General features: G+C 34.4%; 3 protein-coding genes and 1 pseudogene across 6 annotated transcripts; 1 reads left to right on the top strand and 3 right to left on the bottom strand.

Annotated features, from left to right (window-relative positions):
• Positions 1-1,426: 1,426 nt before the first annotated feature.
• On the bottom strand, positions 1,427-15,745 carry LOC132064596 (phosphatidylinositol 4-phosphate 5-kinase 7-like). Of its 2 annotated transcripts, XM_059457630.1 has the most exons (11): positions 11,202-11,449; positions 11,027-11,070; positions 10,242-10,331; positions 9,054-10,121; positions 8,788-8,955; positions 7,596-7,761; positions 6,511-6,621; positions 6,232-6,419; positions 5,318-5,475; positions 3,125-3,293; positions 1,427-2,052 (listed from the first exon to the last, which is right to left on the bottom strand). In XM_059457630.1, the coding sequence occupies exons 3-11, from the start codon at positions 10,256-10,258 to the stop codon at positions 1,773-1,775; spliced, it is 2,325 nt and encodes a 774-aa protein (XP_059313613.1). In that variant the 5' UTR covers positions 10,259-10,331; positions 11,027-11,070; positions 11,202-11,449; the 3' UTR covers positions 1,427-1,772. The 2 variants fall into 2 exon arrangements, with proteins under 2 accessions (XP_059313613.1, XP_059313614.1); XM_059457631.1 differs by lacking the exons at positions 11,027-11,070; positions 11,202-11,449 and adding an exon at positions 15,347-15,745.
• Positions 15,746-24,544: 8,799 nt separating this feature from the next.
• LOC132064593 (RNA demethylase ALKBH9B-like) lies at positions 24,545-30,313 on the bottom strand. Of its 3 annotated transcripts, none has more exons than XM_059457627.1 (6): positions 29,915-30,313; positions 27,776-28,267; positions 26,169-26,254; positions 25,736-26,046; positions 25,411-25,482; positions 24,545-24,978 (listed from the first exon to the last, which is right to left on the bottom strand). In XM_059457627.1, the coding sequence occupies exons 1-6, from the start codon at positions 30,060-30,062 to the stop codon at positions 24,717-24,719; spliced, it is 1,371 nt and encodes a 456-aa protein (XP_059313610.1). In that variant the 5' UTR covers positions 30,063-30,313; the 3' UTR covers positions 24,545-24,716. The 3 variants fall into 3 exon arrangements, with proteins under 3 accessions (XP_059313610.1, XP_059313611.1, XP_059313612.1); XM_059457628.1 differs by having other exon boundaries at positions 27,776-28,225; XM_059457629.1 differs by having other exon boundaries at positions 27,776-28,213; positions 29,915-30,312.
• Positions 30,314-35,018: 4,705 nt separating this feature from the next.
• LOC132064594 (RNA demethylase ALKBH9B-like) lies at positions 35,019-37,572 on the bottom strand (annotated as a pseudogene).
• A 2,473-nt stretch (positions 37,573-40,045) lies between these two features.
• On the top strand, positions 40,046-40,375 carry LOC132062156 (uncharacterized). The gene has a single exon (XM_059454785.1). The coding sequence runs from the start codon at positions 40,046-40,048 to the stop codon at positions 40,373-40,375; it is 330 nt and encodes a 109-aa protein (XP_059310768.1).
• Positions 40,376-60,948: the final 20,573 nt, after the last annotated feature.

The following is a 60,948-nucleotide window of genomic DNA, read 5'->3' as shown; positions in this document are numbered from 1 at the left end:
GAGTAAATTCAGCTGGATTTTCCTATTGTTTATTTGAATACTAGGGCCCTTATTAGTATCATAGTATGTACTATCCTTGAGCAAAAATATGAGGACTCGGCAAAGAAAGATATAAGCATGCAATATGGGCACGCAGAGGCGGAGGAAGGAGGGGTCAAGGGGGTTCATCTGAATTTTCTTCGATGGAAAATTACACTGTTTATACATGGTTAAAATTATTTTTTATGTATATATAGTAGACGTTGAACCCCTTTTGGCTTCTTCGTGCGTTTACTCTTTCATATTTTGAACCCCTTAGTGAAAACTCTGGCTCCGCCACTGCATGCACGTTATCAGAAGGTCCTATGTTATGATGTTAATATATGTTGGTACATTTTCCAGACCACCTTGACACTCCCTCCGGTTCAAAATGAGTGTCCACTTAGTCACTTGCACACCCCTTAAGAAAATATTACTTTCTAGGCAAAAATAAGTAATTTGACTAAACTACCCCTAATTAAATAGGTATTGGAATTTGATCACTTAACAGTTAATAAGGGGAAATCTGAAAAAATAAGGTTAATTCTTTCTTGATTTGGTATTTGAACACTCTTTTTGAACCAAAAAATAAAAGACTAAATGAATACTCTTTTTTGAACCAGAGGGAGTATTAAAATATGTTTGTTTTACACACACATATATATATATATACACCTTTTAACTTCACTGTGATCCATACATAGAATTCGACCACTTCGTTTATTGAACTTCCAATTTTCTAACCTTTTTTTTTTTTTCTTCTGAGTGCAACTTCATCACTCCTTAGTCCTCCCGTCTCATTTTATATAATGGTATCTGACTCAATACGAAGTTTAAGAAAAAATAAAAATTCCGGACATATATATAGCATAGTGAAAGTACTCATGGATTTCTAATCTTCAATATAATATGTCATTTTTATGAAAGCATGTCACTAAACATTAGTACATAAAAAAGTTAACATTAAGATTTTCCAAATGTAGAAGAGTATCAATTTTCTAGTGGACGAGAAAAGGAAATATTGATATATAAACTGGAACGAAGTGAATACTTGTTTTTTCTTATATGTTATGGAGAATCATGAGGTACATTGGTGATGGCTAATTAGCCAACTGGCATATGATGCATGAAGCTTTTGGTCATTGATTGACCGTACTGACCGACGTCTTTTAACATCTTCCAGTAACAAAAAACAGATAAAAGAATGAAGATCATTTGAAAAAAATTAGGTATAAGAGGGAAGAGGAATGCAAACTATTTGTGTTTCTGAACTGATGGAGAAAACAAAAGAAGGATGGCATACCCTATTACAACAGTTATTTTTAACGGGGGCAACGTTAAATGTTTTAAAAAAAAATTATGGATACGTTGTCCATTCACAATTCTTGGAGTCCCAATCATCTTTCAATTTGGTAAGATCAGAGAAACATTTCTATTGAAATCGAGTAAATTAGAATCCATCCACCATATGATGAAACAGGAAGAATTGAAACAAGAAGCTTAGCTTAAAGCAAAAATCTTCAAGATAAATCAACACCGAAGACCCTTTCAGCTACAAAACCGTTGGCTTAAGTCAACTGTACAAAAGAACCACGTACATTTTGGTACATTAAGAATGGAATAGTCGGGTGGTGATAAATTTGCTCTTCAATAGATCATGAGAAGGCTTTTCTCCATCCAGCTCTAATCAAGAAAACTGAAGAGCGTCTCAGCTGGACAGCAAAAAACTATTTGCAAGATAATTATTAGACTTTTCATGGTTCAACGGGGAACACTTTCTCCAAGAAATTGAGGAAACGTTTCGAATAAATCTTGGGTTCAGTTGCGGAGATCGACATGGGATCAAACTGAAACGATTTGTAGGTGTGCTCCAGTTTCTTTTTCATGTTGTAGTCTTGCAGTATATCAATTATTCCGAGATATAGAACAACATCATATACCTCAAAGAGTTCAACTTGGACTGAAGCTGACTCGTCCTGCATGACTCTTTGGTTTGCTTGGGCGGGCATGTTTACACCTAATTGTACCCTTAACCTGAAAAAACAGAAAACTGTTAGACCTTAGGTGGATTCTGCTGGACAGCAAATAACAGGACAATGGCTCTTCTAATTTTCCTGAATGATACTGACCAAGATATATGAGAAAACATTGCATACTTGGTAAATTTTTTCCCACTGATTCACACTAAAATGTAAAGGAATTTAATAGGACATTTGGCATTCAAATATCATTGAGTGAAACATTTGACAGGTGCATGCAGAGAAAAAGCCTGACTCTCTTTCGTCTCTTTCTGCACTTAATCTGGAGTGTTTTGCCACATTTCTTTAAGCACACAATAATCCCTTTTATCAATCATATCAATAGGATAAATTGTAGATGCAGCATGGTGTGATACCAACATTTCTAGCAGTTTCCTTGAAATCGGAATTCCGCTATGCAGTAAAAGCCGGTTACAAGCTGCCAAACTGACTGACAGTCACATAGCCATCTTGTGCTCTTCTTTCTGTACTCCACGGGTCTTACTGCTTCCTCTGTAATTCTTATTGCATGGTTGTTTCATTTCATTAACTCTCCCGGAGATCTTAATATGGCCTTCTCTCTTCTTTCACCATTTTGCCATCTTCCCTCTTGCTTGTTGTATTTTTTACTTTAACCTATTCTATGTTCCTGCTATTGTCCTGGATTTTTTTCAATCATCTAGCCACCTTTCACTCTGAACATTTCCTTGTCTTCTTGTTTCTACCATTCACCTGCAGCTTAAAACTTTCATGATAGTTTTTCTTCCTTCCGGGTATTTCTGACTTTTTCCATTTCTTGACAAGTAACATATATAGATTCTCAAGAATCTCTGCTTATCTCTATCTTCTCTCAGAAGGAATCTGTTTGGGTTTCCTCCTCATTCTTTTATCTATTCCAGCGTCTCTCAGAAAATCCTATCGCTTATATATCGTGTTTTAGTTAGATGTGCTGTGACAGTCCACTAATTTTGAGAAGGCTAGAGAATAATGCATGCTTATATAGAAATAAATGTTTGTCAGTATACTTCTGATGTTGGAAAAGCATCCCTGTCAGTCCTAAGCAAAGGATAAGAAGCAGATGAGGTTACCTTCCAGTACCAGGCAAAAGAAGATCAACCTCCTGGTCACCAACGGACATGGCTCTCAGTGTACTTCCTCTTGCATGAGGACCTGGTGTAGCGCTGACAGAACTGGGTTCATGAGTTACTAAAATCAAACCCCTTGGTGGAATTGAGAGCTCCCCCTGAGATATCCCACCTTAATGCATTGAAATTAGAAGTCAATAAGCATCGGTGTAACGAGAAAAGAAGATGTCATTGAGCATAAAGGACAAAGATTTCAGAAGAAAAGTTGATCACCAATTTCACTATCCCCCGCCTTCTCAAGATAAATGAATAAAGAGGAAATGAGAAACGACATGCACAAAAAGAGGATAAATGGAAATTGACCAAGAAAATAGCTAGTAAGAATTCATAGTCTTATACCTCTCATTGGGAAGTCCCAAAGAACAATAGGACTGGAAAGTAAGAGGAATAGCCACAAGCAAGGTGCTGCATAACATGGACTTAGTGGGAGGCCAAGAAGAAACATTACAAAAGAGGGATGGAGTTTCAAAGACGACTATTTCAATTCGAAAATAATATAGGACAAGAACTCTGCTACTACCCTGTGCAAGAGTGTGATAATTCCAGCTGAATTAGCAGTTGGATGGCCTTAACAGAATAACTGAATCGTGCCAAGAAATTTCAAGTCAAGACATCTACTTGTTTGAAACATGTTATAAGCACCTTAAACCGCACCTCGGATATGTCATGGCATCAGACCAGACCACACACTTCTTTTTCATCATTGAAATTGAAGAAAGTTGCATGGTAATGGACTAATGGAGGCAATATTTGGTTGTATAGGTGAGGGAGAGTAAAGACGAATAAACAATCGTGATGTTGGACTGCTTATTCATTTTTGGTTTCAGAATTCAATTTCAATGAAATTTATAAGAGATATATGGGTTGGATGGTGACACATAACGGCTGAGGGGAGTGCTGGAAGAATTAATGAGGTCTTAGAGTACGATGTCAGAGAAATTTTCCCTTCCCCTGATTTCTAATTTCATATTCTTATATTTTTAAATAATAGGAAAACAATTAAGCACACAAAATAAAATTCGAAAGAGTATTATTTATAAAAAATAATTAAGTTAAAAGTCTAGTTTTAACTATCCATTTGACCAAAGAATAAAAACGCAAAACTTCAAGGTTTTTTTCTGAAAGGCGAATAATAGAAGGCCCAACACAGAGATAGTATATAACCGAGGGACCAAACATGCATTGACACTATCTTTTTGGTACAAAAACGGGCAGAGAGTGCCTCATTCTCTAATATGGTTTACTCATGACGCGGTAGTAATGTTTGTCCACAATTAGTAAGTCACCAATACTGTCACCTGGACACTTGAAAGTTACTACAACAAATGAAAACCAACTGACTCTGTTTATTTCACACAACTAGTTGTTCTTGTATCCCCTGGACTCTGGTTTCCTCAAATGGTACAAGTAGACTCACTTTTGTATGAGAATTAACAACTAGCTATAAAGCAATAAGAGGAGGTTTTAATTATTCAAATGCCACATCTATCCATATATAAAATCACTAACTAGAAAAAAAATGCTAGCTTTCTATCAAAAGCACATTCTTCTTTGACCACCATCTCTCACAGTGCTTGGTAGTGTTTATCTAAATATTTGTCTTATATATAGGAAAGTAAGAATTAATGTTTGATGCTAGACAGAAAATTAATGAAGTCAATCCTCAAAAAGATCAAAAATAGGAAGCACGTCCATTTATGATAAGGACCTCAAGATGTTTAAGTAGCATGACAGATGGTACTTTACTAATTTACTGTTACATAACTTTTAGAATGCAAGAAGTGAAGCTTCCTAAATAAGGCCTGAAGTACAACTATTTTAAGTGAGAGGGCCAATTACAAAATAACAAAAGTCTATTTGCAGAAGCCTGGGGCATGCTCGTTGAGTTGGCATAAGAAATGGATATGGGTGAAAGGAAAAATAGAGAGACAACCAGATTTGACGATTACAAAATAACAGTGTCGTGATAATCTTAAAATGTATTAACCTTATTCCCTTATTATAGAAATTAACCATCAAGAAAGAGAAAAAGCAAATACACTGGAAAATCAGACATACTATTCAGCTGAGAAAACAGAAAACACCTTAAAGAAGATCAGATCAAGCAATAAACTTTGTGGAGGCCAAGATTTTTACCTTCCAAATGATCAGGATTAGTTTCAACTTTGTGCACAGAATCAGGTGGCTCTAAAAGAGATATTAGATTCTCAGGAGCTCTAAAATGTAACCCCAATAGAAGGCTATAGTCTATAATGTTCTGAGATTCCAAAAATCCGCAGTCCAAAGATAATTGTCTGCAAAAAGAAAAAAAAAGAGAGCTTTACTTGATCAAAAAAGAAAGAGAGAGAGGGAACAATAAATATATTTAAACCAAGGACAACTTGAAAGCGCTGAACTTTCTGTAACCAACAAAACAGGAATTAATAAGGAAAAGAAATGCATAGTCCGACATAAACTTATCCATGGAATTCATGATAACCATAAAAGCAGAGAAAAGAAAAAGAGATAAGAGAAGATAAATGACATCTGTAGAAAACACTTGCTGGGAGCCACAGGAAAAAATATTTTTCTTTTACAATACTAATAATACAACTGGTCTTTTGAAAACAACACATACTCTTGGCTACCTATAGATAGTCAATCAATCAACTACTGCCTCAATCCAAATAATGCTAGAGTTAGCTATAAGAATCCTATGTCATCATTCATCTCTATTCGGGTCTAAATTGTTATTAATAAGACTAAGAGGATTCATGATAACTTTGACCTACTTTTACGCTGACTCTGAACCTAATACAATCCTCCTCCTTAACCTGGATAGGGACAGGCTGTGATTTGAGAACTAACTGGAATTTAGCTACAGTGTCCAATTTGCGAATAATAATCTAAATCCACCATCCTCGACATATTAGTATTGGTTTACAGTAGTAGTTTTAAATTATTTGCTCCATCTTCAAAAACTTAAGTATAGTCACCATTACATAGAAGAGACGACAATGAAAAAGAATTTTTAATTCAAAATTGAGGGGGAAAACCAAACAAAGACTTACTTGAAAAGTGCCTCACGTAATAACTTGTCCATATGAAACTCATATGTTAAATCGAGGTCTTTTAATGTAGTCGTCTCGTCAATCCGATCTTTCTTCGTAAATCTCCCATGAGAAGAACCTTTCAGATCATAGCGGCGATGTATTCTCAATTCAGTCAGAAACATATTCCCCATGACTACAAAGCGTACCTGAGAATGAAATAAGTAAATACTCGACCTGAACGATGTGAGGAAAATGCATAGCAGCAAAGTACAGTACCACTTACGCCTGATCACTAACCTTTTTTCCACGTCTCAATGATATCCTGTGCACCCCAAAAACTTTTGTTATGAGGGTGTTGTCATGTTCCTTTACATGGTTATAGTAATAAGGAAGCATCTTCAGTAGAACCTACAAGATATTAAGAGATCCATTTTAACAACCTTTCCGTTCACTCTCAGTTTGTAATTGTTTCCGAACAAGACAAATGGCACAGATTCATGATTAGTTACCTCATTTTATCACATTAATTATTAGTACATCTTCTGCGCGGTGGTGACAATAAAGAACATAACATTAACCAGAACCAGCAGTCGTCTTGGTGGGAAAAGAACACTGTTCAGAATGTTTTTGTTTCACCACCCATATGACCTATCACACCATAGAATGTGAAATTTGCAAGGAGAACATCAATAATTCTATTATTTGTTGTTTATTTCATTTTTTTTCTCATAATGGTTCTAAATGAAAACCATGTATGAGATTAAAAAAACTTTTACTTATTCCAGTAACCCATATTTTCCTTGATAAGGTTACGTATCCCAGTAACTAAGTCAAACTCACTTACAGAAACTGAGTTTAGGGTCAAAGCATCCACATTTTTTATCCACTTAAGCTATGTTTGATAGATGTGGTAAAATAGAAGTAGGTGGTAAAATAGAAGTGGAAGGTTTGGGTTGTGCCTTCTGGAAGAGCTATTTAAATTTGTCGAAAACTGGACAGAATGGAGGAATCACCTTTTTCCTCTCATGAGTTACTGCACAACCAGTAGATGATCTTAATACCTAGGAGAAGAATAAGATACTTTCTCCCTCATTTTTCTTCCCCCACCCCAACCTTTCTTCCAAGTCTATTTTTCAGGAATTAGGATGGAGGAGGACTATGGATAGGGAAAGAATACATTCTCAAAAATGGAGACACATGTAATTTTAAAACGGGAATCAGGATCTTGGCTTGACATAAAGTTGAATCTAATTTCAAAATGTAAGGGCAACATCTTGCTGAATTTTGAGTTAGTAAGAAGATCAACAAATATGTAACTGTTGGAACAGCAAGCGAAGAAGAAAAGCTAAAACAGTTTAGTATGTATGTTTTCTTGTGCAAACCTTGAGCTCAGACTTCTTTAAAGTCTTGATCACAAATCTATCATCACGAGAAAGATAGAAAAGGCTGCCACTTTTTCCAGGAGATGAAAGCTCTCTCAGACCATCATCACCACAGATGGACATCATATAGTCTGCAGCATCCAGCTTGAACAACTCTCTTAAATATCTGAACATGACATTTTAGGGTCATAGACGTCAATCAAAATCTACAGTAACTCATGTAAAGCAATAAGAACAAAGAAGCCCTCTAGAAGTTGGTTATATGGTGAAAGTAAAATATGAAATTTCAAGGGTGGCAAATCCGTATACTTCTACACTTCTTAGGAGATGGATCTGGAGACAGGAAATAAAGACCCATGGCACAAATACACTATGCTAAATCGTAAAATGAAGAATCCAGGAAGCAACTTTTTTTTTTTTTTTTTTTTTTTTGAGATGGGAAAAACCCATAGACGCCGGCGTCGCATGATCCTGGAAGCAACTTTCAGGATGAAACGATCCAGAAAGAGTGAATAGCTATGTTGCTCGGACTCTTCAAAAATGTCGCCGGGTAGGTGTCGGATCCTTCAAAAATCGTGCATTTTTGAGGAACCTACATGGATGCGGCAGCATTTTTGGAGAGTCCGAGCAAATAGGTGAATAGACAGCAGCAGAGTCCAATCTTTTTTTCTGTTTTTCATTTATTTATTTTTATTTTTTTTGGGGGCGGGGAGCAATTGGATAGGGAAAGAATTGGGAAGGATATGCAGCAAACCATATGCAAAGATTCGTAGTGATTTAAAGCAGCTTGCTAAGAAGATAGAGAGCCCTCAGGTTCCGCAAAATCTGTAGATTAGACTTTTTACCAATCATCAAAACACAGGTTACAAGCAAATGATGATGACAAAAAACCATTGAAGGACACTTACATACTAATGAAAATTTTAATGGAACCTTCTTTACATGATTCTATCAAACCAAGTAGAACAAATCCCTAAACCCTCCTAGCAGTTAAGCAACTAATCACCTTCATGCCACAGCCTAGTTCGCCAAGTTATTGAGCAACTTACTGCAGTAGTCAGTTCCCTATCACAGAGCTATTACAGGTCTGCTCCAAAACAATATTTTGCTCCCACTCAAAAAGTCTTCATAGATGGAGAGTGTATTAAAAGGAAATTACCAAGTAGCAGATATAAAATAAATTTGCAAGTACCTGAAAACCATAGGGCAATAATCCTTCCAATAAAAATCAACGGAATGATGTGAAGGTGTAAATTGCGAGCCCTTCCTGGGAAAGTACATTTTGATTCTTGCCTGATCTCCAAAGTCTGATTGTCTCACTTCACGGATAGGCACAGGAGTGATCTTGCCAACAGAATACCTGTGATTTCAAATGCCATATTAACAAATAGTTCTATGGTACCAAATGGATTTTACCTCTCAAATTATCAATAAGAAAGGGCCATGGCGTATGCTTACCTGATACCAAGTTGCAAATTAAGCATCAGATAGTAGCTCTTACGGCCTTCCAGAAAGGCCACACAGGACCTCCTTTTTACTTCTTTTGCCTGAAATTTAAGCCGTTGTTTACTTTTGCGAGACAGCCTACTAATATTTATAATCCTTTCTTTCATTAGGACTCCTTGTGTGTATTCCCTTTCATAAGCTACAGACCCTGTTTCCAGAAGATCAGTTTTGTCATCACGAGAGCTTTGAGATAATGCACTTGATGAATCACAGGCCAAAATGTCTCTGCTGGAATCATCAAGAGCTATGTCTTCTCCCTGTGATATAGTCTTCACTGATAAGCTCCCTGAACCTTTAAGCAAACCAGAGGAGATTTTATCCGACAGACTACGCTTCACTTTAGGTTTCACAGACTCGGAATTAGCTGATGAAATATTTGAGAGCTGCTTTTTCCGCTTCTCATTTTTCCAATCACTGCACCTCGTCAGTGAGTGATGCTTACTTCCAGCAGGATAGAACATTCCATGTCCATCTTTTAGCCCTTTAGTCCATCCCCCAAAGTAGTAACTTCCATCAGCAAATCGGTAACAGCCTGACCCATGTCTAAAACCATTCAACCAAAATCCATCAAAAAGATCACCATCGAACCATTTCATAACACCTCTACCACTCATTTTTCCATCTTTCCAGTTCCCGATATACATGTTGCCATTACTCCATGCATATCTACCACTGCCTTCACGTACTCCCTCTTTCCAACAACCATCATAAACATCAGAATTCTGATACTGCTTTCTTCCTATCCCATGCTGGGTATTCATCCTCCAAACACCTCTGTAAATTGAGCCATCGGACCCATTAAACACTCCAAAACCATGGAGGTAACCTCCAGAGAAGTCACCCTCATATGAAGCTCCGGAAGGCCAAATAAGCCGTCCTTCACCAGTCATTTTTCCTTCTTCCCAACAACCATCATAAACGGATCCATCTGACCAGGTGTATTTACCTTTTCCATGAGGAAGCATCGCCTTGAAACTACCCACATAAGCATCTCCATTGGAGAAGACCTTTTCGGTGATGCTGCATATAGAATTAAGTAATTAATTACTCAATAAATATCTATGTGGGAGGCACGCATAAAAGTTCAGGCTAAAAGAACCAGCATTAGCTTATACATGGACGGATCCAATGTGTAAGTACCTTCCACAATCCTCCATGGCCTGCAGTAATCACCCGTGACTTGTTCAAAGTTACGTGGTGATAGTCAATGAACCCATCTAAGGTGCCTCTCTGTAAGTGAAATAATCTGGTGAGCACCTCATTTAAGCACATTCTCATGCAATAACAAGAAAAATAGCATAACAAGCATCCATTTCAAGTAGCATAAGGTGCACCTGTAGCCCTAACCACTTTACGGATCTAGTTGACAACACTTGTTATTCAGCAGATTTTCTTTTCATTAGTTACTTCTCCTTTCTCTTTTTTTTTTTTTTTTTTTTTTTTTTGAAGAGCCCAAAGAGTAAAAGTTTTATGATGAGTATAAGTACGACAGAATATACGCACTGCAACACCAACAATACTTCAGTAAAACTTAAAAACAGTCTATACTACTGAATCAATTTGTACACAGCTCATTCTATAGAAATTGGAACCAAACAGTAGAATGTTGACAGCATTACAACCATATTTTTGCTCCTCATCTTCTTTCTATATGAATTTAATCAGTCTAAATTTCCCAGCAAACTTACTATTATCTTAACAGTTGAAACTAAATTGACATCAAATTAAATCCTCAACAATAATATCTTATTCAATTAGTGCCTCAGATACACCACAAGCATTCAACTAATACAACGAATATATAATTTACTCAATATCAATTTCACATCATTCGAGATCGCAAAATAACTCATTATTCAAATCAAACACTGTTGATGATAGTAGAAATGCACCAAACCGAGCATCAAAAATATCGATGAACTCACCTCCAAACTGCACCGTATAATCTCTTATGCCTAGAAATCCTCAGCTACCAAAATTTCAACCAAAAAAAAAAAAAAAAAAAATTCAAATCGATGCTATTTCGAGTTGACACTTGAGCTTCTTCCTTGAAAATCAACCGCCAAAAAAAATAACAACTTTCTCTCACTATGAAGTTACCTAAAAGACTACAAAAGCTCTTTCTATCAAGCTTTAAGCGTTTTCTGCGAATAACTTGAAGAAATTCCTGTTTCTACTTTTTGGGAATTTCAGTTGACGGTACACCAGCCTGGAAAAGAGATAACCTGAAAGATTTTTATACTGAGGTGTCAAATTGGTTACGCGCGTCGTCCTTGCAAGTGATGGCTCCACGTATTTCAATCGTAGTGGTCGGATATGACAAGTAGCATGGGCTGAGTTGCAGCTGATTTTTCAACATTAAACTGCTCATCACGTAAAGTATACTTTTCTTTCTTGTTTGTCCAAAAAAAAAAAAAATTATATTTTTACAATTTGAAATAGCTTATTTTTAAAATTTCTCATTTATGTTTAGTGATATGATTTATAATCACATAAACTTTTAAGGTTTATTTTAGATCATAAATTTTAAAATTTTCTTTTCTTTGTTAAGCTTAATAAACGATGCCAAGTAAATTGAGACAGGTATAAAACTGTGAGAATATAAAAATTTAAGATATTGAAAATTTGAATATAGAAGATATTTTAGTTTAATTAGTATTATTTAAAAAGGATTTGATTCCCCCATCTGAACGAACAACTCAAATGACTTGGAATTCACATAAACTTTTAAGGTTCATTTTAGATCACAAATTTTAAAATCTTCTTTTCTTTGTTAAGCTTAATAAACGGTGCCATATAAATTGAGACAGGTATAAAACTATGAGAATATAAGAATTTAAGATATTAAAAATTTGAACATAGAAGAGATTTTAGTTTAATTAGTATTATTTAAAAAAGGATTTGATTACCCCTCCCCCCCGCCCCCGCCCCCGCGCCGCCCACCCCCCGATCTGAACGGACATCTCCGATGACTTGGAATTATAGAATCTTTGTTTGCTTTACGCTGAGGTTCACACGAATTCACGTGGTAGTATATTAATTACATGATTTTGTCGATTACTTTTTTTATTACCTAGCATCAAAGCAAAATATTATACTGGTATTATTAAAAGTGTTCAATGAATTTTTGATGTAATTTTAGTGTTAAGTATTTTTTAACTCTAAATTACTGTAATTTATAGCTTTTATGCATTAAATTGTACTATCTTAATATATAAGAAATTGAGGTTTAAAATTACATCAAAATTTAGATATATGATCCTTGAACTCCCAATCTGCTCCTCTTTTTTTGGTTTGGGGGGTTGGGGGGGAGGGGGCGCGTGAGGGAGAGGAAAATGGATTAATTTATTCATGCGCAAACTATGATAACATACTAATTAATAATCCATTTTAACGAATATCATCTTTCTTGTATTAAATATAATTAAAAGATATGGTCTTCTTTTGGAATATTGACTCTTTGAAATTCGTACTATGGTGCTTCTTCTTTTATTTTTATTTTTATTTTTTTGGGTCAGATTTGTTGGATTGGATTAATAAAGCTTTAATCTTTTTTTTTCTTTGTTGCTTAATTTTATGACTCTGTCAAGTAAAAACATTACGAATGGCTTTAGAGGTTCTTATTCTTTTGGCTTTGGGCGAGAGCACCGATATGACGTTTCAAATATTGTCCAAGCAAATAAAAACAACTTGAAATTTAATATCATGAGGTGCTCTTTTATTCATTTATTCGACTTTTTTTCTCTTTTTGGTTATTGGAAGTGTGTCAATATCAACCGAGATACAGTGACAGTTCTTTACACGCTAAATGGTAGTTTATTTAGCAACATGACTAGCCATTAGGTAACACTTCTTTATTTATTAATTTCATTTTTCTTTCTCTTGTGTGGTTGGGAAGAATATAAGTTTGTTAGGTACCTCTCTTTCAACAAATATTTTTGGTAGTGTTTCTTGCAATCGTGAATATAAGATAGATCAATACGATTTCTTTAGGTGGATGTTATGGATATGACAAAACTCTATTGGTTAGCACATCTTCAATCAAAACTTAAGGGGCACAGATACAGCTAGCTGAATTTGAATCTTTTTGTTTTCTTTTTTCAAATTAATCCTGTATCAACTGACATTTCAATGTGCTGCAGAAGATATTTTTTTTTGTGAAATGGTACCCTTATTACTTCAAGACAAAATATATTGACATAAAATTTCCGGCTCCTTCCAGGACAAATGCATGTGAATCTACAATCTCCCATGTTTCGACTCGATATATAAATGATTAATCCAAGTACTCTTCAAATATGAAATGAAGACAAAAAAAACAATGCTTTATTTTTCCTTTTCAGTAGAAGTTGGAGGCGGGCAGGAGCTAGTCTGTTTGATAACAAAGCTTTAGATATTTTTGGGGATTTTTTTTTTCACTCTAACTGTTCTGATCTAGCTGACCGACTAATATGAGTTTGCATTATGTTTATAAAGTATAAAAATATGTTATATATATATATCATGGTGTTTGGGTCAACTTGCGCAATTTCGATTAATTTTACAGGCTACCCGCTACCTCCTTCCAACAATACAAGCACCGATAGCCCTGTCCACCAAGACTTACAAAGATGAAAAGAAATCATCTAGTATTTCTAGCCGACCATCAATTGCACAAAAGGAAAAAAGATATGATTCTTTTGCAAATTCAATTGGTTTATCATGAGGTGATTAACATGTTCTGAAAAATTAAATGTTTCATAAGCCAATTCTTGTTCATGAGAAGAGAAAAAAAAAAAAGAACTTATGAGTATGTTCCAATCATATTTTTGCGCGGATTGCCTTTGATTTGCGCGGATTGCTCTTCAAAGGCACTGGTCTTTAGTTTTTGCCCCTCAAATTGGTGATCTTTAATTTTTGTCCTTCGCCTAAAAACTTATGGGTTCCGGGTTAAAACCCCCGCTCAGTCAAAATTTTATAAAAAAAATCGCAAGGCAGAGTTTTGAATTTCGCAAGGCAGAGTTTCGTAGCAAAGTAGGCCTATTCGGGCAAAAGTCCATTTTAAGGCCTAAATTTTGCCCGAATAGGCCTCCTTTGCTACGAAACTCTGCCTTGCGATTTTTTATTTTATTTTACAGAACCGGGGTTCAAATCAAGTACCTCAAGTATTTTAGGCAAATGACAAAAATTAAAAACCAGCAATTTTGAGGGGCAAAAATTAAAGACCACCCCGAATAAGGCAATCGTGCAAATTCCGATTGTAAAGCAACTTTCATTTTGTCTATAGAAACACAAATGCAACGATTTCAGGAAGTCCAAGAGAATGTTGACATCATTGATGTGAATAGTTATATTCACCAGGCATAATGCTATCTTTTGATTATTCAACTACATTTAATCACCATTATATCGACTCTTACTAAATTATTCTTCTTATCTTTGGCAACAACGATAGATATTGAAATGTTGTAAGAATAATAACTTTTATTCATTGAATAAAGTAGCAGGAAAAAAAAATGTGTTATCTTCTCGGTAAAATTAGTGGGACAACTTAGAAGCCACTCCCTGTATCCCCTGTGTCATATTTTTCTTTTCTAGTCTGTCACATTAAAATTTAATTATTAGGTAATAAAATAAACTAAAAAAAAGTAAATAAAGAAATTAAAATGTGGTAAAATGTTTGGATTAAGACTCATTACTTAGTCTATTTTGATTCAACCATTTTAGCTCGAGTAACCTTTGGGTGAATCATTTTCCAGCTCATTTATTAACTTAACAAGAACAACAACAATAACATACTCAGTGTAATGGAATCTTTGAAGGGTAGTGTGTTTATCCCTATCTTGGGAGGTACTTAGGGAATCTTTGAAGGGTAGAGTGTTTATCCCTATCTTGGGAGATAAAGAGGTTGTTTTCGGTAGATCTCAGCTAAAGGAAAAACAATTTCAAATGGCTGGGAAAAAGAAGTAGAGTAACTGAGGTGAAGAAGTCATGGCAAGCTGATTTATTAACTCATGTCAATTTAAACCGCCCAAATTCAGTTCAATCAAAAGCTAGGTGAAAGTAAGTGCAGATGGTACAGCACAAGCATTTAACTAATTAATCCAACGAAGCCATCAATAGATTCAATGAACGAGCAATTAATAACATAACAAATCATTGAGATCACAAATAAGTAACTTGTAATTTAAATCAAACTGCAAACACCGTCAAATGATCGTAGAAATGCACTAAACCGAGCATCAAAATCGATAAACGTAACTCACCTCCAAACTACACCGATAGCACCAACAATCGCCAGCTACCAAAATTTCAACCGAAAAACAATCAAACCGAAAGCTAAAATAGAAAGCGATTCCGAATTGGTAAAGAAATTTATGTTTGTACTTTTTTGGATTTTCAGTTTACGGACGCTGAGCTGAAAAGGAGTAACCCGAAAGGTATTTATACTGACGTGTAAATTGGGCTACGTGTTTGGGTAGAGTTGTAGGCGTTAAACTGCTTGCCACGTAAAGTACAAAATAGTGGGAATTTATGTTATGAACTAAAATTTCTCAGGAGAAGAAATTTTTATTTAATTGTTTGACGGGGGATTTGAATTCCCTTTCTGAACGAACAGCTCAGATGACTTGGAATTACGGAATCTCAGGTTGCTCTATTATATATTGAGGTTCACACGAATTCACGTGGAATTTAATTAATTACTACATGATTTTCTCGATTACTTTTTTTATTACTTATATCAAAGCAAAATATTAGTATACTAGTATTATTTAAAGTGCTAAATGATTTTCATTTTAATTAGTTTTACGTTTTTTTTAACTCCAAAAGACCGTAATATATAGTTTTTTTTATGCATTAAACTGTTTTTTAAAAGATAAGAAGTTTGATCTTTAAAATTACATAAACAATATAATTAGATGTGTTGAAAATAACCTTGTGTAATGCAAAGAATAAATAAATTATCCCCTCTCATCTTCAATTCTCATTTAAGGCTGATTTATTGTTGATTTGAATAGCCATGTTAATGGCTCATTAGGCTCTTTTTATTGGTTGAGTTAATGACTCATTAATCCTCTTTGACCCCTTCATATTTCCAGCCTATATTAATCAGATTTTTTGGTGAATTACAACACACAAAAAAATCATCTCCTCTTTTGCTTCAAAGTTCTTCTTTTCCTTCCAATTTCTGGGCAATTCAGTTCGTGCAAATTCCAAATTTTTAGCCACTAGTGCAAGTGTTTAGGAGTGCCGCGGAACCTTAGGGAGCGACTAGGCTAAAAGATTTGAACCGTAGTCGGTCCGAAATCGCTTTTAAGGCAGTGGCTTGTCACGGCGCAGCGTTGATCCGATAAGTTGATTCTATCATTTTGTTCGTTTTAATTATCAATATTGTTAATATTTCCAACAAGATGAATAATATGTTGATCCTTGAACTCCCAATCTGCGCTTCTTTTTTTTTTTTTTTTTTTTTGGGGGGGGGGGGGTGAGGGGGGAGGGGGTGGGGAGGAGAGGTGGAAGTTGGGGGAGGGGAGGGGGATCAATTTATTCATGCACAAATTATACTATGATAACGTAGTAAAATAAAACATTTTATCGAATCTTATCTTTCACTAATTAAAAGATATTGTCTCCCTTTGGAATGTTGACTCTTTGAGATTCGTACTATGGTGCTGCTGTTTTTTCTCCTTTTTTGTTTTGGCGGTCAAGTCTGTTGGATGTTGTTATAAAAGCTTTAAAAAAATTCTTAATTTTATGACTCTGTCAAAAAAAAAAAAAAAAATTATGACTCTCATTTGCAATAGCTCTAGTGGTAGGCTTTGGACGAGAGCACCGATATGATGTGTCCAATATTGTCCAAAGAAAATAAAACAACTTGAAATTTAATATAATTAGGTGCTCTTTTGTGTATTTGTTTGGAGTTTTCTCTTTTTAGTTATTGGAAGTGTGTCAATATCAACCGAGATACAGTGACAGTCCTTTTACGCATTAAAAGGGTAGTTTATTTAGCAACATGACTAGGTAACAATTCTTTATTTATTTATTTTCGTTTTTCTCTCTTTTGTTTTGGGTTATAAAAAGAGCATAAATTTGTTAGGTGCCTCTCTTTCAACAAATATTTTAGGTGGTATTTGTTTCCAGTCGTGAATACAAGATACTCTTTTTAGGTGGCTGTAATAGATATGACTGAACTCTATTGGTCTAATTAGTACATCTTTAATCAAGACCAAAGGGATACAGCTAGCTGATGAATTTGAAATGCTTTGTTGTTTTTTATAATACTTATACTAATTAACATTTGATTATGCGGTACATGACACTTTCTTTTTTGTAAAATTGCGTCTTCATGGACCATGCATGGATTACTATTATATTACTTTAAGATGGAATAGATTGACATTAATGTTTTGGTTCCTTATGAGGACAGTGCATGAGAATGAACAGTACTCTCCTACGTTTTCTGACATGAGTTTAAGAGAATCCTACTCCCTCCGTTTCAATTTATGTGAACTCATTTGACTGGGCAAGAAATTTAAGAAAGAAGATAAGACTTTTAAACTTGTGGTCCTAAATGAATCACATATATTTTGTGTGGTTATAAATCATTGCATAAAGGTAAAGTGTTTCCAAATATGAAAAGAGGTCATTCTTTATGGCACGGACTAATAAGAAAATAGGTTCATATAAATTGAAACAGATGAGTATTACTTTTGAAGTATGAACGAAATGGAGACAAAAATAAAGCTGGGTCCTTTTGGTAGTAGCTCGGACTAGGGGCCTAGTCTATTCTCAATGAGGAAAGCTTTAGATGTTCGGGATTTTGTTTCCGGCATAAATCATTCAATATTAAAGCTTGATATTCGTATTCGTCACTTGTTGATGCGACTATTACAAATTCACACTTTAACAGTATACAAGTATTTCTATATTCTCCTAACTCAAACTAAAGAGAGTCCGGAACCAAAATGACTCAATAAAAATCCAAGTGAACCAAAATACCCCTAAAAATTTTTTTGGCACAAAAGTAACTTTAGCGCAGTAAAATACTGCGCTAAAGCACTTAACCGTGACGGAGCCGTTAAGTGTTTTAGCGCAGTATTTTAGTGTGCTAAGCCAAAGTTTCTCTCACCTATAGCGCAGTAAAATACTGCGCTATAGGACACAACCATAAAAACCCCTTCGGCTCCACCACTGGTCCCTCCAGTGGCATTAAAAAATTTCAAAAACGCCATTGGAGGCGATTTCAACGTGGTCCCCACATAAAAATACGTCGTTTTCTATTAATTTTCGTCGGGAAAGTTTAGATTCTTGGTATATTCAAGTCAAGAAGCAAGATTCTAAGCTCGAATTGTGGAAAAAGGCGGCGTACAACTCGATTAACACAACTCTACAAAAATCTTCGATTAAGGTTTTCTACTATGAACTTTTGTTATTAATTTGTTATATACATTATATTGTACGCATGTGTTACATTTAATCGTCGTTAATTTCCAAAAAAAAAAAAAAATCAAATTTCATTTTTTTTTTTGCTTTCATCGCGCTGGGTAGTGGCTATTGCCACTGTTCCTTTTTTTTTTCATTAATTGTTAAATGCGTATGAATTGTTAGTTTGTTAAATGTTTATAAATTGTTAAGTTGTTTTATGTTTATGAGTTGTTAATTTGTTAATTGTTTATGAATTGTTAGTTATTTATGAATTGTTAATTGTTAATGAATTATTATTTTGTTAATTGATTATGAATTAATTAGTTGTTAAATATTGATTATGAATTGAAAGAAGTTGATTGTTAATGAATTATTGTTTTGTTAACACTTTGTTTGGATGATTGTTATGTATTGTTTCATAACGTATCGTATTGTGTTGTACTGTATAGGACCAAATCAGTCGTTACATAAAATAGGACCTTTCCTCGTTACGTAACGATGGATTTAACGATACGATACAATAAAATAAAAGTAACAATCAAAGCAAACATTATAGTTAAACTAACAATACAATATAATACAATAGGTAACAACCATCCAAACAAGTTGTAAATGATTATGAATTGTTAAATCTATATTATTTTAAAAGCATGAATATGTATGTTAAATAAAAAAATATTATCTAAAAAAGGATAGTTAAAGTTCTTCTTTTAATATTTATGTTCACAGAAATAAAAATTATTATGAATTTCATAAATACATACGTTAACGATAAAATGTATAGGACCAAATCAGTTGTTACATAAAATAGGACCTTTCCTCGTTACGTAGCGATGGATTTAACGATACGATACAATAAAATTAAAGTAACAATCAAAGCAAACATTGTATTTAAACTAACAACACAATATAATACAATAGGTAACAACCATCCAAACAAGTTGTAAATGATTATGAATTGTTAAATCTATATTATTGTAAAAGCATGAATATACATGTTAAATAAAAAAAGATTATCTAAAAAAGAATAGTTAAAGTTCTTGTTTTAATATTTATGTTCACGGAAATAAAAATTATTATGAATTTCATAAATACAGACGTTAAAGATTTATACATTCAAAATAAATATTGTATTCAAGATAATAAGTAGATATTTTTTTCCAAGTTAAAATTATTAATTAGTTAATATAATTTCTCTTTCATTTCAAGAGTAATGACTAATTTAGTTTGTACAGACTAGACTCTTTCATGGATCCGAATGTTCCATCGGGGCCCGATGATCACCCGGGGCCCGCTGTTCACCCGGGGCCCGCTGATAGATCAGTATTGTCTTTGCAAGGCAATCATAGGTCAGAGTTATTATAGGCTGGTACTATAGGGATATTGACTAGGCTCCGTCCCCGTAGGCTGCAGAGAGCATGGACTCTTTTACGCGAGCGCCCCCACACCCTCGCATCTTAGAGATACTGCTTCGGGGCGGCATCTATCGTTGCGTTTCCGTTGGTCGGGTACAGCATGACTGGGCGCTCATTACGGCCAAGGTTGAGCAGTGGAGGCCGGAGACACATACCTTCCATCTTCGCACTGGTGAGGCCACGATTACACTTCAGGATGTGAAGGTTCTCTTTGGATTGCGGGTAGATGGAGAGCCATTATATACTCGGTACGAGCCTCCTCCTGGTAGTACATGGGTGACGGAGTTGACTAGGCTCACTCACTTCGTGCCTGATGCAGAGGGCCAGATGTCGGGACAGAGCCGGGTTCAGATTAGTGCACTCTGCACTTATTTGGAGGCAGAATGCATACATGGAGGAGCGTGATAACGTCAATTGGGCGGCGTTACGCGCTTCATTAGCTGATGAGCGGCCTGTGAGGAATTTAGAGGGAGCCAAGATTTTTGACTTCAATGAGTTTTTGATCCCGGTTAGTATTAAAAATACTTATTTGTTCATATAAATTACTTATTTTAAATATATATGTCACTCATTATTTAGTAATATTTTATATTTTAGGATTCGGCGCCAGCGGGTCCACCAGAGCCACCCACTCAGGCATTTTCTCATGGCACCACCGGGCCCGGCGGTGTCTTCCATGTATTTGTCGAGCCACAGGTAAGCTTTTTATTAAAATTAGTTTTATTCAATATAAGGTCAATATTTAAAATACATATTTTAGGATTCGACGCCAGTGGGTCCACAGGAGCGACCCATTCAGGAGCCTTCTCATCAGCCTGCCGAGGTAGAGGTGTCTTCTCATGAGACTATTGAGGCGCAGGTAAGATTTTTACTTAAAATCAATTTTATTCAATATAAGGTAAATATTTATTTAATTTTTATAACCTTTATTTGGATTTCGAACAGCATCTCGTCTAGGAGACTACCTCATATTCTGCACCAGACCCATCTCAGGAGCCTACAGACGCATCTCAGGAGCCTACTCAGGTGCCCGTTGATACACAGGTTTGATTATTCAACAAACGTTAATGTATTCAATATAAATAAGAAATGGTACTAATTATTATATACATTTCAGGTTCATCCTTCGGCGCCTGCGGTGGCGACTCCCGACGAGGAAGAGGTCGAGTTTCCAGACCCAGGTCAGCATGAGGTTCTGCCCGTGCTAGCGGGACCAGATCCCAAGAAGAAGCACATTCTAGTCAAGGGCGCACGGGCCAGGGGAAGAGGAGATGATCATGACTTGGAGCGCCCGGTTATTAAGAGGAAAAAGGGCAATGGAGACGATGGCGAGGGCGGTGGGAATGGTATGAGCCTTAGGACTAAGGATAGTCTCAGGCATACCACATGTGGGACCCATCCACGATAGTGTATATACATTAGTGTTGTACAGTTTATCGTAAATATTATATATTTTTTGCATATCTATTTATATTTATAAATATTATCTTAGTCTTTATTATTGTTTATAGTTTCACATCCTAAATTGATAATAAATAAATAAAACGTGACACATTCGAAATAAAGTTAAGCATTAATTTAAAAATAACACGAAACCCTGAAAGATAAATAATGTAAAGCTAATGACTACAAGTCTTCAAACTAAAACGACAATCCAAACTTTTGCGTATCCTTGATGTATTGGGCCTACCTTATTAAACGTACAAATATAAGTAGGGTTCTACATAAAATATTGAAGTTCCGGAGTCTCAAAGCATGATTAATATACGGCTAAACTACGTGAAAAAGTGTGAAAATGCAATAAGAGGCTGTTTTGGTTTTATGGTTGTGTCCTATACTGCGCTATAGGTGAGAGAAACTTTGTCTTAGCGCAGTAAAATACTGCGATAAAGCACTTAACGGCTCCGTCACGATTAAGTGCTTTAGCGCAGTATTAGTACTTTTGTGCCAAAAAAATTTTTGGGGGTATTTTGGGTCACTTAGATTTTTATTTAGTCATTTTGGTTCGGGACTCAACTAGAGACCTCTACTTAAAAAGAGTGATCCTATTCTACTTTTCTATTGTGGGATATATAAACTATACTCTTCTTTGATTGACTTTTTATTAATTGTGATTCCCACGTTGGAAATTACATAGATTTAAGTTTTAATTCCTAATCAACTTTATTTGGAATTAGATTCTAAGCAGACACCTTAGGTACACTACCATATAGTACCGCATGGTGAAGCTGGAGAGGTGAGACAATCATAGTGTAACTTTACTGTCCTTTTAGCCGACCATTAATTCCATTTGGCACAAAAAGGAAAAAAGATATCATGAGATACTTTTGTAAATTCAATTTTTTTATCATTAGGTGATTATATATCATGTTCTCCAATAATTAATTACGTAAATGTTCCATGCATAAGCGAATTCTGCTTACGAGAAGAACAGTTCAGAAAGAACGTCTAAAAGGCAACTTTCATTGCCTAATAGAAACACAGAACAGCGATTTTGAGGAAGTCCAACAGCATGTCGACACTTATTGATGTGAATATTATATTCACTAGGCATAATTTTATCTTTTGATTATGCAACTAGATTCAATCGCCATTATTTCAACTTGATTGGTAAAATATATTCTACTTAAAGTAAATTTTGGAATAAATTATAAAGTAGGAATGTACAATTATTTCTCTGATCTTGTCCAACAACGATGTTGATGTTGTTGTAAGTCAATGGCAACTTCCACTAATTGTATACACTAGCACAACTTGTCAGTGCAAAGAATTTTTACCTTATTAATGCATGCAGTTTAATGATTATAACATGTTATTACTCTATTTTAAGGTTAATAACCCCCGACTTGATCCGGAGAGTTACATGTTGTAGGTCAACTTAACCTGATGATGGTGTAAAAAATTTTTGCACTGTCAATGCACAAAACATAAATTCATATTTATATATGTGGTATACTAAATATGAACGTCACATCATATTTATAGCAGCACTCGTATTCCTTAAACATCTTGCAGTACTCGAGAACTGATTTAATTTGTTCCCTGCAAGTTCCAAATATCACAAATAAAATCTATTAACAACGCTAAACTATCATGAATCATTAGTATAGAGTATAGACCAAAAATACGATCTAGATAAACTATTTGATGCCATTTAATCACTTATCTAAGACTTTAACACAGAGAAAAATATAACTGGTCAACACAAACCAACAAATCCCTGCTCTTCTGCAAACATATAAGAATATGCACTTGGAGCAAAAGTTCTCAAAGTTTAGGCTTCAGAGAATATCAAAGTAAACTTACATTTGAGATAATTCTCAAGATGTTGAAATTAAATTGCTTCATTCCCCCTTGCAATGTGTGCCAACTGATATACAACATTAAATTATTTAAAACAATATGCATCTTTCAAAAGTCACTACGTAATAAATTTTGCACTGCCTTTTCTGCACCCAACCACAATAAAAGAGAAAAAGAAAAGAAGAAAAACACTAAAAGAGAAGAAAAATGTCCTCCTGCAGACGCATTCTTTCCAGAGCATAATGGAAGAGGAGAAGGGCATCTGAAAGAACCAGACTAGTACAACGGAAAAGAAATGCTTGATTTATATGTATGTATGTATGTGTGTTGACCAAACAAAGGATCCTAAACAAGGGTTCTCTTAATTTTTTTTTAATCTCTTTTCAGTTGATTCTAACGAGCCATTTGAATAATCATATTGAAGCACATCCGTCTAAGGAGAAATCTAAGGAAAAGGGATAGACTAGAATAGTACTTCCTCTATTGTATTCTAGTTTAACAACACGAGACAAAAATTTATTCTTTCTTCCAATATGGAACAGTTTAACGCCCCTGCACGATTAGGTCTGGACATTGGAGCGTTGACAACATGGGGTTCCAACATTGGTTAAACCAAAAGCAATGATGGCTCTGCTTCTGAAACCGTTTTAAGAAAATAGACCTTAGGCATAACTTAACCATAAAAGCTCCGCTCATGAGGTCAGGATTGGCCAAAACCATACACTAAGAAGAAATGGTCAATTCCTCAAGGCCTCAACCAACGTGGACATTTGACAACTAGGCCCAAGGTAAACAATCATATCCAGTACTGGTAACAGAATCTATAACATAATTAATACATGTACATATGGAATGGGAGGGTAGGCAAACCGGGTAAAAACTACACTTGTGGTTTTCAACTGCCAACTACAGTTAAAAGTGAAGCCTTTGAGAAGTAAAAGCGTAGAAGACCTCACTTATTTCTTGAGACAATAAACCTAATAAGCATCCTTCAGGAGTGATGGTTCCATCCTAGGATCTATCTAGGATGATCCTGATGCAAATAATTAACTGTGAGGAATGTGAATTTTCTCTCTTACGAGGGGAGAAAAGGCCACAGGAGAAGCTTTGACTACTAATGGAACTACTTATTCTGCTCAAAAAAATAAAAATAAAAAACTAAAAAAAGTCAGCCCGGTGCACTAAGCTCCCGCTATGCGCGGGGTCCGGGGAAGGGCCGGACCACAAGGATCTACTGTACGCAGCCTTACGCTGCATTTCTTCAGAGGCTATTTCCACGGCTCGAATCTGTGACCCCCTAGTCACATGGCAGCTCAAACATACATAAAAACTTTTATGGAAGTTTATTTATAACTATCAAATACAAACTTCAAATCTAGGATTCAATAGATAAAAATTTATGACTAAAGTAAAACACTGACCATACAACAGCTGCATTGCTTATAAGTTACAATGACATCCTAAGTACTTATTATCCTAATTACTATAAAAATTATCTCTGACCTCTACGGTTGGAAGAATTCAATTTTCCCAGAGGAGGGAATTCATCTTCATTGGAGAAACCCTTATTTCCACTTTTTGCAAGATATTCTGATTTATCACGGTTGTCATTTCTAACATCTTTCAAGTTGTGCGGAATTCTTGAGTTGCCCGATGATGGAGGAACAAGAGGCTCGAAACCTGATAGCTCAGGGCCAGGAGCATATGAATATGGCAATTTTCTGACATCCATCTTACGGAAAGTGATGGAAATTCTGCAACAACAGAAAAACAATGGCCATATAAGTCAGATGGACAAGAAAATTGCATAAAATAAGCCATTTTGAACAACTTTTAGAAAAAAGCTTTTTGCAAAAAAGTTATGGCAAAAATTGTGCAAAAACATGTCTGGGTAGTGGCTTTAGAAAAACTGGTTACTATGCTTAATTTTATTTTATTTTTGCTGAAGATACTTTTGTGAGTGCAAAAAGAATTATTCTTTGAGAACATCGTCAAATCACACAATCAAATGCAGTTTTTTTGAGAAAATCTTTTGCAAAACCTTCTTGAAAAACTTAGATAATTATATCTTCGGAAAAATAATTTGCACTTTTTTTGTCAAGAAGGAAAAACTTTTTGCATTAAAAAGTTCTCCATGGAAAAGTGCCACCTTGATATCATACATAGAAGAAAGAAAATTGGACAACCTTTTAGCTGGAACACTAGGCACACAATGTTTAGCAACATCAGCTCCATTACCATTGATAATGAGCACTGAGCTGCATGACAGAAAGCAAACAAGTCGATAAGCATCAATTCAAGACCAAAAGCATAATTTTTCATCAAGGTAGGATAAGAAAAGATTTCACATGATGAAAAGGGAAAATGTACATATTTCATATGCTATAGCATTCCCTGCTTAATCACAACAAGTGTGAGAAGGCAGTGCAGATAGGGAAGATTCATTTGGGATGGGACTGAACTGTATAGGATATTAAAATTTAACAAAGCAAAAAGTATGTCGTGGTGTACCCGAGAGGAAGAGGTAAGGAGAAAGGACCAGAGAACTCTCCTGGACTAATAATCTTTAAGTTTGTGCCAAAGACTATATTACACTCTGCCAAGAAAGACACTGTGCAGAAAGGTCGAACAAAGTCGTGATGGTCAATATGAGGAGGAATGCAATCACCCTCATCATAAATATTCACAATGCAGCTATCGGGAACACATGATGGAGGCAAAACATGCCATCTAACCATTCTCCTAATCATTTTCTTGAATAAAGGAGGCAATGGATCCACTTCTTCATCTCTAATAATGCCTGGGGGATTACCATCCTTGTCCTGAATAGTGGATAAAACAGGAGGATCAGTCGATAAAAAAGGAGGATCAGCGGATAAAAGGTTCAGATAAAACTGAAAAGGAATAGCCATGTATATCAAAGAATCAATTAGAGAACTCTTACCACAGCATAATTATAACAACAACCAAACTGTAATGTGACACGACCCTTTCCTTTCATCCACTTTCTTGGCTCAGAATACGTTCGTGCTGCAAAATGTCAACCAGAAAAAGGAGAGAAATTGAAACACTGTTTTTTATGAGAAGAAACATTGTTGATTAATATAGACATTTCTCATCTTCTACATAGCGTCCTGGACAAAAGACAATTTCAATTGAGACCGACATATTGCAATGTAGTCAAATAATACTTGTTCTCTAATATCAATCCACAAAGAAGAAATACATATGTACTTTATCTATGTAATCGAGAACTCCCCGAGGGCCCATGACGCATGGTTCGAACTTGGTAGATAATGGGCCCGCTCCACTTCCCTACTTCACTTAAAGATCAAGCTTTTTCCCGCGGCAGAGTTCGAACCCCTGACATACTGACATGTGCCTACCCCATGCATCACGTGTTGTATTCTTACCACTAGACCAAATCCCTAGGGGAAGACAACCTATGGCATGTACCACTCAAGGCTAACAGTCTAACACAACTAGAAAACTCATTAATGTATACGACTTATCTGTCTGACTCTCGTTTTGACTTTTCCTGAGCTGTCCAGTTAGATACTGAAAGAATGCATTTAAAATTTCAAACATATGTTTTCTATTTTTTATAAGGAGACATTCAATGTCCAACACTTTGAATGAAAAACAAAAAAAAAACAAAAAAAGCTTAGTAACATTTCAGCTAATGGGAAATATTTTCCATCTCAGCTAGCTATGGTGCAATGTTGGGTCAACGAAGTAGACTGAGAGGTTCAGATTTGATATGAAGCAGTGTACTTCAACCTAAACATCGATTTATTCTTTGGCTTGCTGTACAGGGCAGATTACTCACCAAGGAGAGGCTCCAGAGACTGAATATTCCAGTAGATAATTCTCTATGTAGCTTGTGTGATGGTCAGGCCACTGAAACACAAGCTCACTTGTTCTCGGATTGTGTTTGGACCAGGAGGATCTTAACTGCTATTGTGCAATGGGCAGGGGTGCAAATACCAACAGGTGAAGCTAAACAGGTGCTGACAAGAATCAGGAGAAGGAAATGGAAGCAGTTCTATAAAGAGGTAGTAACAGCCCTATGGGGAGAAATCATATATAATGTGTGGCAAGCAACAAAATAGGGCCATATTCAGAGGAATACTTGTAGATACTGATACATTGATTACACAGATTAAACACGATTTTGTTACCAGAATAGAGGCAGTTAGATATTCTAAAAAGGCTAGTAGATGTGGTTCATTAAAACAGCAGTTCTTTGTGTAAATAGAGACTTGTTGGAGGCTTGATTGAATGGTACCCTTCTTAGAAGATGGTCATGAGATTAGGTCCTCTTTAGGTGTAATTGTTTTTGTTTGTTAATGGTAATATTTACATTTGTTACCAAAAACATTTCATATAAGTCTAGATGTAATATGCATGTATACAAGAAAGCAACAATGCAGTCGCTCTCAAAACATCCTTCTCGTTTTGCAGCTATTACTCTAGATGGTGACGGAAATAAATAACCATACAGATAAAACAATTCAGAAAGCAAAATTGAATGAGAATTTTTGGACGTACCCCTAAGCTGCCCCTTCTGTCCCATTCTCTGATGTGTGTAAACCAATTCAACTATCTCCCTCTGCTCATCAGGATTGAAAACCTGAGTGTGAAGCTCAAGCCCTTGCAGCACATTTATTTCCTTTCCAAATACCTTCTCATAATGAACAAAATCCTTTCGCCTGCCAACTTGGCGAAATCTAATTAACTCATCCTGCTCCTCCGATAAACCCTTGCCTACGACTGATCTACCAGGTCCATCATTTAGATTAATCTTAAAATTTGAATGATTAAACACTGGTTGTTTGCTGTTTACAGATGTAGACAAGACGGTAACAAATCGCTTCGGCCTTCCTGAGTTAGTTGATTCTACAACTCGTGGAGAGGGTGTATGAGGATCAGCATTCAGCTTTCTCTTTGGTGAAATTACATCATCAGATGAATCCCCATGCAAGAACTCTGCAGAACTTTCTGTAACATTAACATTCGATAAGGACATTTCATCTAACCTTCCTACAAATTAAAAGATATTTATGTGAAATTTGAATGTAGTAGTCCTAAGTACTAAAAGGCAAATCACAACGATGGTCCTATTTTACCCCAAAAAAAAAAATGAAAATGAAAATGAAAAACTGAACGTATTGTAGCCATTCCATAGATTCTCTATCTGAATATCCTAATCTATACTTTAAATCAGATTATTCAGAAATTCAATTTCTATACAGGACTTCTGGAGTGAATTTGAACTTCCCTTAAAAACCCTCCCTACCTAGGACTATGTCGACAACATTCCCTAAATTGAAAAAGAAAAGCTCAGTTCTTTTAATACTCGCAACACGTTAATCTCATTAGGGCGGCCTAGAATCTTCTCAGATAGAATTACAGGAAGAGAAAAAAAGAATGGCATGTCACAAAAACAGAACCTCAAGAATTTGACAAGGACACCGGAAAAAAATACGTTCTTGAAATTAAAATCAAATTGTAACACAAAATGAAATACACAAACATGTATAAAGAAATTATTCAAGAACTCGAGAGTGAATTTGAACTTTCCTTAAACCACCCCTATCTAGGACTATGTCAAAAACACTCCATAAATTCGAAAAGGAAAGCTTAGTTCTTTCAATAGTCCATAAACAATAATCTCATCTTAGAATCTTCTCAGATAGAATTACAGAAAAGGAATGTCAGGTCACAAGCAGAACACCAACAATATGACAAGGATGGCGGAAAAAATCCGTTCTTAATTTTAGAATCAAATTGTAACACAAAATTTATGTTGAAGAGTCCACACCGGATGAAAAAGGGATGGGTGGTCTCCTTATATGGTCTTGGGCAATCCTCCCCTCATGAGCTAAGTTTTGGGGTTGAGTTAGGCCGAAGATCTATGTCTTTACATTAATACACAAATATTTGATACAGAGAAGTGAGCGTATTATAGCCATTCCATAAATTCTCCATCTGAAAAATCCTAATCTATGCTTTAAAACGAATTATTCAGAAATTAATTTCTATTCAGCAACTCTAGAGTGAATTTGAACTTTCATTAACAACCCTCCCAATCTAGGACTGTCAAAACATTCCCTAAATTCGAAAAGAAAAGCTCAGTTCTTTCAATACTTAAAATAATCTCGTGAGAACGTCTAAGTATCTTCTCGGACTGAATTACAGGAAGAAAATAAATGTATGTCACAAACAGCACATCAACGATATGACAGGGACAGCGGAAAAAAAATCCATTGTTGATTTTAAAATCAAATTGTAACACAAAATTAAATACACAAACATTGGTAAAGAAAAACTGAAGGTGTTATAGCCATTCCATAAATTCTCTATCTGAAAAACCCTAATCTATGCTTTAAATCAGATTATCAGAAATTTTATTTCTATTCAGGACTTCTAGAGTGAATTTGAACTTCCCTTAAAAACCATCCCCACCTAAGACTATATCAAAAACATTCCCTAAATTCAAAAAGAAAATTCTTTCAATACTCACAAGTAAAAAATAATCTCATGAGGATGTCATGTCTCAAACCGAACATCAAGAACTTGACATGGACAGCAGAAAACATCGGTTCTTGAAAATAAAATCAAATGGTAACACAAATAAAATACAGAAACATCAATAACTCCGAAAAGAGAAAAATTAGGACAGCTTACTTTGATTAAGGTTGCACACACGAGCCTCTATAACATCTTCACAGTGAGGACATAACCCTTCAGACAAAACTTGAAGAATTTCTTCACGCGATAAATTCTTTAACATAGCCATGAAATCTGGCGACCTGTGGCGAAAATCTCTAGCCATGAATTAAACCCAATTCTTATTCCTCTTGGGCTCTTGCTCAACTAAAGATATACGTGAACCGATTTGGCCCTTATCAAGTAAATAGATTTTAACGAAATAACAATGGGACTGAAATTACTAAATTAAGGAATGTGTGGGTTATGTATATAGCAAAGTCTTGGTCTTTGGAAAATGTATTAAATATATAGTTGACTTGACTAAGGAAGGGGACAGAAAACTGAAACCCAAATCAGTTAGGACTATGTTTTAAGTTAGAACAGTACTGTACGTTCCATCTTTCCTTTTAAACCTTTTATTTATGGGCAAGAAATGGACGGTGATCATTGTTGCGGAAAGTGATTATGGAGCAGATAACGGCCCAAGCCCAATTTAGGGAACCCACAGGTTGTTTCAATTCTGTCGGTAAAAATTGAATTTTCATGGGTTATTATACTTGCTTATTTATCGCTTAGGGGTCATTCGATTGCTGATTAGATTTATGTAAGTATTAGTAGTATAGAAATTAGTTACGTAAGATTTAGTTGTCAGAAATAAGTAATGCTGATTAAATTATGCAGAAAAATCTGAACGCTAATAGTAAATACTTTCCTGATGCTGGTTATTCATCTTTGAAAGTAATATATATGGACAAGTTTTCGACAAAATATTTTTACCTGAGATATAGGAGTGACTTCAACAAAGTGTCATGGAAGAAACTGATTTGCAATAACCTGAGACTGCCTAGGTGGATATTCATTGTTAGATTGGCTGCTCACAAGAGGTTGTATACAAAGGATAGACTACTTAGATGGGGATAGCCAGCGATCAATTTGTCCACTATGCAAATCGATCGAAAGATGAGAGTATTTCACACTTTTTTTTTCATGCATAGTGGCAGAGTAGATACGGAGAAGTCACGCAGGTAGTAAAACATACAACGGGATCCTGGACCCTGGGACTATGAGCTCTAGTGGCCTATTTGCCATGCTGAAGTGAGATGCCTGAGGGATGAATTTTTCATAATTATCCTGGCTACTGTTGTGTATTTCATATGGAGGGAGAGGAACTACAAAATTTTACTAGATAAGATGCAGAATTCAGATTCAATCATTGGAAAGATCATTCAAGAGTCATTTCAGAGGCAGCTCAAGAAGCACACTGCAAAGAGGTTGGAGAAGCTAAATTTTTATCCAGTTTAAATCTCTGTGTATAATAGGCAATTTGTGTTGACCCAGGATCCAGGTGGTTCATATGTACGGCTTAGGAATGGAGCATGTTACTCATTCCTCAATCTCATCTTTCTTTGCTCTGTACGTAACTCTAATTTTGGTAATGAAAAGTAATTAATATCCAAAAAAGTAAGTAATAGCTAGAATTAGTTATTCAGACATATTTCTTTGGATGTTTGATTTGTTGTATCACAAATTAATATTATTATATAATCTTTAAAGTATACCCTCGGAATTTCAAGAGAAGTATATTTCAATTCACTGATTTTGTTTCTAGTTGAAAAGAGAAAGAACCTAGCAGCTAGCAGCATCGACATTATGTCATTTTAGTTTTTTTTTTTTTTTTTTTAACCATATATTGCTTATTCCGTATTCTACTCCACATCAAATAATACATAAATTATTCATAACATTTACATATTTTATTTATGTGGGATTGCAGAATAATGTTAACATCAAACTTAGTGTCCTAAATTCTATACAAAGTAACTAAATAGCTACTTGTGAAACATAATTTTTTTAGCTATGCTAATTCTTAAACACAAATAATTCCCTTCCTAATTACCAGCCAAACGACCCATGAGTTTTAACAAATACTATTTACCTATTGATAATTCTCTTCAAAGATTTAAGCCTCTAAGTAATTAATTATATACAGAGAGTGTTAGGATTGGCTTATTTTAAGTATTTTTGGCTTTTAAGCTCTTTACTACTTTTTGTGGTGTTTGATAAAGATAAAAATTGATTTTAAGCATTTACTTTTAGGCTAAAAAAATACAAAAATAAGCTAAATGTCAAAAGTTGGATGTTTCCAACTAATGGCTTTTAGCTTTTAGCTTATAAGCTATTTTTAAAAATTCAATCCAAATGTCATCACAGTATTACTACTTATTTCTTGATTTATTCACTTGTTGGAAGAACACATTGTTGGAGTTTTATAATGCTACTATAAGATTTTTTGTATAAGACTCGACGACGAGTCATCTTTTGATTTTTGAATATTGTCGCTTTTCAAAATAAAAAAATAATATTGAAATGAGTAACATCGTGTAGGGAATTTTATCAAATACATCATTTCCCTGAATTTTAAAAGTGGTTAAGTTCATCCCAATGGGAATGTCATTATTCACTATTCTTATTAATATCCCCTCAAGTAATGACGTGGCAAAGAAAGTATGTTCAAATTCTTGAAAGAGCATGAGAGACATAAAAACGTAAAAAAGCTGATTAAATTGTCCAGCTGTCAATCTTTAATTGGACATGATATAATTAATTAGACTTAAACATTAGAAATCTATTTTCTTTCTTACTTTCTCTCTTATTTTCTCCCTTTTGTTATCTCTATTCTCTTCGTTCTATCAGACCCATCGCATATACACCATCAACAATCTCCATTTTCAGGTTGACAAGCCACAGAACTAGCAAGAATCAATTTTATTTGCACTATCTTTTTTGTTTTCATCAATCCCAACAAACTTCCTCCATTTCTTCCGGCTGAGAAGCTCACCGTCCGTGAAGGTACAAATTCGCAGAGAAATAAAAGTAGTATAGAAACCAATTCTTACTATTTTTGTCCGTGAACTACTCTAATAGGATACACCGACACTGATTTGAGAACAAACGACTCAGAATTCGCTACAACTTTTAATTTCTGTTATATGGTGGATTTGTTGGTTGGTAGTATCTATGGACTGACGAAATTAAAAATCGTGATTTATTAGCGACAAAATATCGAGATGGCTTCATAAACAAAACCTTTTACACTTGTATTTTAGATCTGCAATTATCTTCTTAATGATTATAACTATAATATAATTTTGGCTAAGATGAATTAAGAGAAGTTATATGAACTCATATATATGGAATATTTTTTTGATCTTCCATTATAAGAATTAGGTGACTTGCCCAGTGAAGATATAGCATGAACAAAGTGTTTTGATCTTTCGTTTACTCTTGCTCGAAGAACATGAAATTTCCGGCGAATGTTGGAGAGAGAATGGAGAAAAACAAGAAGAGGAGAGAGGAGAAAAGATAGTGGAATTAGGAGCCTATTTGGATTGGGTTATAAGTTCATTATAAGTTGTTTTCAGCTTTTTTGAGTGTTTGGTTGTCCATTTTAAAGTCATTTTGTGCTTAAAATAAGCCTAAAAAATTAATTGAGCCCATTTGACTTAGCTTATCTAAAGCAGCTTATAAGCTGAAAATAGCTTATAAGCCAAAAAAAATGTAAAATTTTCACAAACAGCTACCTTTTAGCTCCTTCTAACAACCTATAACTACATATTCTACATTTACAATTCGTAACTGAAGGACCTATATTTAGCTAGTAGATGCGTCGACTTAAATATAGGATAAATATAACGGAAATACACACGCTGAGAAAACTAAAAGTGCTATATTTATGGAAACAAAATCTATTCCAATTTAAATTAAAATCAGTTTTTAATGTTCCCTGATTCACGCAAATATCCTCCCATTCCATATCTGATCTCATATCTCATTCAAACAGCTAACAAATTCAAAAAAATTTGAATTCAAAAAGTACATTCATATTTTTAACCAAAAAAAAAAAAAAGATTCAAAAACTAGTTCATCAAAAAACTTTGAAAAATAACAATATCAAACCAGTGAGCAGAGTTCGTTTTAAACGATGAATATATATATGAATTCATCTGTTGAAATATCGAATTCAAGTTGAGTTCATAATTGAGGTAACAACGTTTTCACTACAACTTTTTTATTTTTTTTATTTTTCTGAAATTTTGAAAAATATAGTCAAAATATATGAAAAATATATCTGAAATATAGTCAACAGAAACCAGAATAAGTAATATTGAACATAATAATCAAAAATACAATTAAAATATAGCCAAAATATAGTCATAATTGAGTTCATAATTGAGGTAACAATGTTTTCACTGCAACTCTTTTATTTTTTTTTTTTTCTGAAATTTTTCTAAATATAGTCAAAATATATGAAAAATATATCTGAAATATAGTCAACAGAAACCAGAATAAGTAATATTGAACATAATAATCAAAATACAAAACGAAAATATAAGTTTAATACACGGTGAAACGTAAAAATCAGTATAGAATCTTACCTTTTGTTGGGAATTAGATTTGAATTATGAGTGAAATTAATGAGTAGTTAATTAGAAATAAATAAGGAAGTTGAACTATTGTAAAACTGATTTGAAATTGGAGGAAATTAATGGATATTGGGCATAATGGCATGTATTTAGGGGGATAGGAGAGAGGGACGTTTTTTTTTTTTTTTGCTTAAATTTAGATGAGTGGTAAAAAAGTGATAGTTATAGGAAGTAAATATGTTATATTTTAGCTACTAAATATAATTATTGTAAAATTTAGTTATGTTCCATAAATAGGTAATAATGTAAGCTATGCCAAGTAAATTTTACAAAAAAAATACCCCAACCTATTTTTTTTTTTTTGCTTATAAGCTGCTTTTTTTAAGCCCATCCAAACAGGCTCTAGGAGGGTTAGTCTTAATAAAGAGAGAAAACGTGCAAATGACACGTGTCCGCGCGTATTAATACCACTTTAAATAAGAATAGAGAGGTAATAGGTCACACGATTAGTTGGAGTGTGAACTCGATTTTTTGGGACAAGTTCAGGGTGGAAATGATGTATTTTGCCATTTTTTAAAACTAGAAGAAAGGCTTGACTACTGATGGAACTTCTTATTCAGCTCAAACATACATGAACTTTTCTATGGAAGTTAATTATTACTATCAAATACAAACTTCAAATCTAGGATTCAATAGATAAACTTTTTATGACTAAAGTAAAACACTGACCATACGACAAATGTATCGCTTATAAGTTACAACGACGTCCTAAGCACTTGATATCCTAATTGCTACAAGAATAATCTCTGACCTCTACGGTTGGAAGAATTCAATTTTCCCAGAGGGAATATCATTGGAGAAACCCTTATTTCCACTTTCTGCAAGATATTCTGATTTATCATGGTTGTCATTTCTAACACCTTTCAAGTTGTGCGGAATTTTTGAGTTGCCCGATGATGGAGGAACAAGAGGCTCGATTCCCGAAAGCTCAGGGTCAGAAACATCCGAATATGGCAATATTCTGACATCCATCTTACGGAAAGTGATGGAAATTCTGCAACAACGAAAAAAAACAATGGCGATACAAGTCAGATAGACAGGACAATTGCATAAAATAAGCCATTTTGAACAACTTCTAGAAAAAAAACTGCAAAAAAGTTATGGAAAAAAATTGGGGCAAAAAACATGTCTGGGTAGTGGTTTTAGAAAAACTATTACTCCTATGCTTAATTTTATTTTATTTTGGCTGAAGATACTTCTGTGAGTAGAATAAGAATTATTTTTTGAGAACATCGTCAAATCACTAAATTAAATGCAGTTTTTTGATAAATTCTTTTGCAAAACCTTCTTGAAAAACTTCGATAAACATACCTTCGGAAAAACAATTTGCACTTCTTTTATCAAGAAGGAAAAACTTTTTGCATTAAAAAGTTCTCCATGGAAAAGTTCCACCTTGATATCATACATAGAAGAAGGATACTTGGACAACCTTTAGCTGGAACACCAGGCACACAATGTTTAGCAACATCAGCTCCATTACCGTTGATAATGAGCACTGACCTGCATGACAGAAAGCAACAAGTTAATAAGCATCAATCCAAGACCAAAAGCATAATTTTTCATCAAGGTAGGATTAAAAAGGCATTTCACATGATAAAAAGGGAAAACTAGAGGAAAATGTACATATTTCATATCTAGAACATGGGTTCACCACTAAAAAAAAAAGAGGTTAAATGTATTAAGTGGGAATTGATCCCTAGTCCTCTAGGTATATAACTCAACCTCTAACCAAGTGCACCATTTAGCCTTCTTGTAGCATGTGTTCCAGCAGTTAATATTATACCAATTTTTACAAAATATATACATAAAATACCTAATTTTACGGAGAGTGCATGTGTTCACGTGAACCAAAATCACTACATAAAATCGCCCCTGAATAGGATATTAAAATTTAACAAAGCAAAAAGTATGTCGTGGTGTACCGAGAGGAAGAGGTAAGGAGAAAGGACCAGAGAACTCTCCAGGACTAATAATCTTTAAGTTTGTGCCAAAGAGTATATTACACTCTGCCAAGAAAGACACTGTGCAGAAAGGTCGAACAAAGTTGTGATGGTCAACATGAGGAGGAATGTAATCACCCTCATCATAAATATTCACAATGCAGCTATCTGGAACACATGATGGAGGCAAAACAGGCCATCAGACCATTCTCCTAATCATTTTCTTGAATAAAGGAGGCAATGGATCCACCTCTTCATCTCTAATAATGCCTGGCGGATTACCATCCTTGTCCTGAAGGTTAGTGGATAGAAAAGGAGGATCAGTGGATAAAAGGTTCAGATAAAACTGGAAAGGAATAGCCATGTATATCAAAGAAGCGATTAGAGAACTCTTACCACAGCATAATTATAACAACAACCAAACTGTAATGTGAAACGACCCTTTCCTTTCATCCACTTTCTTGGCTCAGAATATGTTCGTGCTGCAAAATGTCAACTAGAAAAAGGAGAGAAATTGAAATACTGTTTTTTTTTTATGTGAAGAAACATTGTTAATTGATATAGCCATTTCTCTTTGTCTACATAGCATCCTGGAGAACAGACAATTTCAATTGAGACCGACATTACAATGTAGTCAAATAATACTTGCTCTCTAATATCAATCCACAAAGAAGAAATACATCTGTACTTTTTCTATGTAATCGAGAACTCCCTGAGCGCCGATGTCGCATGGTTCGAAACTCGGTAGATAACCGGCCCGCTCCATTTCCCTACTTCACTTAAAGATCAAACTTTATCGAGCGGTAGAGTTACCATCCCTGCCTAGGACTATATCAAAAACATTCCTTCAATTCAAAAAGAAAATTATTTCAATACTCGCAAGTAAAAAATAATCTCATGAGGATGTCGTGTCACAATCCGAACATCAAAAACTTGACATGGACAGCGGAAAACATTGGTTCTTGAAATTAAAATCAAATTGTAACACAAAATTAAATACACACACATTGATAAATCCGAAAAAGGAATAATTGGGACAGCTTACTTTCATTAAGACTGTTTACACGAGCCTCTATAACATTTTCACAATGCTGACATAACCCTTCAGACAAAACCTGAAGAATTTCTTCAGGCGATAAATTCTTTAACATAGCCATTAAAGCTGGCGACATGCGGCAAAAATCTCCAGCCATGAATTAAACCCAATTCTTATTCCGAGTCCGGAGCCTAAAGGGTATAAAAATACACGATATTTACCAAAAGGGGGTGCCCAAAAATTTATATACCAAAAGGGGTATATCGTGGGTGATCCACGATATACCCCAAAATTTTTTTCGACACAAGTCAACGAAAAATTAAAAAAAAAAAAATTTAATTGTATAACGTGGGTCGATCCACGTTATACAATATAAATTAAAACGTGGATCGTCCACGTTTTACAAATATATTTTGTAAAACGTGGACTGATCCACGTTTTACCTCTAAATTTTTTTTTTTTTTTTTTTTTTTGCGAGCACTAAAAAAAAAAAAAAATTTAGTAAACTTTTTTTTTTTTTTTGTAACACTTAGTGTGTTTTTTCATACTTTGACCAATGATTAATCGTGTGAAGACTAAACGTCAATATTTTATATAGAACACGATATTTTTTTGCGTACAATAATGTAGGCTCGATACATCAAGGATACGTAGACGTTCGGATCGTCATTTTAGGGGTTGAAAAGGTGCCGAAGTAAGTTTTGTTTGAAAAAACTTAGTGTTTTTTCATACTTTGACCAATGATTAGTCGTGTGTGAAGACTCCGAAACGTCAATATTTTATATAGAACCTGATATTTTTTCTGCGTACAATAATGTAGGCTCAATACATCAAGGATACGTAAACGTTCGGATAGTCATTTTAGGGGTTGAAAAGGTGCCCGAAATAAGTTTTGTTTAAGGTTTAAGTGTTTTATTTTTTAAGGTTTTGATTTAAGCGTGTTATTTTTTAATCACGATAAAACATTATTTTGAATATAAATATAATTCTAAAAAATATAAGATGAAAAACTAGTTGTAAAGTGGTCAAACTTTAGATGGTCATAACTTTGCGCTCGGACGTCCGTTTTACGCGTTTTTTTTTTGAACTTGCGTATTTTTTCGAGATCTATGCGGACAAACGCCGCAAGGCGGTTTGGCCGAGCCGATTTTTAAAAAAACGCCTTTTATCCCATTCAATTTCGATTTTCCCCCAAATTGGCGTGAAATTTTCAGTTTTATTTACTTATAAGATGATGATACGCAATAGATTTCAACGTAAAAATCCCAAGGTAATGTACCGTGAATGTCAATTTCACTTCGCGGTTTCAATTTTTGAAAATAAAGTGATTAATTTTCTCAACATATAAAGTTGACTAAAATAACCTTACAGTCAAACACTAAGTTTTTTCAAACAAAACTTACTTCGGGCACCTTTTCAACCCCTAAAATGACGATCCGAACGTCTACGTATCCTTGATGTATTGAGCCTACATTATTGTACGCAGAAAAAAATATCAGGTTCTATATAAAATATTGACGTTTCGGAGTCTTCACACACGATTAATCATTGGTCAAAGTATGAAAAAACACACTAAGTGTTACAAAAAAAAAAAGTTTACTAAATTTTTTTTTTTTTAGTGCTAGCAAAAAAAAAAAAAAAAAAAAAAAATTTAGAGGTAAAACGTGGATCGGTCCACGTTTTACAAAATATATTTGTAAAACATGGATCGATCCACGTTTTACAATTTATATTGTATAACGTGGATCGGTCCACGTTATACAATTAAATTTTTTTTTTTAATTTTTCGTTGACTTGTGTCGGCCTAGAAATTTTTTTTTGGGGTATATCGTGGATCGACCCACGATATACCCCTTTTGGTATATAAATTTTTGGGCACCCCCTTTTGGTAAATACCGTGTATTTTTATACCCTTTAGGCTCCGGACTCTTCTTATTCCTCTTAGCTCTTGCTCAACTAAAGATATACGTGAACCAATTTTCCACTTATCAAGTACATAGATTTTACCGAAAAACAATGGACTGAAACTACTAAATTATGTAATCTGTGGGCTATATATGGCAAAGCGTTGGTCTTTGGAAAATGCATTAAATATAGTTGACTTTACTAAGGAACGGGACAGAAACCTGAAACCTAAGTCAGTTAGGACTATGTTTTAAGGTAGAACAGTACTGCACTTCCTATCTTTCCTTTTAAACCCTTTATAGCAGTAGTGGTCATTGTTGCGGAAAATGAGCATCTTTTTTGCACGGATTTTCCCTTCTTTTGGGGTGGTCTTTAATTTTTGTCCCTCAAATTCTTTGGTCTTTAATTTTTGGCTTTTGCCAGTTCGGATTCATGCCGAGGCGTTCGATTACAGGAGCCATACACCTTGTGAGGAGGTTGGTGGAGCGAGTATAGGGATAAGAAAGGCGACTTGCACATGGTGTTTGTTGACCTTGAGAAGACCTACGACAAAGTCCCAAGAGAGATCTTTGTGGAGATGTCTGGAAGCTAGAGGTGACTATAGCATACATTAGAGCGATTAAGGACGTGTATAATGGAGCCAAGACCCGGGCGAGGACGGTTTGAGGTGACTCAGAACACTTTCCAGTCATGATGGGCACACTTGGGGTCGGCCCTGCTTAGCCGTTCGTTTGTTATGGCAATGGACGCTCTGACAAGCCACATTCAAGGAGAGGTACCGTGGTGCATGATGTTTGCAGATGACATTGTGCTTATTAACGAGTCGCGGGGCGGTGTTAACGCGAGACTGGAGGTTTGGCGACAGACTCTGGAATCGAAGGGTTTCAAGTTGAGCAGGACTAAGACAGAGTACTTAGAGTGCAAGTTCAGTGATGTGAGCCAAGTAGAGGACGAGGACGTGCAGCTGGATACTCAGGTCATCCCGAAGAAAGAAAGTTTCAAGTACCTGTCGATCATCCAAAGGACTGGCGAGATTGATGACGATGTCACACATCGTATTGGAGCGGGATAGATGAAATGGAAGCTCGCATCGGGGGTGTTGTGCGATAAGAAGGTGCTGCCTATTCTAAAGGGACAGTTCTACAAAGCGGTAGTTAGACCGACTATGTTGTATGGGACAGAATGCTAGCCAGTTAAGAAAGCTCATGACCAGAAGATGAAGGTAGCAGAGATGCGGATGCTGAGATAGATGTGCGGGCATACCAGGAGAGATAGGATTCGGGACAAGGTGGGTGTGGCCCCTGTGGTGGATAAGATGCGGGAAGGGAGGTTGAGATGATTTGGCCATGTGCAGCGGAGATGCGTTGATGCGCCAGTATGGAGGTCTGAGAGGATGGCAGTGGTGGGCCTGAAAAGAGGGAGGGGTAGGCCAAAGAAGGCCTGGGGAAAGGTGATTCGTCAGGACATGACCGGTGATGGGAGGGGGTGGAGGTTGAGTATCAGGGTAGAGGGCTAGTGGGGGGCCGCGAGGTTTTCTTTCTCGCATTAGGAGTATTTTTATCCTGCCTCTATGTGTTGGGTCTTGTCTATCTTTGTTGTTTTATCATGACTTCCTTGCTATTTCTATTTCTTATTTTCGCATTTTTTTGATTTGCTTGTCCGTATCTGACTCTTTTCCCTTGTTTTCCCTTGTTTTCTTTTGAACCGAGGGTCTTTCGGAAACAGCCTCCCTACCTTCCAAGGTGGGGGTAAGGTCTGCATACACTTTACCCTTCCCAGACCCCACATTGTAGGATTCAACTCGGTATGTTGTTGTTGTTGTTGTTGCTGCTTAAAAAAAAGGTCGAAAATATCTCGAGGTTTTGGGTTCGATTCCCCGCTCAGTTAAAAAAAAAAAAAAAAAATCACAAGACAAGACTTTGGGAAAAGTCTGCCTTATGCTGCACTAGCCTTAAGGCATAACTAAAGTTATGCCGGATCCGACATAGGTTGCCTTTAGGCATAACTAAAAGTCTGCTTTATTGTTATATCCCGCATTTTGTGCAATCGGATAATTCAAGACAATTGCAGGAGGACGACAAGCAAGACCCTATTTTTATTTTGTTAAGCATATGAATGGCTTAGGAAGTATTTAGAAGCGGAATTATTAAGAAAGGTCAAGGGCATAAAGGAAAATTCGCAATACGCTTCGTGGAATTATGGAGGAAGACGAAGGGTAAATTTGGAATTTGGAAAATAATTTTTTCATGAATTGTATGACAAAAAAAAAAAGAGAAGTGGGCTAGGGTTGGGCCATGTTGGCCGTCCAACCCCTTCTTGATGGGCCAAGCCCATGAGAGAGTTAAATTGTGGAATAAAAAGATGACTAAGTCATCTTATTCCACAAATTCTCTAGAAATTTCAAGAGAGTGAAGAACAAAAAAAAAAAAAAAAAAAAAAAGAGGAGAAAAACCAAAGAGGCCTTCGGCCATAGAGAAAAAGAGAGGAGAAAAAGAAAAGAAAAATTTCCTAGCTTTCAATCTTGTTCCAAAAATTGTTATCTTGTGATAATCCTACTAAGTTGAGGGTCCTTAGCAAGTTGGAGTGTTTGTTAGAGCAAGAGCAACACCTATTCATGCAAGTTGAAATTTCTAGCCAAGTAAAGGATTGAAGAAAAAGGTAAGGTTAATCCCTTTTTATGTGTTATGGATGATTTTATATGTTGTAGCATGTAAAAGTGGATGAAATTCATGGAAGGGGAAAAAAACTAAGTGTGGTCGTGTACTTATGGGTGTATAGGAATGATGATTTAACTATTTTATCTAATATATGGTTGTTGTTATTGTGAATGCTATGTGGATAATGGAAATTGAATGATTTTGGAGAGGTCGTAGTTGTGTATATATATATGATGTTGGTCGTGTGAAGTATATTAGGTGTATAGCCGTGTATATGTGTTGAGTTATGAAAGAATGGTGAGCACGTTTTATTTAATATTTTGGTTGTTGTGTTATGGATTTCATGTTGCAAATAAAAGCTTAATGAGTTTAGAGAAGTTGTGGTGGTTGGAAACTTGTTGTGCAAAGTTTATGTAAATGGAATATAATGTTCTTGCATGCATGGAAGATAATGAGACTAGTATGATATTGTTGGTATATGAATTATTAGGTTGTTATTGTTTTCATTGGAGTTGGAAGGTCTTGAAGGAAGTAGTATATTGATTAAGTTGTTAGAATGTATTTTGGATCGAAATTGGAAATTGTTAATATGGTCGTGATATTATGATTGATAGTTTGGCCGGGTTGAATTCCCGGATTGTTGTTGATGAGAATTGGCTAAGATGATTTTTGGGAATGATGTATTTACGGGAAGTCTTTGCCGAAATTTCGGTAGCCAAGTATTATTTTTAAGAATTCAATTCTAAAGGCACTAATCATGTTTGGTAAACATGACCAATTTGTAGATTACGGCGGATTTGCGACTTGAATTTGGAGTGGCATAAGGAGCGAAAAAAGAGGTATGTAAGACTTTACCTTCCTTTCTTGGCTTGTCTTAGACGTAGTAGGTTTGGACATGGGCCTCGGGGATAATTCCTTTCCTAGAAAACCGAGATTGAAACTAACTACTATTCATTCAGTAGAATTGAATTAGAATTTGCGTGAAATGTCGGAAAAACTTCTTAAACATCCAGAACTTACCCAAGTAGGACTCGATTACCCTAAGACCCTCACAAGTGACACCATGAATTGTAATACACGTAAATTTGATACGCCGCCTCATTTGACCCGAGGTGGGCCCACAGTTCCCGGATTATCTTTATTGTCCCATTTGGCTTATTTTCATTCTATAGTTAAGGAAAGCTTTTGGTTATTATTCCGACTGCTCGATAATAGTTGGTTTACCAAATCCATTGATTCCAAAGCATGATTCTTCTTCTCCGATAGCTATTAAAGGTTTATGGCAAAGTAAGTTTTACAACAACGACGATGAACATGTTTTACAATGCCATGAATGATGTCAAGGAAGAAAATGTTTGCGTGATGAATACGTCCATGATGATTCTATGATTAAAGGTTCCAAGTCTATGATTCCAGTGACGAGATGAGAACGTTAAGCTATTTCTTGAATTCTCAACTCTACTCATGAATAATATTTTTCTTTAAAGATTCCAAGTATATGAAACGATGCCTTATGATCCTGTTTTATGTTCTCTCATGATATTACTCTCTATTAATAGTCTCGCCTTATGTTAAATCGTTCCTTCAAGGTGAGATAAGCGCCCATAGTTATTCCATAATATAATCGGAGGTTCCCGACCTTACGTCACTCCGATGAATATATAATTTTCTTGGGCTCTCCTGCATGCTTATATGACCTATGTATATATGTATATGTACCTGGGGTGGGGGGAAGGAATAATTGGGAAGGGAACTATGTTTCATTGCCACACAGTGTTGGCTTATCATCCGGACGGGGGGATGCCGGACGCGGGATTTATGGGCGAGCCGGAGTATTTCGGCGCAATGTGGGCGAGCCGACACTGTTCGGTGCTATGATATACTATGCTATGCTATGATACTATGATATACTATGCCATGCTAAGATACTATGATATACTATGCTATGCTATGATACTATGATATACTATGATATGCTATGATATAACATGATATGACATAAACTCTATTTTCTATGTCTATGAAAAGAAATGTTCTTTTTTCTAAAAAGGAAAAACAAGCATGCATGGTATCCGTATCCGAAAGGGTGTTCCTATGCACGGAGTTACTTTCTTATCTCGGTATATATCCATGGCCCCACGATATTGCTACTTATAATCTATGCTCTTGTTTATGCTATTTTCCATGTCTTACATACTCGGTACACTATTCGTGCGACGTCCTTCTTGTGGACGCTGCGTTTCATCGCGCGGTCGGCGAGTAGGCTGGATTTGATCCCTAGGAGTTTCCCCAGCAGCATTTTTTGCAGCGCTCCAGTTGTTTCGGAGCCCCAGATCCTTGGTACTACTTTTGTGTATATATTCGGGCACGGCAGTACTCGGTCCTTCCTATGTATATGTGTACTATGTTTAGAGGCTCGTAGACAGATATGTACAGTAGCTATTTGTACTCCTGATTGTCCCCGTCGCTGTATAGTATGATCGCAAAGCTTATTAGCCTATGTTCATAATTGTGCTATTTATGTAATGCTAGACAAAAAAAAAAACGGTGTAGTTCATACGTGCAATAAGAGTCAGCGGGTTCGCTCGGCTCCGAATATGGGGTCGGGTGCCCATCACACCCTAGTAAGATCGGGGTGTGACATTTATATGGCAACTTATGCAGGATCCGGCATAAGTACTTTAATTATGCCTTAAGACAACCTATGGCGTCTCCAGCAGAGGTTGTCTTGGCATAACTAAAAGTCTGCCTTATAAGGCAACATCTCTTTGGATCCGGCAGAACTTTAGTTATGCCTTAAGGTAACTTATGCCGCGTAAGGCAGACTTTTCCAAAAGCCTTGCCTTGCGATTTTTTATTTTATTTTTATGCCTGTGCCGGGGTTCGAACCCAGAACCTCAGAGCATTCTAGGCGAAGGACAAAAAATAAAGACCAGCAATTTGATGGACAAAAATAAAGACCACCCCGAATAAGGGACATTCCTGCGAATTGCCCGAAAATGAGTACGGAGCAGATAACGGCCCAAGCCCAATATACGGAACCAACAAGTTTTTTTTAGAAAAAAAAAAACTATTACGTAGCGGTAGGGGAAGAGGAAATGGGAGGGAATTACGACGTGGGATTCGAACCCTTATCAACAAGGTGAAAGTTCAGGTAGCCATCCAACTGAGCTACTAGATCCCTACCGGAACAAAAATGATTTTTCAATTCTGTTGGTAAAAATTGAATTTTCTTCTTTTTGTTTTCATGGGTTGTTGTTCTTGCTTATTTACCACTTACGATCGTTTTTTTTTTTTTTTTTGTTGCTTATTTACCACTTAGGGGTCGTTGAGTTGCCTGATTAGAGTTATGCAGGTATTAGTAGTATAGAAATTAGTTATGTAAGATTTGGTTATCAGAAATTAAATAAGTAACGCTGGTTAGATTGTGCAGAAAATTCTGAAGGCTAGTAGTAAATATTTTCCTGATGTCGGTTATTCATCACTGAAAGTGACAAATGCATATGGGCAACATTTCGACAAAACAGTTTTACCTGAGATTGAGGGGCGACTTCCCAAAAGTGCCATGAAAGAAACTGATTTGCAATAACCTTTGATTGCCTCGGTGGATATTCATTGTTAGGTTGGTTGCTCACAAGAGGTTGTGTACAAAGTATAGACTACTTAGACGGGGATAGCCAGAGATCAATTGTGCCCAGTATGCAAACGGGAATATGAGAGTATTTCACACTAGTTTTTTTCATACATAGTCGCAAAGTAGGTATGGAGAAGTCACTAAAGGGATCATGGACCATGGGACTATGCGCTTCAGTGGGCTATTTTCCATGCTGAATGGAGATGCCTGAGGGATGAAATTTTCAGAATGACTCTAGCTGCTGTTGTGTATTTCATATGGAGGGAAAGGAACTACAGAATTTTTCAAGATACGATGCAGAATTCAAATTTAATCATCAGACAAATAATTCAATAGATTCATTTCAGAGGCAGCCTCAAGAAGCACACTGCAAAGAGGTTGGAGAAGCTAATTTTTATCCTGCTCTGTGTATAATAAGCAATTTGTTTTGACTCAGAATCTAGGTGATTCATGTGTACGGCTTAGGAATGGAGCATGTTGCTCATTCCTCGGTCTTATCTTTCTTTGCTCTGTACAAAACTCCAATTTGGGTAATGAAAAGTAATTACTTGCCAAAAAGTAAGTAATTGTTGGAATTAGGTATTCAGACATATTTATTTGGATGTCTGATTTGTTATATCATAAATTAATATTATTACATAATATTTAAAGTATACCCTTGGAATTTCAAGAGAACTATATGTCAATTCACTGATTTTGTTTGTAATTGAAAAAGGGAGGTACCTAGCAGCTAGCAGCATCGGCCATCGGCATTATGTCATTTTAGTAATTTTTTTAACCGTATAATGCTTATTCCATATTTTACTCCACATCAAATAATACATATTTTATTTATGCGGGATTGCAGAATAATATTAACAATCGTACTTGATGTCCTAAATTCTATGCAGTACAAAGTAACCAAAAAGCTACGTGCTAAACATAATTTTTTAGCTATGCTAATTCTTGAACACAAATAACTCCCTTCCTAATTAGCAACCAAACGACCCATGAGTGTTAACAAATACTAACTATCTATTGATAATTCTCTTCGAAGGCTTAAACCTCTTAGTAATTGATTGTATATATAGTACTAGGCATTATGTCATTTTAGTAATTTTTTTAACCATGTAATGCTCATTTCATATTCTACTCCACATCAAATAATACATATTTTATTTATGTGGGATTGCAGAATAATATTAACAATCGTACTTGATGTCTTAAATTCTATGCAGTACAAAGTAACCAAAAAGCTACGTGTTAAACATAATTTTTTTTAGCTATGCTAATTCTTGAACACAAATAACTCCCTTCCTAATTAGCAACCAAACGACCCATGAGTGTTAACAAATACTATCTATTGATAATTCTCTTCGAAGGCTTAAACCTCTCAGTAATTAATTGTATATATAGTACTAGGCATTATGTCATTTTAGTAATTTTTTTAACCATATAATGCTTATTCCATATTCTACTCCACATCAAATAATACATATTTTATTTATGCGGGATTGCAGAATAATATTAACAATCGTACTTGATGTCCTAAATTCTATGCAGTGCAAAGTAATTAAAAAACTATGTATCAAACATAATATCGTAGCTATGCTAATTCTTAAACACAAATAACTCCCTTGCTAATTAGCAACCAAACGACCCATGAGTGTTAACAAATACTAGCTACCTATTGATAATTCTCTTCGAGGCTTAAGCCTCTCAGTAATTAATTATATATATAGTACTATACTACTGATTTCTTGTTTTATTCACTTGTTGGAAGAACACATTGTTGGAGTTTTATAATGCTACCAAAGTATTTTTTGTGTAAGACTCAGACGACGAGTCATCTTTTGATTTTTGGATATTGTCGCATTTCAAAATTAAAAAAATAACATTTAAACGAATAACATTGTAAAGGGAATTTTATCAATCTTTTAAAACTATAGTAGCAAAAGTGTTTCTTGATTTATCTATCTGAAGAGAGATACACAAGTTTTTGATATAAATTATGATACTTGTTCCTTTAATATTAAACTATACACAAAAATATTAAAGAAGTCAATTTTTAGGAAAGAAATTTTATAGTGAACATTATTAAAGGAACATTAAAGAACCTATATTATATTTGTCTCTTATTTGTTCTTCTTAATGTGATCATCTCTAATATTTTTTCAATAATTATTTCTCTTCTTTTCAACAACGATGTTGATGCTGTTGTAAGTCAATGGTAAGTTCCACTCATCGTATACACTAGCACAACTTGTGTAGTTTAAGATATATGCACTAACAGTGCAAATAATTTTTACGTTATCAATGCATGCAATTTAATGATTATAACATGTTATTGCTCTATTTTTAGGTTACCCGATTAGATTTAATCTGGAGAGTTAAATGTTAACGTTGTAGGTCAACTTAACCTCATGATGGTGTAAAAAAATCTTTACATTATTAGCAATGCACAAAACATAAACTCATATTTATATATGTAGTGTAATATGAATGTCGCGTCATAGATATAGCAGCACTTGTATTCCTTAAACATCATGCACTCGAGAATTGATTTAATTTGTTCCCTGCAAGTTTCAAATATCACAACTAAAATCTATTAACAAGGCTAAACTATCATGAATCATTAGCACAACAACAACAACATACCCAGTGTCATCCCACAAGTGGGGTTGAATCATTAGTACAACAACAACATACCTGTAATCCCACAAGTGGGGTTTGGGGAGGGTAGTATGCACGCAGAGGGTAGTATGCACGCAGACCTTACCTATACCTGGGGAAGGGTAGAGAGACTATTTCCGAGGGACTCTTGGCTCATAGAAAGACGAAAAATAGGCCATTTAATCATTAGCTTAGAGTATAAACCGAAAATACGATCTAGAACTAATTCATGCCATTTGATCAAACGTTAACACGGACAAAGTATAACTGATCAACACAAGCCAACACATTCCTTCTCTTCTGCAAACATATAAGAATATGAACTTGGAGCAAAAGTTCTCAAAATATAGGTTTCAGAGGATCAAAGTAAACTTCAATTTGAGGTAATTCTCCAGATGTTTCCAGATGTTGATATTGCTTCATTCCCCTGCAATAAGTGCCAACTCAGACCTTGAAATTTATTCTCAAGTAGTAAACTTTTAAACTTTACTCCTGAAGCAGAAAAGATTAGTAAAATATCTAAGACATTATTCTGAAGCAATGTTTTCTTGTGCTCGAGCAAAATAACGAGCTATTGATGAACGTTACATTTCAAGCACATTTGAATTATCAGGTTTCATTCCCTGAAGTGAATAACGAAATACCATTCTTGGAGAGATAAAATAACAAGGGATATACATGTTATTATTGTGATATGAAATTAAAGCATTGCAAAATGTACTTGTTCTACGTAGAAACATCTCTAATAATTTTATTAAAGTATCATTTTAAAGCAAATGAAGCAAAGTAAAATGCTTTATACTATAACCATATTGATACATTATGGTTACTTGTTATTGATTTCCTTGAAGGAAATAAACATTAATGTATCCCTTCCTGAAGGATGTGATTACTATTTTGTTGCCGATTTGATACAAAATATTCAGATGTTAATGGTTAGTCTCCTTGAAGGAGATATTTGAGATACTGAAGTTTAGAACTTAACGTTTACTTTTCGTAATTTATAGTTTAACATTGTCTTTAAATCTTCATTTGATTACTATTTTCTTTCATGACACCAGTAGTGTCTAACCAAAACTTCTTTCATGATACCAGAAGTATCCAAATATACATATAGTAGAAATTAATGATCAAGGGCTCCAGAAGAGCTAATTGTTTATTTACAAGTATCATGACACTAGCGGCGTCTAAATAATATCTGATTATGACAAATAAATAGAAGTATCTCGAAGAGCTTATATATGATAGCACCACTCATCCTAAATTATAATTATTACGTTCAGAACAAAAATTGTAGTAAACTTGAAGATTACTGACAATAAAAATGGTTATCATATTGAGACTACAAATGATTGGAATATTAAATATCTTCGAGTTACTACGAGTAAGAAATATGTATGTGAAATGTTATCCGAGCATGATGAGTTCACATACCATGATAAACCAGAAGTTTATTGATATACAATCTCATGCAATAATAAACCAGAAGTTTATTAAAATAATAGCTCTACCATGGTAACCTTGATGTTTACTAGTACATATAATTTATCAGTTGACATGACCATTTTGACGGTCCTGATTTAAATCTGATTTGCTAATTCAATATTCGAAATATATTGAAGAACTAGAAGATTCTTCAAAATTTCTTTTATGTTGCTTGTTCTCATGATAAGTTGATTACACCAGCTAATGTTGGAACTAAATCCCCTAAGTTCTGGAAAATATAAAAGGTGAATGTGGGCCTGTTCACTTGCGATGTGATGTCTTAAATAGATGCATCTATGATACAGTCACATTGGCATTTATTGTCAACCCGCAGTTTTACATTTACGAAGTTTTTTTGCTCAAAATAATTGAGTTGAGAGCACAATTTTCAGATTATGTAATCAAGACAATTCATCTTGATAAAGCTAGTTTATATGCAAGCTAGTTAGGCGTTGAATGCCTCCGATATATATATATATATAGCCAAACCATTTTTTGTGAGAATAAAACTTCATGTGTTGGTCTAAGACATAATAAATTGCATACAACGAGATTTGTATGCTTCAGACCAATAAAATTATGATAAATTCTCCCTTCACAATTGGTTCAAGGTCAGGAACCAGATATTACCATCTAATAATTTTTGACATATTGTGTATGATTAATGGATCTACCACGGTGCACACAGATGGATTTCCCCAAGTGAAATAGAGATATATGTTAGTTTATCTAACATGAGGGGGAGACAATAAGCAACTAAGAAATATATTGTGAATTATCATCAGTATGATCCTCATTCAAAGGATAATTCAAGTCAAATGCTGGAAGCATTTGCTTACCCAAAAGTAATCTCATATTTCTGCTGCAAAATGCTCCTATTGAATGTCCCTGAAGGACAAGTCTACAGCATGCATAAAGCATGGTAGACGAATCGGTTCCAAATGCAATAGCCTTGAAAATGGTGAGGAGCAAATGATTTGAAGGATCATAATAAGGAGGAAATATGCTCTTGAAGAGCCTAAGACATAACACTTCATGAAACCTCATGGGAGGTTCAACTACCTGAAAATAATGAAGTGATGAGATCTCAGTAAGTTATCTCGAATTGCAAACCGATATGAATGATATATTGTCGATGATATTTTTGATACAATCTAGCGCGCAATGTTGTATAAGGTTGTGAGGATCTGAATTCTACGTCTCTTAAAGCATGTTGACGTAGAAATAATTACCAAATAATATGATGCATCATAGTAACCGTAAAGCTTATTGGACCTGCAGTCCAAACATCAGAAGATGTCACGCTATTTATACTGCTGGATGTTGTCACAGTTTATATGACTTACTAGACAAAATTTATATGAAAATTTCTTAAGGATTCAAAATGCCTGAAGCATATACTAGTTCTTGGGAAACTTATTTATAATCCTTAAAATTATTAAAATGAATCAAGGTAGATGTGCAGGAATTGCCTAAATATATTCATTGGTGAAGTGTACAAATATGACTCTGATTACCCTTGTATCTTTACAATAATCAGAATATTTCATATTGATGTGCAAGTTGATGGCTTGAATATAACTGGAGCTCTTGAAGAGTTTCCAAAAGCAGTAGATTCTGCTAAAAGAAGTAAGAAATTCGAATAGGTCCTGAAGTACCATATCTTTGTGCAATTGATGCATTAATATATCTTGCTTTAGCTACGCGCATGATATAATTTCACTCTTATATAGAGATATTGAAATAAGATCAATTGCCTATTGCAAATGAAAACCTTGATATGAATACATTTATCCTAACAAATACAGGGCATTCATCTGATCGACATAAGAGTTCGATCCGTAAAATGTTATCTATTCCCCCATGAGGGGTTCTTTGTCATACCATGTTGTTTTACATGACAGTCAAATCATAAAAGATAACAATAGTTTATAAACCAAGTCAAGAATGTACTTGGCGTGATTGCAACAATATTATATGACGATGATGCAACTCTATTAAGGAATGAAGATGCAGATGATCAACCAGTTCGTCGAAGGACCATTTGACAGATCTGATCAAAGCTATGCTAATCTCAAGATATGATAAGTTGGTATATAAGATCGATGTACATCATCTTCAAGAATTATGTGATTGCTTTAATCAGGGGGAGCAAATACGCGTTGTACTCTTTTTCCTCGGACCAAGGTTTTGTTCCATTTTGGATTTTCTGCAAGGTTTTTAATGGAGGACTCTCAAAGCGTATTACTAGATATGTGTACTCTTTTTCCTTTATTAGGACTTTTTCCCAGAGGATTTTTCCTAATAAGGTTTTAACGAGACACATCATCTAATTAATGGGCAATCAAAGGGGAGTGTTGTAAATATTAATTATAACATGTATGTCCATTAATTACAACATGTATGCCCATTAATTAACTTGGAGAGCAAGTTAGTTAGCTTGGTCACCAAGATTACTTGGCTACCAAGTTAATTGCCTGGCCATCAAGCATTTTCCTCCTATAAATAGGAGTTCATTTGTAGAATATTATATATATAATGAAATCTCTCTTCAGTTAAAAGTTGAATAATATAAATCTCTTTTTATAAACTTATCTTTGGTGTATTTACTTTATACTCTTTATTTTATAACACTATTGTTGAGTTTACTCCTTATGGGGGAAAGGAGGGGGGGGGGGGGGGATTTTACACAATATGGCAGTCCAATAAAGAGTAAATTGTCTAGTAAGCAATTATGGGAAAAGAAATATAACTAAGCAATTTGTGACGAATTATTGCAGAAACGTCGCAAAGTTAATCCATTATCATTCTATGGCATGTAAACATTAACCTGTTGTGTGTGAATCACATACAATAAACCCAAAGGATTCAGTTTCATTTTTTCCGCTCAATATTTTTATCTTTAGTAACAAATATACGTTCCATCTATTATATCCTGTGTAAGTATATGGTATATTTAATGTATAGCAATTGGTATATGGTATGTGCATTGAATCTTGAAGATACAATTTTTTTATAGGAGATCTATCCATAGAAATTTAAATTTATAAACTAGATATAAAATACTGGTAATATATACAGTTCAACACATTTACATAACAAATACTACCTATAAATTTTCATTAATTTCTTGTAATACTGTATAGAATACTGATAATATGTATAGCATAGACATATTTAAGAAAAAAAAAAAAAAGAGAATAATTGGCATAAACTTTGAGGTATTCAACAATTTTCATTACGAAAAAAAAAAAAAAAGAGAAATGTTGGGATTTTTTTACAAGATATTTTGGTGAAGATGGCAACAGATCCTTAATTAATATGTGGAAGAGATAGAAGTATAAAAGTTGTTACATAATATCTTCTTCATTATGGCAACAGATCCCTCAATTAATGGGGTTGCAATCAGGGGCCACATTGGGCCGAGGGTGTTCATCCGAACCCCTTTCGGCAAAAAAAAAATATATTATTTTTATATGGTTAAAATTATTTTTTATGTATATATAGTAGATGTTGAACCCCCTTAGACTTCTTCATTTTACTTTTTTATATTTTGAACCCCCTTAGTGAAAATCCTGGCTCCGCCACTGATTGCAATCATCCCATGTGAAACTTAATGCTATATTAGTACTCCCTGAAAAAAAGAAGTCAGGGGGTTCAATACCTACTATATATACAAAATAAAATAATTTTAAGTTTGAAAATATCTTGTAATTTTTTTTTTTTAATAATTTAGGATGAACCCCCGGATATGTTCGGCTCCGCCCGCCTTGGATGTTGTAGCAAATTCAAATACGTTATTGTTGTTTTACTAAAAACAAACTTTTTCTTTCACATTAAATAGCAAACTTGAATGTCGTAGACGCAAATTCAAATACGTTATTCTTTATTTGCTAAAACAAACTTGTTTTAGATAATTAGAATTTAAAGTCACTATTATATAATTAGGGATAAAAAAAATTAATATAAGTTTATTGGGTTATCGGTTTAACCATTAACTAAATCCTTACAATCGGAAACCGAAAAATTTATAAAACCGTTTACAAACTGTTAACCCAATAACCCGATAATGATAAATCAATAGCGTATTTTGTTGGTTTGGTTTATCGGTTAAACTGGTTTTTGCACACTCCTAGTTGATAGACCAGGTAAAGTTTCAATTATTTCTGGTATAATTTATGGACCTTGTAGACCATTGTCTAGAAACCGATTTCGACAAATTGAAAATCTTATGAAAAAAGTTAAATCAAGGTCTAAAATTTTGTAAGTTATTGCGAATATTAGAAGACAAAATCTAATATATTCTTTAATAAAATTGAGCAATATATGAACAGATAGTAGACCCCGAAAAAGTAATTTTTTCATGAGTTATATTTACACAACTTTTAAAAATAGAGGAAATTTAAATAATGGCCTAAAAAGGAAATATTTTTAATCTTTTGGCCCGAGCAGCTTCAAAATCCAACTCCACTAGAATCAAGGAGCCGTTTGGACATGATTTGAGATGAAATCATGTTTGGATATGCAATTTGGATTTCTTAAGTTGCCCTTTTTTTTATAAACATAAAAATCCCACAAGTTGTGAAAACCATCAAAATTTTCCCAATTCTTATATAATCTTACCAAATGAGTAAATCATAATTCATAATAAAATTAATACGCTACTAGAAGGCCTTTTTAAAAAATATAACATCAATTGATCAAATTTTAGTTCAATAAAAAGGAAAATTTAACATGATTAGTAATATAACTACTTTTTATAATAATCCTCCCACATGGTAAACAAGATTGGTAAATATATTTTACCAACTTGCAGATTAATATTTAATACAAATGGTTGGTAAGCATGATTAGTAAATATATCTACCAACTTATGAGTCTTTTTTTACAAAATATAAATGTATGGGTCAAATTTTACGTTTATATTTTTTGAAATCATGATTTTAAATCTTGTATGATTTGGGATTTCATCTCATGAGCTGAAATTAGAGATGAAATTGCATATCCAAACACTAATTTTATCTCATAATTTTATCTCATGAGATGAAATTATATGTCCAAACACCTACCAAGCGTTATATAGTACCTCCTAGATTTATTCTAAATCAGTTCCAAGCTGATCCTTTGGATAGTGTGTGTTGTACTAAGTATGTGAAGACTGACGTGTGTAATCTAGTAGCTAGTCTAGGTAACCACAGTGTCCTATGTGACTTCTTGTACTAGTGTGGGCCCTATGCAAATCGTAGTTAATAGTAAATAATATAAGTATCTTTGCCTTTCAAAAAAGATGTAGCTTGATTATTGGGCTGGGAGAAATCAGGAAGGTTGCCATTCTCAGCTAGAAAAATTTATAATCACGACAATGATATATGGTAAGAAATATTCTAAAATTGGAGTAATATAATATAGTATTCCTTCCTAATACAATAATTGCAATCAATAATCACAAGATATATTTCTTTATTAGTACAATCACACATATCCTTATATAGACATAATCAATTACACTAAAGTAATATTCTTTTCTTCTATATCGTTTTGTTGTTGTTTGCATAGCTAGCAGACCTACATGTAATCAGGGAAACTTATATAAATGTATCCTTCGGCCAACTAGTTTACCAACATGATCGAAGTATACACTATCTATACACTTGGTTTATATATTGTGTATAGATATGCTTCTTTATAGTACATAAAGTGTACATTTTGGTTTATATGTTGTGTATAGGTGTAAAATAGGTATATTTAGTATAAAATATATACACTATGGGGGACAAGATAGCATGCTTAGGTAAAGTTGATGTGATGTATTTGGAAGTCGCGAGTTGGCCCCATGAAAATATCTAACTTGCATAAATGTAGGGTAAAAGGCCGCATACTGATAGAACGCGCAAACGGTCCCGTACCCCGCATATAGCGAGAGTCCAGCACTAGTGAATATTAACAAATCAAAAGAAACAATTAATTAAGCCTTCCCCACATGTGTAAAAGACTGATAATGAAATGTACTATTTTAGAAAATAGAATAGGCATGTTGCCTTTTTGAGTGGCTAAAAGCCTCCATATTAGATAAAAGAGGGACACAATGTATGGACTCCACATGCAACACCGATGGAGACCTCATACCTAACACCAAACATATGCGCTCCATATAATACAGATGGAGACCTCATACCTAATATTGAACATATGCGCTCCATATAACATTGATGGAGACCTCGTACCTAGGGGTGTTCATGGTTCGGTTTGGGTCGGTTATTGGTTAAAACCATAACCAAACCAATTTAGTCGGTTTTTAAATATCTAAAACCATAACCAAATCATGTAAAATAATAACCACCGGTTTGGTTATTGTCGGTTTGGTTCGGTTTGGTTCGGTTTTTCAATTTATGACTAGCCGTGACAATTCAAATATTTTCTCTACATTCTTCAAATTTCTTATTTCTTTTTTCCTCACGGCCCACAAAGGGCGAACTTTGCTGCATATTGAGGGAAAGACATGCTAATGGCAATGTAAGATGAAAAGAGATAGTAGGGTTTTTACTTTTTACCCTTATGCTTACGATTTATCAATTTTTTGCGCGGAGTGCCCTTCGTTTGGGGTGGTCTTTAAATTTTGCCCCTCATATTTGAAATCTTTAAAATTTGCCCTTCGGCTAACACCCATAGTTCCGGGTTCGAACCCACGCGCGGTCAAAATTTTAAAAAAAATTCGCAGCGGTAATTTAAATTTCGCTATCTTTGGACCGGCATACTTTTGTTAAGGAATTACCAAAGTTATGGGACCCGCATACTTATGCCTTGTGGCACACTTGCAGCGTAAGTATGCCGGTCCGGTATAACTTTGATGAATACTGGGAATATGCGGGGTCCGTATAAAAGTTTGCCCATTAAAAGTATGCCCCCGCGCGCATAACTTTGTGAAGGAATTACGTTACGCTCGACCCGCATACTTATGCCTTATGGGCGTATTTCAGACAGTGAGGTTGCATCCGCATAACTTTGATAATTCCTTCACAAAGTTATGCCGGTGGGGGCATACTTTTAATGGGCAAACGTTTATGCCGGACCCGACATAACTTTGTGAAGGAATTATCAAAGTTATGCCGGACGCGACATACTTATGCCAAGTCTCCGCCCATAAGACACAACACGGTCCCGCATAACTTTGGTAATTCCTTCACAAAGTTATGTCGCGGGGCATACTTTTAATTTAAACTTTTTGCGAATTTTTTTTTAAAATTTCGATCGCGCGTGGGTTCGAACCCGGAACCTACGGGTGTTAGCCGAAAGGCAAAATTTAAACATTTCAAATACGTAGGGCATAACTTTAAAGACCACTCGGAAGAAGGGTATGCTGCGAAGGCCCACGAAATTTAAACTTGCCTTGCGATTTTTTTTTACACATTCTTTTGATTGGGCCTTAAAAATAAGTAGACCAAAATTAAATTAATAATTAAAAGGTATAAAATATCTTTAATTATTTATGAAAAGTTAATATTATACATATAAATAATTATAAATTTTATGTATATAATTATCGGTTTGGTTCGGTTATTTATTCGGTTATTTTTTACTATAACCATAACCAAACCAAATATTATCGGTTTTTCAAATTTAAAACCAAACCAAACCAAACCAAACCAAATGTCGGCTTTTTTTATTCGGTTTGGTTAAATTTTGATTTGGTTTTGATTTTAACAAAAGGGGTCTACCTACTCGTACCTATAACTATCAGGTAAAAATATACTCTTATCCGATAGTATTTTAATTACACCATATAGATGCATGATATATGTTGCTAATAAATTATTATTCATTTAATTATGAATAATAGTTAATGATTATATATATTATAACTATATGTAAGAGGGAATAATGAAATTTTGTAGTCCTCACATACTCTTTGATCTAATGAAATTGTGACACGTGGCCATGGCTTTTTCCCTACATTTTTGACCTCATTAATTTTCCTTTGACTATTCCACTTAGGCCTTTGTTATTTGACTATATTGACACTATATAAAGTTTTTTTTTTTTTTTTGTGGATTTCTTCTTATCCCTCACTCCCTCCAGATCAAAAAAAAATTCTTTTATTCTATTTACACACTCCTTATATAAACTACTTTTTTGAAAAAAAAAAATGTGTAAATTGACTAAATTACCCTTAATTAAATAGGCATTGGAATTTGATCACATAACACTTAATAGGGGCAAATCTGGAAAGAAAAGGTTAATTGTTTCTTGATTTAATAAGTGGACACTTTTTTTAACCCAAGAAAAAAAGACTGAGTGGATACTTTTTTTGATCCGGAAGGAGTATTAGATTACTCTTTTTGTTTCTTTTTACTTATTTCTTATACTAAAAATGAATTTTTGTTTTTACTTATTTATTTTAGTAAATCACGAAAGATCTATTAATTTCTAAATCACGAAAGATCTATTAATTTCTTTCTATAGTACTTTTATTATTAAGTAACTACATAAAGTATTAGTAGTCATCAGCCTTTATTATTTGACTATATTGGCACTATATATAGTAATTTTTCGTGAATTTTCTTGTCGATCCCTTATTAGATTACTCTTTCCATTTCTTTTTACATTTTTCTTATACTAAAAATGAATTTTTCTTTTTACTTATTTATTTTAGTAAATCACGAAAAATTTATTAATTTCTTCCTATATTACTCTTATCATTAAGTAACTACATAAAGTATTAGTAGTCAAACTTAAATTTTCGAAGCATAATAAATAAGGGTAATTTAGTATATTTTACTCCTAATAAATAATTTGTTAAGGGAAGTGCAAAGTCAATAAGAGACAAGTAAAAAAGGAATCGAGAGTGTACCTTTTACTCCATCCGTTTCATTTTACTTGGCTCTTATATAAAAAGTAGATTTTCCTTTTTACTTGTCCATTTTAGCAAATCAAGACAAATTCATTGTTTTCTTTAAATATTACCCTTATCATAAGTAACTATATAGAGTAATAGTAATTGAACTTCTGTTTTCAAAGCATAATTAATAAGGATAATTTAATAAAATAAACCCCTAATAAATAGCTTCTTAAGGGAAGTGTCATGTCCACAAGGGCGAAGTAAATAAAACGAAGGGAGTATCTTATTTGTTATTATACATTTTGATAAAATTATGCAACTTTGGAGTCACAGTTTCATTCACAATCATATGTTATTAATTAGTATGTGATATTCCTCTCTTTGAGCTTGTTCGGTATGAAGAAAAATATTTTTCACAAAAAATTATTATTTTAAAAATATTTCCCGGAAAATAAGTATGCTTTTAGCTATTTTCTTTTATTTGATACGTAAGCAAAAAATATTATCCTAAAATCATTTGTATATAATTTAGACAAGTACTATGGAAGGTGAGTGTGAGGGTCGTGGGGTGGTGAGTGGTGGGGATGGGAGCTACGGCTGGGGATGAAGATGAGGTGTATTGGAGGGTTGGAAGGACACAATGAATGTGGAATGCCACTTGTGGAACTTGAATTTCTTACTTCCACTAGAGAATCATTTTTCTTATTTTAAGGAATTTATTTTTTTAAATAAAATGTTTAACTTGACCAACCAAACATAAGAAAATTGAAAAAAAAAATTCAAAAGATGGTTTCCTCCATATCGATCACACCCTTTATTCGCTTTAAACCTCCAAAGTTTTGCTTGTTATGAATATTGAATCATGTGTATCTTTGTATTTTCTAATTCTCCTTCCAAAACTTCCTTCCTCGATCATAAATGAAATTTATTCAATTATATGACTAAGAAAATTTAATAATTATGAAGACTTACCAACAAAACATGATTAACACTTCACTAGATTAACTTAATTATGCAATAGAAAGATGTGACATAAGTCATATTTTCTAAATTAAATTTTATTATTTTTGTATCACGAGTCTAAGCCTGGCCTCATGCAACTAGTATATTACTATTATATATAAGGGAAAACATAGGGACTTTTGTAGTCCTCACAAGAATTTTCAAATTTTTTAAAAACTTTTTAATTAATTACTTCTAGGTCCTAATCTTATTTATTTAAGTCAAATTTTTGTTTTTTTTTGTTTTTAAGGTCTACTTTTGAAAATCTATCGAACCTCCTACCTCATTTTTCATGTTCTTTGGTTTTCTATTTGGTGCTCGATATCCGCATTTGAGCCCAATTAATCCAGCTAATTCGCATTGTATAGCCCCCATTAGGGGAAAGCGCTCCCTCCAAAGATTTTTCCATATCCATGTTCGAACCCCTGATCCCTAATTAAGGGAGGAGCAGCTTCATCCGTTGCACAAGTTAAATTATGTATTTGTCTTTAAAGTTCATTAACTATGTATAGATTATTTATTTAGAACTAAATAACTTTAGAAAATTAGGATACATAACTTATAAATGTCAAATTCTGGCTCCGCATTTGATTTGAAGTAAATAATTTCATAAAAATGGAAGTTAAAATATTAAAGGAGTGGAATGAAAGTTTTACTTTCATATATTGAAAATATACTTATATGAAATTTAATTATTACTAACGTAATTACCCACTTGTGGGGCTACAATGAGTATATGGTTGTCATTGTTGTACACTTGTATTAACACAAATTATATTTCTTTAACTAAAATATCTACTTTTATATCTTGAGTTTGGGCTCGGGCTTAGCACGGACCTCACATAACTAGTATATATATAAGAGGGAATGAGAGATTTTTGTAGTTCTCACGAGGTTATATTTGTCATTTATTAGAGTTCAAAATGGGAATTTCAATATTTCTATGCTTACACATGATTGCAACAATTACCTTTGCTTTGCATATTCCCACTTTTTGCCCTCATTAATTTCTTAATATCGCTCCCACATGGACCTTCCTAATTGGTGAGTTGTTTGACTTTTGTGATCTCTTGTTAAACTTTATTAGGATACTTTTAATATTATTTATTCTTGTGTTCTTGTAAAATTGTAGAAACTTCTACAAAATTTTAGAAAAAATTTCTTTTCCGGTTAGACTTTTTGTTAATTTCTTTTTGCTCATTTATCTCAGAATATTTGTCAAGTTTCACTTTTTGAGAGTCAAATTACATAAATTTTAACAAATATTTTAAGAATCCTTACATTATATTGATTGGAGAATTGCAATTTATATTATTTTCTGTATATTTTTTGAATTTCTAAAATTTTAATTTTAAAATATTGAATTAATCTAACCCAAT

The sequence above is a fragment of the Lycium ferocissimum genome, chromosome 7 (assembly GCF_029784015.1).
Source record: "Lycium ferocissimum isolate CSIRO_LF1 chromosome 7, AGI_CSIRO_Lferr_CH_V1, whole genome shotgun sequence".
Lineage (NCBI taxonomy): Eukaryota > Viridiplantae > Streptophyta > Magnoliopsida > Solanales > Solanaceae > Lycium > Lycium ferocissimum.
The sequence above is the reverse complement of the archived record's forward strand: the minus strand, read 5'-3'. Positions and strand labels throughout refer to the sequence as shown.

Coding starts and splice junctions, on each gene's coding strand:
- LOC132064596 (XM_059457631.1), bottom strand. Junction 6,420..6,510: donor CATTGAGACGTGGAAAAAAG/GTTAGTGATCAG, acceptor TTTCATTCTCAG/GTACGCTTTGTAGTCATGGG. Junction 3,294..5,317: donor TAATCCTGATCATTTGGAAG/GTAAAAATCTTG, acceptor CAATGCATTAAG/GTGGGATATCTCAGGGGGAG.
- LOC132064593 (XM_059457627.1), bottom strand. CDS start 30,062: ATGGCTAGAGATTTTCGCCACAGGTCGCCAGATTTCATGGCTATGTTA. Junction 26,255..27,775: donor ACAGAAGGGGCAGCTTAGGG/GTACGTCCAAAA, acceptor GACATTTTGCAG/CACGAACGTATTCTGAGCCA. Junction 26,047..26,168: donor GTTGTTATAATTATGCTGTG/GTAAGAGTTCTC, acceptor TCCACTATTCAG/GACAAGGATGGTAATCCCCC.
- LOC132062156 (XM_059454785.1), top strand. CDS start 40,046: ATGGACGCTCTGACAAGCCACATTCAAGGAGAGGTACCGTGGTGCATG.